Here is a 72,089-nt window from a genome sequence, read left to right as displayed (position 1 = left end):
GTAGGCCATTGGATTTGCTCTTTGGTGATTTGTCTCTTTTAATGGAATGTGTCAGAGTTCTTTATGGAATTATATAATACACACACTTTTGTCATTTGCCTTGAGACTATTGTTTTTCCAAACCCATAATTTACCCTTTGCTTTGTTTACAGTATCCCTCATTTCACATTTTTAATTTGCAAACATGTATTTCTTTTCCCCTCTCCCCCATCTTTGGGTTTCCTGTGCTAGTTGGGAAGTTCTTTTTTTTTTTTTTTCATTTAATTTTTTAAATCCATCTGAAAGTTAGCTTTTCCTAAGGTATAAAAATAAAACTCTACTTTTAAAAATTGCTCTTTTGGGCTTCCCTGGTGGCGCAGAGGTTGAGAGTCCGTCTGCCGATGCAGGGGACGCAGGTTCGTGCCCCGGTCCGGGAAGATCCCACATGCCGCGGAGGGGCCCGTGAGCCACGGCCGCTGAGCCTGCGCATCCGGAGCCTGTGCTCCACAACGGGAGAGGCCACAACAGTAAGAGGCCCGCGCGTACCGCAAAAAAAAAAACAAAAAAATTTGCTCTTTCATTTTCCCGGGATAATGGATTAAGTGAAGCACCTCTGTTTTGCGACGTCTCTGGCATTCCTTTTATTTCCGTCTGCTACGTTGGGCCCAGGGACTTCAGTGATGGAAGCAGGCGTCGTAGACGTTCTACTGGAGGACTGGCCCTGAAAGTTGGAGTTCAAAGTCGGCACAGTGGCTCACGGCAGAGTTCATGCAAGATGTAGAGAAAACACGTGACTCCGGGCCAGTGAGGCGGTAGAGTCGAGCATCTCTGAGGAAGGCCGGTGCCAGTCTGTGGGGACACACAGAAGTGGGGGTGACGGTCGGAGACAGCACCACCAAGCCAGGAGCCAGGGAGGCGGCCGAGACTGGCCCCAAGACCGTGCAGGATCTCACCTCCGTGGTGCAGACGCTCCTGCAACAGACGCAAGGTAAATGGCAGACCGAGTCCAACCAGATCATTGGAAGAATTGAGGACATGAGCAGTCGCATGGATGACCTGGAGAAAAACATCGCAGCCCTCGTGACACGAGCTGGGGGGGAAGAGCTGGATGGTGAAGACAAGACCCTGCTGCACAGAAGGGCTGAGTGGTGCTCATTTACGCTGGAATCTGGAGCGCCCTTTCCACAAGCCAAGAGAAGCCAGATGGCCTTTGCAGCTAACTACTATGCGTGGACATGTTTTATATTCTAAAGGGTGCATTTGTCTCAGCACATGTTATATAGTTAGTTTATAGAGTGATTTCCCTCCCCTGCCCCGCCATGTTTCCTGAACACGGTAACTTCACATCTTGGACCTTGGTCAGTTGTGCTGTTAAACACGAAAACTTTGGCAGTTCCTGAAAAAGAAAGAAAGAGAAAGAGAGAGAGAGGAAGGAAGGAAGGAAGGAAGGAAGGGAGGGAGGGAGAGAGAGAGGTGGGGGGAGAGAGAGAGAGAAAGAAAGAAAGAAAGAAAGGAAGGAAGGAAGGAAGGAAGGAAGGAAGAAAAAAGAGAAAGGAAGGAAGGAAGGATGGAAGAAAAGAAAGCCTATGCCAACCAAAGAGGGGCTGGGAACCTAGGAAGAGTAAAAAAGGGGAGTCAAGGAGACAGAGGGTTAGGATTTTCAGTTGCCTCGATGGGTGAGGGCCTCCAACACTGTTACCCAAGGTCAGAGAGCAACCCTGGCTTTGGTCCAGCTCACTCAGTACCACTGGGGCTTTGGCTCTCTGGTGGCTTTGCAGGATCTCCTGATACAAGCATTCTCATCCACTGTACACTTCACTTCTTCATTCATCCAACAAGTGTTTATGAGAAGACGACATGGAAAAAGTGCCTACCCTTGAGGAGCTTATTCTCTAGCGGGGGAAACAGACCATAAATAGGATAAATAAAATAGCTAGGCGGTTAGCTAGTGACAGGGACCAAGGAGGGAATTAAATCTGGGAGGGAGGGAAGAAGTACGGGGGGAGGGGCCCAATTTAAGAAAAGGTGACTCGGAATGACTTCACTGAGGTGACATCGAAGCCAAGACCTGAAGGAAGTGAGGCTGTGATCCATGTAGAATGGAGGAATTCCAGGTACAAAAGCCCTGAGGGAGGGGTGTGCCTGTATCCCAGCATGGCTGCGGCTGAGTGGACCCGGGACAGTGATTGGAGATGATGTCACAGGGAAAACTGGCCGGAGGCTGTAGGGTCCCACAGGTTCCTGGGGCAGATGAGAAGCCTTTGTAAGGTTTTTAAGGAAAGAACAACATCATAGCAGCAAAACTGAGCAGAAAGTTGTTCCCACCCCTAGAAGAAACGATGATTGTATGATGCAACCGCGGTGTTAGCCAACTAGCCAGCGCTACGGTGGCAATCATGTTGCAATATAAGTGCATCAAATCACCGTGTCATGCCCCTTGAACTTACACAATGCTAAACGTCAACTCTATCTCAGTTAAAGAATTGGGCAGAAAGCAGAGATTCCCCACATACCCCTGCCCCTACGCACGCACAGCTTCCCCTAGCATCAACACCCCACCACAGGGTACATCTGTTACCACTGATGAAGCTGTGTGGACACGTCATCACCACCCAGAGCCCAGAGTTGACATGAGGCTCACCCCTGCTGTGGTGCATTCTGTGGGGTTGGAAAAACATCAGAGTTGAGAGAAGTTTCCCTCTCTTCCTATTTTGCTGAGCGTTTTTTTTTTAAATTGAAGTCTAGTTGATGTACAATATTATATAAGTTACAGGTGTACGATACGGTGATTCACAATTTTTAAATGTTATCCTCCATTTATAGTTATTATAAAATATTGGCTATATTGTGTGCTGTACAATATGTCCTCGTAGCTTATTTTGCTGAGAGTTTTTATCATGAAGGCATGTTGGATTGTGTCAAATGCTCTTTTTGGTTTACTTTTTTTTTTTTAATTAATTAAATTTTGGCTGCGTTGAGTCTTCGTTGCTGTGCGCGGTCTTTCTCTAGTTGCGGCGAGCAGGGGCTCGCCTGTGGTGCAAGGGCTTCTCATTGCGGTTGCCTCTCTTGTTGCAGAGCACAGGCTTTAGGTGTGCGGGCTTCAGTAGTTGTGGCACGCGGGCTCAGTAGTTGTGGCTCGTGGGCTCAGGAGTTGTGGGACACTGGCTTAGTTGCTCCACAGCATGTGGGATCTTCCCGGACCAGGGCTTGAACCTGTGTCCCCTGCATTGGCAGGCGGATTCTTAACCACTACGCCACCAGGGAAGTCCTTGGTTTACTTTTTGACAGTTGAACTTTTCCTCAGAAATCAGTAAGAGGGCTTCTGACCTGTATTTGTGTGTTACAGCCTGTGGGAGCTTGATTAACGTGAACTGTCCCTGAATCTGACACCCTGGCCCTCGGGGCTCATGAGATCAGGTGTGGTGAGTCCCCTGGGGGATGACAGCAGGGCCGCTTGCTCCCCCATCCACTTCCTACCAACACCCCCCATGCTGGGCTGACCTCGCCTGTGTCTTGGGCTTTGCATCTAGTTCCGCTGACCTCTGCTTTTCTGCTCCGAGACCCCGTGCACAGTCTTGGTCCTTGTTGCCTGTGGTTCTGCTTCTTGCTTCCTTTGAGAGAGGCTCCCAGCCTCCTCGAGCTTCCTTCCCGAGAGGCTGGCCCGCCAGCTGTGCCGCTGACCTCAGACGGGGGCTCCCAGAGGCAGAGGAGGTGGCCTGGCGCCCTGCGCTCGGGACAGAACGCTCACTTCCTCCTGTGCCGGCTGAAGACCTCGGATCAGCAGTTCTCCCCACACCTGGTGATTACAGCACGACTCTAAACAAAGCCTCTCGCCTCTAAGGAGGAGCCCCTGCACACAAGCCCAGGGCCTGCACGCAAAAGCCGCTGATTTGTACCCTGAGGGCAGCCTTAGTTGGGAGATGATTAGGGCGGGTCTGTCTTTGTAATTAAACCAAAGAAAACTAGCTCTCCAGCCTCTTCACCGTACATCATCCAGACCTTCCGACTGCACTACCAAATGTCTCCCGTGCCAGCGAACCCTCTCTGCCACCACCCGTTTCTGAAGAATCACGATCTCCGTTTCTACAGAAGGCACAGAGGCCCAGAGAGGTGAGGGAAAGGCCGAAGACCCCCCAGCAAGGATAGAGCACCATGTGGACTCAAACCTACTTTCATTCAAACAAGCACAGTGCAAATAAGGTCTGGCCTCCTGGGTGTGGCTTCTTCCACCGGCCTGAGGTCGGACCAGCGGGGTAGTTCTCAAGTTTTCTCATCTCGGAATCCTTCATACCCTATGGGTGGCTCTCACACATTGAACCAATCTTTCACCTACTTGTTTTGTGCATCGTGTGTCGGTCATTTGGAAAATATTGGTTCATTGGGTTACGCTGCTTTTCCAAATATGACACATTTCATCATACAATATTTTAATAAATCACACATATATTAGATCTCATCAGAAATGTCTTTCAGGAAGGGAAGCTATCAAGCAAGGCCTCCGTGGTGAATATCAGTTTTCCAAAATTCTAGTTTTTGCTTGAAAACTCAAATTTCATCCCGGGCAATAATATAATAAATACCGGCAGTGTTTTCTTCTCAAAGTGATAGGCTCGCTTCCTTCATTTTCACGAAAATGTCTTCGCAAAACCCAAGCCTGAATAACCGGCTTGTCGAGTGTGCTCTCATGGGGGTCCACGGCGGGTGGCCAGAGCTTCCCGGGAGACAACCGTCACCCCTCGCTGTGCAGACGGGCTTCCTGTGTCCTTCCCATGTTGTCCCACGTAACATTAAAAACAGGCACTTGAGGGTTGAGATTTAATAAAATTAATAATGTTACTGCTTCATCAAGACACACTTATGGGAAACTGGCTCCCTTTATTTAAGTGCCAAGTGCCTGGTGGGGAAGAGTACAGTGACCACTGGCACAGTGTGTCCAGATTCCTGCTAGGGGGTCACCACCACTTTTGCATCATCAATGCAAATATTCACATAGTGAAAAAGACAATTCACGTCTTAGTGTTACTACGAAAATAGTTTTGACCTTGCAGACCTTCTGAAAGGGTCTCAGGACACTTGGGCAACCTGTGAGCTGCTGGACCTGGGTTGAGATATCTACCTCAACGTCAGCCTCTTGCCGCCAGCACGCAGGGACCCCTTCAGCCCCTAAGGCATGGGGGGCCTTGGTTGCGATTCTGGGCAGATGAGCCCAGGAAGACCACGAGCTGGGCCTGGTCCATTTAAAGCAAACTTTCTCTTTTCTTCTCCAGCATCTCCTGGGCAACGCTCCCTGGTTGGGACCCGTCCCTGGGAAAAGCTCGCGCACATCGGGTGGGGCAGACAGGGCCAGGACCCAGCCGCGATAAGGCCGAGTTGGATGCTGTGTGAGGATGTGCTTGGGGGACTCAGGGGGACCGGACATCAGGGAGGGTCTTGGAGGAGGGGGAGGAGTGGGTCTTCGAAGGGGAAGGGCTTCCTGAGGCAGAGTGTAGGGGGGAAGTCTGCAGAACCCCACAGGGGAAGAGTGTGGGGAGGCGGAGCTAAGGGTCTAGGGTTCCAAAGTCTTGGAGACTGGGTCAGCCAGGGCGTTCAGTGCTAAATAAGGAATTTGGATTTTATTCAGCAGACCACAGGGAGGTAATGAATGATATAAGTGATTCTATATTTAAGGCAAGCCCCAATTTTCCTAAAGAAAAAATTAAAAAAAAAAAAAAAGGGTATCATGCTTCCCTGGTGGCGCAGTGGTTGGGAGTCCGCCTGCCGATGCAGGGGACATGGGTTCGTGGTGCCCCGGTCCGGGAAGATCCCACATGCCGTGGAGTGGCTGGGCCCGTGAGCCATGGCCGCTGAGCCTGCGCATCCGGAGCCTGTGCTCCGCAACGGGAGAGGCCACAACAGTGAGAGGCCTGCGTACCGCAAAAAAAAAAAAAAAAAAGTAAAGTATCAATCTGAGTTTAAAGTTTTTGGAATGTTGACAAAATAGTCAGATGTCTAGTTATAATATCTAATTTATTTAGTTACACATGCATATTTAAAATAACATTATATACAAGAATACATCAGTACAAAATATTGCTTTTTTTCCCCATCTCACATTTCAAGTAACAATGTTACTCACACTATATGTGCATCTGGGACACCAAAGTCTTCATCACGATAGAGCTACGGTTTCTCGAAGTGTTTCTGCTTGTATCTAAGTTGTTTACGATGCATGAGACACGTGTCCCACACTGGTACTGGGAAGACTAACCCAAGTCCCACATCAGCACGGTCCTCCCCAGCCCCCGCTTGTCATCCTTATAACAAAACTACTCACTTATTGCTTTTGAACTTGCTCTCTGACGCTGGTTTACAAAGCCCAACTCTAGTAACAGTGAGGGGAAAACCCCTGGGATCACTCGCAAGCTTCTTCTCACTCCTCTTTCAACCCATTCCAATAGGAGGCATCTGTAACCCTGCAAAACTTGCATGGCTTGAGGTTGCCAGGGGCTGAAATGTGAGGGGAAACCAGAGGTAGAGCAGTTGCAGGAGATGACAGTCTGGCCATGGGTGTGACTGGAGAGCCCCAGGCGGGGTCACCATCATGGACAGTGCAGTTTGCTGGGGTAGGGGTGAGAAAGGGATGAAAGCTCCGAAGAAAGAGCCAGAGTGGGCCGGGGCAGGACCCCGCAGGGGCTTCCTGGGACCGACCCACCCCTGTGTCCCCCACCTCTTGTCTGATGAAAAGCTTTAGCCTCCTAGGCCTTCCCCCAGGTCCAAAGAGCAGATTTAATCAGAGAAGTGAGAAAATGCAAAACCAAAGGGAAACAGTCAAACAGAACAAAATAAGAATAGTTTAGCCATAGAACAAAGCCAAAAGACCTTTAGTTCCTCAAGGGCTATAGATAACATCCTGAGCCATATCCTTGAGCTGTTTTGCAGATACTGAAACCCCCACCAGGTGGAAGAAGTTAGCTGGCTGCTGACCACCAGCACGCAGACCCCAGACAGGTTGGAACCAGAAGGCTGATTACTGAGATTCTTGAGCCACCACCCTGTTACCACACCTCCAGCCATGGAATTGTGCACAAGCTTATCACACACCCCTTGACCTTTTCCCTCACCCTGTCTTTAAAACCCTTCCCTGAAAGCCCTGTGTCTTTAGAGCAAGAGCTGCCAGTTCTTTGCTTGGGGTTCTACAATAAATGCTGCACTTTCCTTCACCCTGTGTCAGTGGCTTGGCCATGCTGTGCGCGGGCGAGTGGACCCGAGCTGGGTAAGAAGATAAGAGGACAGCCTCCTCAGGCAGTGACGGAGGATGTGGAGTGCAGACATGGCAGGGCTGGGCCAGCAGCAGGCAGTCATGAGCGATGCTGATGTGGAGTCCTGGTCCATTTGGGGGAGGGGAGGGGAGGGGGGGAGGGTACAGTCTTGAGGGAACAAACAGTGAGCATGTTCCAGGGCAAGACTGCGATCAGGAGTCCATGAACCTCGGGTCCACCTAGGCTGCCCCCAGCAGGTCACTCACCCCAGCAATGCGTCAGGGTTTGTTTCCTAGGCAGCAAGGAGGGTGGGCAGTGTCTGCTCTGGGGACACGCCCACAGCTGGCCCCCAGGAAGCGTGTGCTGAAGGGAGAAGACAGAGGAAGGGGAACAAGGCACCCGAGCCCTGCGGGAGGGACCTGAAAAGAGGCAGCAATGGAGAGGGGGCAGGAGAGGCCTGGTCAGGGCCTCAGGGGCAGGTGGCATCGAGGACCTGGGGGACAAGCTGGAAGGAAGTGGACCAGGCAGGATTTGTGCAAAAGCTTCCACCGGGACCCTGGTGTGACCCACCAGTCCGGACTCAGCCCTGAAGGGAGGATACGTGCACTGTCCCCAGCAAATGCACTGGGGGCTGAGGCTGGTCTGGGCCTCTTCCAAGCCGCACCCCTGGGGGAGACGCCTGCCTGGACGGCCTCAGACCTGCCCAGGCAATGAGACAGCGGGTTGGCGTCTGGGTCCCCTCGGCTTTGACAAATACCTAAATACTGATAAAGGATTTATGTGCTTGAGTGAATGAGTAATAGACCTCAAATTACACTTCTGTGGTCCAATAAAAGGGAATGAAAACATGTGTTTCCCAATTTACAGGAGAGGTTCTAAGGCCGTGATTCTCAAAAGTGTGGTCTCGTGAGCAGCAGCAGCTGGGAATTTGCCAAAATCCACATTCTCAGGCTCTACCCTAGACCTACCAACTCAGAAACTGTGGGCAGGGGGAGGGGTGGAGGCCCAGCAATCCATTTTAACATGTTCTGCAGGGGATCCTGATGCACACGCAAGTGTTAAGAACCGCTGCTTTGAGCTAATGGAATGTTTTTAATGGCTGCCTGGACTTGATTCCCCTGGAGAATTCCTTTGCCTCCAGAGCCTCAGTCTCCCCATTTACAATGAGGGAAGAGTACACACTTAGAAGACTGTCACACGGGTTACCTGAGAGAGAGGCCGGCACACGGCAAATACACAAGTGCTGGTTATTCTCGTGAAAGGAGAACTCGGGAGGGGCTGATCACCTCTTGGCATCAGCTCAGTAGGAAGCTGGGTTTTCCAAGCCTGGGGTTTTTATATCACCTGTGTGTAATAACTCTACATTGGTCCCCTTGTTTCTAGCTTCTAAGGCTCCACATTTCCCGGAGCTCTACAGAGAGCCCCACGGGGCCGTGGCGGCTCCTAGGCCCACCCGAATCAGAGAGCAGCCTGAAGGGCCCGGGGTCAAGGTGCCCACCCCTCACTGTCAGCCAGGTGACGGCGAGGAAATGGAGCCGCACAGCCACCGGCCCACTGGGGGCACGTGGAAGGGCGCGGGCAAGAGGTCACAAAACCTGGTGACCTCTGCCAGGAAGGGCTTTGGGAGGGTGTTAAATCACTGGCTCAAATGGCTGTCTTGGGGCTTCCCTGGTGGCGCAGTGGTTGAGAGTCCGCCTGCCGATGCAGGGGACACAGGTTCGTGCCCCGGTCCGGGAGGATCCCACATGCCACGGAGTGGCTGGGCCCGTGAGCCATGGGTGCTGAGCCTGCGCGTCCGGAGCCTGTGCTCCGCAACGGGAGAGGCCACAACAGTGAGAGGCCCGTGTACCGCAAAAAAAAATTTTTTTAATAAAAATAAAGAACAAAGGGCTGTCTTGAGTGAAAAATACCAGCACCCACTTCAGATGAAGCTCCAACCTCTACCTCCTCGGTAGAATGGAAGCTCCAGGGGGCCCAGAGGTTTTTTTTTTACCCCTTCCTGCGTCCCTGCACCATCAACACTTTGTAGGTGAACAACTGCTAACATGGCAGCTCTCTCATTAGAAAGAACAAAGGGCCCTTTGCCAAGATGGGGAGCTCTGCTTGGTCCGGAGGCCCAGCTCGAGCCGTTCCATGAGGTGCCCGCAGGTGGGGTTCTTACCGGGATGGAGGTGGAGGCCGGCTTGGGATCATTTCGGGCTAAGCCTGGCGGCTACTCAAGATCGGGGAGCCAGGCGTCCGAGGAAACGCCACTGTCACAAGCCTCACTGGCTCCTTGGCAAATGGCAGCTGTCTTTGGCTGAATGGAAGCCACTCTATCCGGGCACCTGCCCGCCCACCGCCGACAGGGCCCAGCCACCCCTGCCTGGGCTCACGAGCGCTCCCTCGGGGGCAGCTGAGGAGCAGCCCCGTGGGTGCCCCATCGTGCCCGGGCAGTGCGCCAGCCAGAGCAGGCAGCGTGGAGGGACCAGACGAGGAAACACCCGTTGGCATGAACCACGAAGCGGGAAGAGCTCCAACTCCGACTGACAGGCAGCAGACGGGCTTTCCTCTATGGTCACGAACGCCCTCCAGGCTTTTGCTGGCCCTTTCCACCCACCCCCTGAGTCCGCGTAGGACCCCACTTCCTACTCTTGAGCCCAAGCAGAGGCCTCCGCGGCGTCCCAGGGCTCATCTGCAGAGGGCCCCGCACAGCAGCTGTCCTGGTGGGTCTTTGAAGCTGTAACCTTGAACGTCCTGCTGGAACTTACTCCTGCTTCCGGCCCCAGCCAAAGGCCAGACACCTTGCCTAGTACGTAGAAATGGTCAGCACTTATAAAGTTTGTGATAATCATTGCCCTCCCTCATTTGAAGTTTTTATCACTCATTAACAGAAATGCCTTTCTATTTCTGGGTTTTATTGTAGGTGCTGAAAGTGGGAATGGTGTTTATCCTTCAGAAGGAAGTTGGGAAGCGTGCAAAGGCCCTGGTCCAGAAGGTGACCATCTGACAAAAGGCCAAAGACCTGCCCTTTTCCCAGGCCTGAGTAACTCCCCCCTGGAAAAATGAGGGAGTGTCTTTTAGTTCCGTGAGTTTAGGATTCCATTTTGAGAGAATATACAAATTGACCAAGGAAGGTTTACTGAAGAAAAATTCTCCAGAATTCACCAGTATTTTGCAAACATGCTGAGCACATGCGATCATTAGTGATTACATCAATCTGGTAGTACTGCAGTCAAGGTCCTTTTGGTTGTGCAAAGGAAAAACTCCCTTGAGACTGACTTTTAAAAAGCCAAAGTGCATCCTAAGGATACCCGAGGAATTGATGGAGTCCACGGCAAGGATGCAGGACTAGAGCCAGAAACCTTCACCACCTCCAGGCTACAAGGCAGCTGCTCTCACCCACTTGCTCTCGTGTCTGTCATTTCTGCTTGTACAGATCTCTGCTCGTCCACGTGGCACCGGCTCAGGGGTCCTGACTTGCAAGTGCCCCATACGTGCTATCACCCCAGACAGACACTGGGATGTCTCCTGCCCTTTGCAAAATTCTTTGGATAAAGAATGTTCTTGGGCCTGTTTGGATCGGGAGAAGATCAACCCTGGTCTGATCAACTGGTGTGCGGGGGAGGGGGGGACGAGGTCCTTGTGTACAAAAGGCCCCACAGCACGGTAATGAGAGAGGCGCCCGCCGCTTCAGCAGTGCTTAGCTATCAGTACTTAAAACAAAGACGTCTGTACTTTTCTATTCAGAGCGACCTTCCCCTCCAAATGCTTACTGAACTAGCCAAAGCTTCAGAAACGTAAATGACTGGCATTTTACAAACTTGTACTGAAGCTGAAACCCAAGCAGAAAAGGTTACAAAAAGTTGCTCCCTGTTTTACTGCCCTTCACTGGGCTAGGTTGGTACTTGTTTTTTTAATTTTCATCACATCTTACATGAGTGATGAAGACACGCCCAGTTACAAAAGGTACCCCTTTTCACTGACATTTTTTTTTTTTAACAATATGCATTGATGTCAACATCGTGATAAAGCCGGATGTTCAGCTGATTCACTGCACCTATAAAAACCCTGCCAGGGAATCCTATTTTGTGGGCACACCACACAGAGCCTGGCACTCGAGGTCAGACGATTCCAATCCTAATCTGAAAATAAGCGCAAGGAGCTCCGTGAGAGCATATGTCTCGTCTGGCTACCAGTTTCAGGCCACACTTTGCTTCTGTGTCCTACAGTGGGCGGGGCAGAAAAAGTAACCCAGTCTCAAACTTGCTATTCTTTTCCTTTTAAGAACCTTACAACTACCGACATCTCTAGCTCCGAAGCACACAACGCACACAAAGACATGACTGGACAGTATCTTAACTGAAAGCACTAGTTTAAATAGCCTAGAGTCTTACGGAAAATGTTATTTCAAACCATGCAGAGGCAGCAAGAGTCACCCAAAACCACAGTTTATTCTATGACCTTTATATTGCTTTTCTGTTATTTAAAGGTTGAAGCAAAGTGAAGTGGATGGAAATATTCTGTTAAAAGAACAAAGTGAGTCAATCACAACATATGCATCTAATAACACCTCAGGTCTATGCCATACGCTCCAAACACAAGGCTGAGTCCAGGAGTGGCTCATGTTCTGGGTTCTTGTAAAGCAAATGGAAATATTGGGAAGAATCAACACATCCCAACAGAGGAGCCATAAATGCCCTGAAAGCAGAAAGTTGACACAATTTTAAATATAATTCATATATATATATTTTAAAATCAAACACAATTAAATAGAATATGGTTTAAGTACATGAATACTTCACTTTAGAAGAATAACAGAGGTGGTACATAGTACCAAAAACTCATACACAGCCTTTCTGCTTCTTCTGTTGATGAAACAGTGCATGTCTATACAACCAAATATTGCAGTGGAATAAATTCTCTGTTCATTCAAGACTTTCTCAAGGACAGAGGTGATAATTATATATTCATATGTGTATATATGTATTTTTTGCAAAGTCTGAGCAAAAGCAGTAACACCTAAGAGAACGTTCTTTCCCTCCAACAGTCCGTGCGGTGAGGCAGCACTGGCACCGCCTGCATGGAGTGTGCTGGCCGACAGGGCGGCCCCGCCCATGGCAGCGAGGTCCAGACCCTGAAGCTGACCAAGTGGAAGTGCAGGGAGGGGCCTCTCGTTACCCCACAGACAGAAGAAAAAGGCCACAACCTGCACATTTCCCAGCGCAGAGCAAAGAAGAGGAGAGAGTCAGAACTGAGTGCCTCTCTGTCTCCACACCTGCCCGCCCACCTTCTTTAAAAACTCTACAATCTGGGAATAAACATTTTGTTCAAGGAACCACAGGGGAAAACTGGAGTGATGGCTGTTGCACATCCCTTTCCACAAGTACTCTGAGGGGAGGTGACGTCACCGGAGCCCAGAATCTCGGAGGAGCAAGTCCTACCACTTGCAGTGCAGAGGCTCGCCCTTCCGGCAGCGGGGGAGCTGGTTTTAAGAGTACTGCGTCTCAGGAGCAATTAAAACGTGAAAACCATACACTGTCACCAAAGGGGAGGACAACGTCACCAAGACTTGACTCACGGCCCGTGAGCTTCCTCCCAAACTGACGCCTCTGTGCAGACCCCGCTCCCCGGAAGAAAAGCCACCTGCTGGCGCCGCACTGCCTGGCTCCTGAGGGGCCGACTCACCTGCCTGTTCAGGAGACCAAGCGAGGCCCCTCTGGTACCCGCTGTCTGATGCTGTTGGGGTGGGTCACCGCCAAGGGAGGTGCATCAAATACCGGCTCTACGCCTCTGCGTCTCCCATGGCGTGTGGCCCCTGCCTATCCCAGTGGAGTAACACTCTTCCACACATGGGTTATTGCCATTGGAAAACTAGTAATTCTCTAGTAATGTAAACAACACCACTCTGTCTCTACAACCTTCACTGTGTGATCAACATGTGCAGATGTGTCTACGCGACACTCTGCCGACGGTGGAAGTCTAGGATTGTCTGCCATTCTTTCTCGGGAACAACAGTGAGAAGAAATACAGTGCTCTGTTTTCACTGGCTGTGGGGAAGAATCCAACCAAAGGAAAAAAGTTCTCCTATTTTCCAAAAGCAGATTTCCTCTATCTCAGGTCTTGAGTCATAGCTGATGAAAGAAAGGAAAAGAAAAAGGTAAGGTACATTTCTACAACCAGTGACACATTACCATCACAGATTAAGGAAGAAGGGCACCAACACTTACACTTGGTGAGCGCCTACTACATACCAGCGCTCATGACAGCCAGGACCCGACTACAATCACGGGAGGTAAAATGCCCTAATTAGCTTCCTTTACAGCTGAGTGAATGGAAGCCTAAGGAGGCCAAGCAACCCACCTGAAGGTTATATAACGAGGACTGGCACCCAGACTTGCTTTTATCTTTCCGTTTTGGCAACAGATATTAGAACGAAACATCTACTTTTTGACAGATAATTCTGCTTCTAGGAATTAACTCTAAAGCATACTCATAAGAGAGGGCAAAGACTTACATACACATTCATCAAAGTATTGTTTGTAACAGGGAACGATCCCAAACGACCTAAGTGACCATCCACAGGGGATTCATTAGATGAAGACAGAGCCATAATATGGAATGCGCCAAAGCCTTTAGAAAGAAAACAGAGAGCTTTGATCTTCTGGCCTCCTAAGGCCAAGCTTCTGAGGCTGAGTCCTCTTTTTCACTGCACTGGGGAGGAAACAAACATCACAGGAGACATGGTCCCTGCTATTTGTGAGATGGGACATAAACACATGAAACAATTCAGTAATGCTGTGAGGTCATTTACATTAAATGCCCAAGTGCTTTCTATAGACAAATGTAGAGTAGGTGATTCAAAGCAGAGAGGTATCCACAGGGGTTAAAGAGGGGTTGGGTACTCCTTTGTGGGTGTAGGACTTCTCACATTCACACATTCATGGAATGAGAATTACAGGGGATCTTATGAGATTTTCTTGTCCAACTTCTCTGATCTACTGATAAGGAAATGAAGGGACCGGAGAAAATTAACTTGCAAAAGGTCACACCTACTAAAAATGGACTGAACGAGGTCTGCCGGCCTACTGCTTTTTCCATACCAATACACTGCTGATTCCTAAAGGACAGGCAGGACAATCATCTTGGCCAGCCAAAGAGAAGGTCTAGCAAGGTTAAACGCAAAATATATCTGTATATCTTAGAAATGAAAAGCATATGGTAATAAAATCTGAACACACAACTCCAATGAAAAGCCTTAAGTTTAAACATCTGCTTTCCAAAATGGTTTCTAAAGAACATTTTCATATTGTCAAACATTTGATCATCAACATGACAATGGGGAAGCACAAAAGTAACTACCTTGCACTTCTTTATGCACCTTTACCATGTTATTTGCTATTCTGGGTTTGACTGAGCCAGTGAATATAGGCAAAAATTATCACCCTTACATAGAAAAGAGGATGGAGTCTGCAAAAGTAAACAGAGTTTTGGTATGAATCAGCTCAGTGAAAAGTTCAAAATTAAACCAAGCTCTGGTAGTAACAGAGTAAAAAGTTGGCTACAAAGATAGCAAGGAAAGGTGATGCTGGACCCAAATCTAAGTTCACGCCTCCATCTGAACACAAGTAACTAACACAGGTAACTAACATAGTGTTCCTAACTCCTGATAAAGTAGACAGAAGAGTTTAACACCTTCACAAAGAGTCTGAGCAGAGGTTCTCCTGTCACATGAAGTCTTTGTGAGTCAACTCAAGTTACAGAAAGCAAAGGTGGTGGAGGAACTGGGAGTCTTCGCCTGAAGAGATAACTGGGGGCGCTAAGGGGCTGCCTCCAATTTGCTGGGTTATTTGTGTGGCTCTTGTGGGCACAGCTGGTGAAGCCATAGAAAAACAGAGTATTCAGTTGGGGGCAAGTCAGAATTTCCTAATAATTACTGTTGTTGACCTCCAGGTAAAGATGGCAGATTGATCACATCCATTCAATTCACTCCTTCCTAAAGTAGTACTTAAAAAAAAAAAAAACCCAGAGAGTCCGCCTGCTGATGCAGGGGACAGGGGTTCGTGCCCTGGTCCGGGAGGATCCCACATACCGCGGAGCGGCTGGACCCGTGAGCCATGGCCGCTGGACCTGCGCGTCCGGAGCCTGTGCTCCGCAGTGGGAGGGGCCGCAGCAGTGAGAGGCTCGCGTACCGCAAAAACAAACAAACAAACAAACAAAAAACCAAACAAAAAACCAAAGTCACATGAAAGGGAAAAGTGAGAGAAGAGGCAACAATAAAATGGAAGAGTGTAAATGACTTAGTAGATCCAAAAAAAAAAAGTAATCGATATTCACCTTTATCTTTATTACTTCCTTCTTTCTGCTTTCTCTGGGTTTCATTTACTCATTTTCTAGTTTCTTAAGATAGAAGACTGTGATTTTTCCTCTTTTCTATTATAAATATTTAATGCTATAAATTTACCTATAAGAACTGCTTTAGCAGTATCCCACAAATATAGTTGTCCCTTAGTAATGGTGGGGGATTGGTTCCAGGACCCCTGCAGATACCAAAATCCGAGAATGCTCAAGTGCCTTCCATAAAATGGCACAGTATTTGCATATAACCTACACACCTCATCCTGTGTATCTGAAATCACCTCTAGCTTACTTGTAATACCTAATTCAATGCAAATGCTATGTAAATAGTTGCCAGGCCATGGCAAATTCAAGTTCTGCTTTTTGGAACTTCATGGAAATTTTTTTTTTTTAATATATTTTTGATTTGTGGCTGGTTGAATCCATGGATGTGAAACCTTCAGATGTGGAGCCCACGAATAGGGAGGGCAGATTCTACTATGTTGTGTTTTCAGTCCAAAATATTTTCTAATATTCCTTTTGATTTCTTCTTTGACTAATGGGTTACTCAGAAGTATGTTAATTTCAAAATATTTGGGGATTTTCCACATACCTTTCTTTCTCTTTTATTTTTTTTTGGCTGTGCCACACAGCTTGTGAGATCCTAGCTCCCCGACCAGGGACTGAACCCAGGCCCTCAGCAGTGAAAGCCCAGAATCCTAACCACAGGACAGCCAGGGAATTCCCTCCATATATCTTTCTGTTACTGATTTCTTGTTTAATTCCTTTATGGTCAGAGAAGAAACTGTATGCTTTCAATCCTTTAAAATTCATTGAAAGCTTACAGTTTGTCCTCCCTACACTTTGGAAACTGCTTCCAGGAAGTGAACTAGGGATCATCTCAATGTTACCTTCCTTTCAAGGATTAAAGTCCTCTACTGCGTGTTGTCTAATATCTGGAAATAGCTGTTTCATTTAGTTTGTCAGTTTTCTAGTTGTTTATAATGAGAGGGCAATTCCTATAGCAGTTAACACTTCAACAGCAGAAGCAGAAGCTCCCTTATGTCCTTTTAAATTTTTGTGTCTCTGGGATCTAATTCTCTTCAGTTTTACACACGCTAGATCAGAACACAAATCATCCTTACCTTTGTGGACTTCTCTAACGGCTGATCACACTGTGCCTGCTGCATAACATCACTGACTATCATTTTAGCAATCTTCCAAGCTAGCTCTTCCTGGGCCTATAAAAGTAATTAAACTGTTGATAATGGTTATTCACTAGAAGAATAAGCAAACATTATTAATGTTCTAAACACACCTGTATATGCATATCATTTCTACTTATTTGGGAAGAAGCACGTCCCCACGTATGAAAGGACCCGGGCCACCCTCTGGTCGTGATATATTAACATGCTCTTCACTGTCTATCCGACATCATGACTATTTTCATGTTAGGTGGTCAAAACAAAACATCTTTCTTTTTCCACTCTCATCTTTCAATGTACTTAACTATTCAAAAAGCAAGCCTCTACTTCTGAAAGTATAACAGACAGTGAGGAAGGAAACACTGAGCTTTTGTTTCTACACTGTTACTGGTGCCTCTGCTGATTAATGGAACCTTGACTGCTTGGATATTTTTCACTGGCCAGACTCTGGACTGAGGATACCTCCACTGCCTCTACCAGGCAACTGTGAGATGCTACGGAGGGCCAACCCCTTCTTGTTATCTCCTAGATAAGGAAGCAGCGATGTACCATGCTGCTTAAGCAAGGGAACTAAGGAAAGAGAAAACTCGAAACCTTGCTTAGAGTAAGTGTCCCTTATAAACAGGAATCTGTTTACACTAAAAGCAGAATTTACCTCATCAGTATTTCCTTGCACCCATTTCTTCATAGCTTGAGAGAACATGGATCCTAGTAAACAAAGCCAAAGTTGAATGTAGACCTCATGCGTAATTTTACATTAAAAAATGCTCTTATATAAACATCTATTTCCCAGCTTTTAAAAGATATTCTTTTTTTAAAGATGTATCTTTTTTAAAAGATACTATTTTTGGGGTACAACCTCACCCCAAAATTAAGGAATATTACCATTAATAAAAACTGATTATATTGGCTCCATAGCAGAGTATTTAACTTGCAAATATTATGGTTTGAAAAACTTTGAAAAGCTGTTTTAGAGCTCTAGAGGTTTCTTCTATTCTCCTCACTTGATGAAAGAAACTATCATCTAGTGTTAAATCTGCAGTAAACATTCAAAGATCAAATAAAACCATGACCAGGATCTGGTCTTGAGATAAGAATCTAGAAATACATCAGGAGATGTCATGTATATAAATCTTTTGGATCAGCTCCTATACAAAAGGGCTTCCAGTGCAGATTATGCCACTACATGCTGGATCTCTGGTCTGTGTAAATTTGCTGGGTAAGATCAGAGTTTTAAACAGCCATGCTCTGTCCAGGCCATAATACACCTCAACTTCCCAGGAGACACACAAGTCTATCTACATCTGTACTCTAGATGCTGAGGAGTCACCAAGGACGTAGGCTAGCCTCTATTTCCAGGTATAAAATACACAGCTTATCCTTTCATTAATACATATAGGCTCACATCCTAACTTTGCCTTAAACCAAGTGGTTGGTAGATTATTTCTTAGGCAAGATCCTGATTAGTTCAATGACTGGGATATGCTATAGTAAACTGCAGCATTCATTAAAAAAAACAAAACCTGGATCCTTTCCTCTTAATATATTTTTATTTTATTTATTTTTTAAAACAATGGCTTTCTTTTTTTTTAAATTATTATTACAAATTTATTATTTATTTATCTATTTATTTTTGGCTGTGTTGGGTCTTCGTTGCTGTGCACGGGCTTTCTCTAGTTGCATCGAGCTGGGGCTACTCTTAATTGCGGCATGTGGGCTTCTCATTGTGGTAGCTTCTCTCGCTGCGGAGCACGGGCTGTAGGCGTGAGGGCTTCAGTAGTTGCAGCACGTGGGCTCAGCAGTTGTGGCTCGCAGGCTCTAAAGCGCAGGCTCAGCAGCTGTGGCACACGGGCTCAGGTGCTCCGCAGCATGTGGGATCTTCCCGGACCAGGGCTCGAACCCGTGTCCCCTGCCTTGGCAGGCGGATTCTTAATCACTGAGCCACCAGGGAAGCCCAATGTTTTGTATTATTAGCTAAAAGTTTGAACACTGATCTAGTTAAATTTTATAGCCAAGCAGAGCCAGCAGGGCCACAACATTACATACTCTGCCTATAGTCTCACCCCTGCCGCAATGCTCTGTCCTCGGGCTCCCCTGCAGTCACCCTGTTGGCAGCGTACTTGTGAACACTTCCTCCTCCTCTTCTAATGCCCTCTAATGTCTTTGACTCCTGTGCATCCCTTCCCCCTTTAACAAGGAGCTTCATCAGGATTCCATTCCGTTCAGCACTTTCTCTCTGGGGCATCTCATCCCCTCCTGTGGCTTTAACTTCCTTCAAAATGCAAATAACTCAAAAACTTGTCATTGGGTGTCAAACCAATACTTACAAATTGTCCTAACACCTCAAACATAACATGTTCCGAGTTGAGCTCTTCTATCTCCCATGTACTCTTTTTCTTGTAGCCTCTATCTCAGAAATTAATTTAATCCTCTGTTAAAAATTAACATCATAATGCTTCATCTAGAGAACTGATATTAGAAAACTCATCTGCTTTCCTCATCTGCTCTCCGTAGGAAATCTGTCACCAAATTCCACCTTGGATGTAGTCTCCTGAATTCCCCCTTGGAAGTCTTATAAATCTGACCTTCTAGTTCCTGCTACCACTACCTATCCTCGGATCCTCTTTTTCTTCTATCTACATTACTAGCAAATTACACTATCTGACTACTACCTGAATCTCTGATACCAGTCTCTCCCCAACTCCAATTCATTCGCAGACTACAGCCAGAAAAATGCATCTCACTGCACTCTGATTAGAAATCTCTGGTGCTCAACAGACAGTACCGCAGGCTTCTTAGTATGACATGCGTGGGCTTTCACAGCGTACATGCGGCTCTATCTCCCACCACTGCACCGGTGCACGAGGAGACTGCCACTGCAGGGACTACCTTCTCACAACATCCTCTACAATTCCTTCTTGTTACACTTTCTCCTAGATGATGTGAAGGTAACTTTTAAAATTACCTTGCTTGCCCTGAAAGCAAAGTTCTCACATTCTCAGAAGCTTCTGAGATACACCCACCCCAAAACATAGTCCTTTCTTCTGTGCTCTACTATCAGAGCTTTAAAATCGAAAATGAAACTACAGGTTGGTAAATGACAAACATTCTTCGCAGCTGCCCTCAGCAAGGAGATGAAGGGGGACGAAGCAGAGCTGAACTGCAAACAAACGTGGTATTCTGAACCAAAGCTCGAGGCTGCGCTCTATCTGCTCTGTGATCCGTAACGAGTTACCATTTCCCTGATCCTCAACTTCTTCACCTGTAGAAGAAGGAGGCGGTACCCACAGATGTATCATCTACGATTCGAATGAGCCAGGGCTTAGTCCCCCGTTCCGCTCAGGTGTCTACTCAAAATGCTACTTCCTCCGTGAGACCTTTCCTGACAACCACTTCTAAGACAGCACTACCCACCATTCTTCCAGTCCCTCACTCTGCTTATATGTCTGTGTATAAACACAGACAGACAGACACACACACTGTATTTATCTGTTTACTGTCCCTCCACTATAACGTTAGTTCCATGAGGGCAGGAATCTTATTTTCTTCCCAGTATTTAGAGCAGTAGATGCATATAGTAGGCACTCAAATGTTAGAATGAATGAACAAACGAATAATATGAAGAGACTGAATGAATAGAATAAGCAGAGACAGTGATTTGGGGAAAAGTTTTTTGTACATCTTACCTTCATCTTTACTCATATATCTTTAATATATCTTAATTCATATAATACAAAAACAAACTGCAAACACCCAACACCTATTCTCTGGAGCAGCAGCACCTTATGAGCTGTCAAAGGAATAAGACCAGCTTCAGAAAAAAAACCCAAACAGCTCAGAGACTCTATTATTACTGGAGACCCCATTACCCTCTCTGACAGAAGCTACCTGATGACAGTAGAGGCATTCCTGACCGATACCTCCAGAGGTTGTCCAGCACTTTCTCTACACCTAGGCTACCACTGATCTCTTCCTAGTATTCAACTTCTACCCAATAAAAGACACTACTGGACTGTAAGTTTCCTAACAACAGGCTCTGTATCTTCTAACTGCCCCGTGAGTCTGAGTGCACGGAGGCACTCAATAATTATTTACAGAATGAGCTGTGCAGACTTCCTTCGGTCTTTACACTTTCCCAACTGTGTACCTCAGACTTCTCTGGCTAAATAGGAAATAAAATCAATTTTTTGGATAAACTAATGAAGACAAATAGGTTAACAGGCCCTTTCTTCGTTTAAATTATTTCAACAATTGTTGCACTTTTTGTTTACTCTGTTAATTTATATCTGACCCCAAAGTAGATTATTCATCAACATAAAAGTGGTGCAGGGCTTCCCTGGTGGTGCAGTGGTTAAGAATCCGCCAATGTGGGATACACGGGTTCGAGCCCTGGCCCGGGAAGATCCCACATGCCACGGAGCAACTAAGCCCATGAGCCACAACTACTGAAGCCCACGTGCCATAACTACTGAAGCCTGCGCGCCTAGAGCCCGTGCTCCACAACAGGAGAAGCCACCACAATGAGAAGTCCGCGCACCACAACGAAGAGTAGCCCCCGCTAGCTGCAACTAGAGAAAGCCCACGTGGCAACGAAGAGCCAACACAGCCAAAAAATAAACAAACAAAATCTAAAGTTAGTAACTATTAAAAAAAAATGTGGTGCAAATCATTACATAAACAATTCGTGTATTAAAAAATAAGATAAACAGAATAGAAATGCAGTTCAATTCAATAGGAAGACTGCCAATAGCTCTTAATTTTAAACACACTTATCAAAATGGAACATTTTCTTCTAACAAAAGTTAATATCTTTTACTCAAGATAATACTGTCAATCCAATCAGACTGAAAATTTTCTACATATTATCGAATGGATCCACAGTGGTTTCCTAAATCTTCCTGTGTAAACCAACTGTTTGGAAGCTGAGCTCAGTCACAAAGAGTATGTCTGTGTTTAACTCTTGGAATTAACCAAGCACTCTTTTGCTGATTAAACAAAGGATTTCAATTTCAACCTATTAATATTTTCCACATATATTTCATAATAACTTTCAGCAATTCAGAGGAAATTTAGTAAAATAAAGGGTATCAAGATAAGCCTCAAGTCCAACCTGGATTGGGTATTTTGCCTTTAAATCAAAAGGTGAAGAGTATCTTTTCATGCAGATGCGCCTTCTGTAATGGTAAAGCAAGTTCAGTAACTTCTGATTCAGAGAGAGACTGCACTGAGACCTGACTACACGAAGCCCTTGCACTTGCTCGTGACTATAAACACAAGGTCAAGAGATGGCAGTTACCTGGCAAAATAGTTTAAATCTTCAACGATGCTTTACTTACAGTCAGTAACTAATGTGAGTAAAGGCTTGATACAACGTATAAAAACACCACAAACCTTTCGATTTCTTTACATCAGGTTCAGGCTCAGATTCTCGGATGAACTGCCCCAAGTCACTAACTCTTCCAAATGTCATCTTCCTAAATAAGTATGAAAAGAACATACTTTCTAAAAATCAATTTAAAATTTTAAAAAAATAATTTTTAAGCATCTTTTCTAGATCTAGAAAGCTAGAAATACAATTTATATCTACCCCATGTTACTCTAAGTGGGGCTAATTTCAAAAAGAACTGTGCCCACAGAAAGCAATCTTTAATTCAATGCAATTCCATTCAAAATCCTCAAAAAGTTTATGAAACATGAGTTAACAGATAATTCACAGCTCTAAAATTCATACAGAAAAGGCACACGCATAGTCAAGATAATTCTGTAAAAGAAACAAAAAGGTAGGACTTGCCCTAACAAGATAAAAATATAATTATATACATTATAAAGCTATAGTAATAGGAAGCAAAGTTAAAAGGCAAAAAATACAGTGAGAGGTCTTATTTTTAATAGATGCAGTAACTGATAATTAATAACCATAAACATACAGAACTCCAACAAACCACTAAGAAATTACCCAACAGAAAAATGTGAAAAAGAGATGATAGTCAATTCACAGAAGAAAAACCTGAACAACCAACAAACATGACAAGAGAAGCTCAATCTCATAAGCAACAAACCCAAATTGGTAAAACATTTAAAGTGTGATATTATTTATTGTTGACAAGGATGCAGGGAAAATTAGTAACTTTATTAATGATTGGTAAGAATGTAAAATGTACAGATCCTTTTACAGGTAAACTGTAAACTGGTTAAGGGCTATGAAAATTTTAAATCTGCTTCTTGGTACAAGGAAATATAAAAGGAAGTCTTTGCTATACTGTGTATCACAGTAAAATTGCAAGCCATTTAAATAACCCATTAATACCAAAATAGCCAAATAGTAACATACCACATTATGGAAGATTTTGCCACAGTTATGAGCTATAATTAATATTATTTATGGAATACTACAACATAGTTAAAAATGAGGTAAATATGTACAGACTAACACAGAAAAATCTCCAAACTCACTATGAGTGAAAGCACAAGATACAGCATAGAGTATAACACCAGTTACATAAAAATAAGCAAACAAAAATATACACAATAACATAACAGTGACTATCCTGAGAAGGAAGGGGGGGAAATAAGCATTGGTGTGTAATCAAAGGGCACATTAGCCTTATCTGTAAATTTAATTTTTATAAGAAGAGATTAATATATTTGTAATTAAAAGTTAAAAGAAGAAAAAAGAATCCTATGATGCCTATATATTACTTCATTTCTGGCAAAGTGAATCTTATTTTAGAGACAGCCTTCCTAATAAGTCATCAATGAATATATGGGTGCCAATACAGCAACTGATACAAATTTGTTTGCCTTTAGAAAAATTTCAGGAAGATGCTAAAACCATAAAACTAAAACAAACACTGAAAACTATCTCTAAAGATGGAGAAAAATAATTATTTCTCTATTTATGACCCATTTTATAATTTAAAAAATATGTATGTTATACACTATATATATATTTTACAAATTAAAATATATTTTACACACAAAAAAAACTATAGAAGTAAAACACCTTGCAATTGATAAACTTTCTTAAGTCAGGTTTGAAATAAATGAACCAACCATTCCTTAAGAATAAATATCATCTTTGGGAATTAACTCATTTAGGCTTACTGTCCGCCATTTCCTAAAATAAGAAATAAAGATTACTACAACACTGATACAGCTGAAGACAATGTGGTCAAAATAACCTTCTATTTACTTCAAAGTATTTTTCAGACTTCTTGGTCTCCCAAATATCAATTTACTTTCTGGTAAAAGCAATTAAACATGTTGAAATCCCTTTTTTATGGTACTGCCAGGACTGGGGTGCGGTAATCATGCCTTTACACAGGTTTCTGTGTTTTCAAGCCATCTTTAGGGAAGAGGAAGTGATTTTATGATTTGATCTGTGGTAAGGATCAAGAAGTGCTGTAACACAGGAATCACTGTCTTTCTGTTACAGGAAAAAATAAAGAACGAAGTTAATTCTTAAATACAAAGGAATCATTTTATTCCATTTTTCCAAGTATAGTTGGTTCTCCGTATCTGCAGGTTCCACATCCACAGACTCAACCAACTGCCGACTGAAAACTTCAGGGAAAAAAAAGCCAGAAAGTTCCAAAAAGCAAAACTTGAATTTGCTGTGCATTCCAACCATTTACATAGCATTTACATTGTATTTACAACTATCTACATAGCACTGACATTTTATTAGGTATTATAAGTAATCCAGAGATGATTTATACAGGCTTAAAATACTAGGCCACTTCCTATAAGGAACTTGAGTATCCTCAGATTTTGGTATCCGAGGGGGTCCTAGAATCAATCCCCTGCAGTTACTGAGGGATAACAGTAATAGTTATACAGTCCATGATGAATGATATCGGCATCTTTGTAGTTTAGTTTGGTTTTAAGAGAGAGACTTTGAAATAGCTAACATATGAATCCAATGAAATGTGGAAGAGATAGCCTAAAACACACTATGTAAACGTGACACTCATCAGAGTCGTATATGGTGGTAGAATAATGATGTCAATGATATTTACCAAGTGTTCACTGACATCCGGCAATGTTTTAAATGCTTTTCACGTATTATCTCATTTAATCCCCTCACCAGCCCAAGGAAGCAGGAATATTATCCTCATTTTACAGATGAAAAACCTGAGACACAAAGAGGTTAGGTAGCTTGCCATAAGCGGCTGAGCCAAGACTGAAACCCAGGAAGTCACTCCTGAGCCTTCACCCTTAACCATGCTCTAGTGCATTGCAGGTATATTCAAGAGAGTAGAAAACAATTTTTAAATTAAAAAATAAAAAAGATGCTCACCCTGCATACGTCCGTTGATACAAAGATTCTGGATCCAGACTTGCAGCATCCACAATTATCGCTTCATCAAAATTTTTCAGAATTTTAACACTGGCTTTTTTCACACTAGACTACAACAGAAATTGTGAAATTAGTAGTATGTTATTCAGGAGTCAAATCAGTCCTGGGTTTGGAATAACAGATTCGTACAAAATCTTCAGTGTTTGAAACACATGCACTTTTCACTCAACCCTGTCACTAATGAGATGTTTAACAGCAATGATTCTGAAATGTCATCTTGAACATAACTACAGGAGGGAAGCACAATACTAAAGCGTACGACACATGCGTCTATGTGGCAAATATATTTTCCTTAATGACTGAAGTTCGAACAAACGTGCTTATGTTCCCAAACGTGCAAAACTCCCATTCTTCCAAGCATATGTATCTTGCCTAATAAATGTAAAGCCCAACTTTTACAGGATAAACATGAATGCTTTTGATTCTCAGTGTGGCCGTGTGACAAAAGAGAAGATAAAGGAAACTTTCTAAAATGACCAGCATTCTATCTCCTACTCCTCATGCCCACAAAAAAAAAAAAAGCAAGTCATAATTGGTACTTCTGTGAAATGCGGAGGCATGGGTTGACCCAGAAATTCCACTTCTAAAAATTCAATTATAGACAGACTCACACTTATGCAAAATGACTTATACACAGGAATACTTATTGCAGCATTATTTCAAGTAACAAAAGACAGGAATACATTTAACATCCATGACTAAAGCATAGGTTAAATTAAAAAAATAATTGAACAGACACTTACAGAACACCCTATAGTAGGGGTAAAAAGGGCTCTCTTTACATGCTGAGAAGGGCACATAATTAAAAAGAAAGAGGCACCAGAATAAAAGAACAGAGAAATACTTCCATGAGGCCGCTGAGGTAAGATACCAAAATGAGATATCACTAGTAAAGAAAACTACAGACCACTATCTCTTAGGAGTACAGATGCAAAATCCTCAACAAAACACTAGCAACATATAAAAATAATTATATACCACAACTAAGTGGAATTTATCCCAAGAATGCAAGGTTGGTTTAACATCTGATAATTAATTAATGTAATATACCATAACAACAGAGTAAATCCCCAAAACCCACATAATCCCCTCAATTGATACAGAAAGAGCATTTGATAAAATCCAACAGCCTTTCATGATAAAAAACATTCAACAAATTAGGAATAGTAGGGAACTTCCTCAGCTTGATAAAGAGCATTTATAAAAATCCCACACATCACAATAAATGATGAAAAACTGAAAGCTTTCTCCGAGAAATCAGGAAAAAGACAAAGATGCTCACTTTCACCACTTCTGTACTGCAAGTTCTAGCCAGAGCAGTTTAGCCAAGAAAAGGAAATAAAAGGCATCTAAAGTTGATAAGAAAGAAAACTATTACTATTCGCAGATGACATGACCTTACATATAGAAAATCCTAAAGAATCCACAAGAAAACTATTAGAGCTAACAAATGAATTTAGTAAACTTGAAGGTACAAGATAAACACACGAAAAGCAGTTACATTTCTATACACTTAGTGAACAATCAGAAAATGAAATTAAGAAAACAATTTCTATTTATAATAGCATTGAAAATAATAAAATACTCGGGGATAAACTGACTCCAGGAGGTGTAAGAATTGTACATTTCAAACTACAAAACACTGCTGAAAAAAATTAAAGATGGCCTAAATAAATGGAATGATATTCCATGTTCATGGACTGTAAGACTTAATATTGTTAAGATGGCAATACTCCCTAAAGGAATCTACAGATTCAGTGTAATCCTGATCAAACTGTTAAAGCTGATCCTAAAATTCACACGGAACTACAAGGGACCCAAATAGCCAAAACAGTCTTGCAAATGAAAAAAAAAAAAACAAAGTCAGAGGACACACAGCTCCCGATTTCAAAACAGAGCCTGCAAACCATAGTAATCAAAACAATGTAGCAGAGCTTCCCTGGTGGCGCAGTGGTTGAGAGTCCGCCTGCCGATGCAGGGGACACGGGTTCGTGCCCCGGTCCGGGAAGATCCCACATGCCGTGGAGCGGCTGGGCCCGTGAGCCATGGCCACTGAGTCTGCGCGTCAGGAGCCTGTGCTCCGCAGTGGGAGAGGCCACAACAGCGAGAGGCCCGTGTACCGCAAAAAAAAACCACAAAAAAAACCCAAAAAAAAACCCCAATGTAGCACTGGTTTAAGTACAGACACACAGATGATGGAGTTGAGCTGAGAGTCCAGAAGTAAACCCATCTATCTAAGGTCAAATGATTTTCAACAAGGGTGTCAAGATCATTCAACGGTGAAAGAGTAGTTTCTTCAATAAATAGTGCTGAGACAACCAGATATCCACATGCAAAAGAATAAAGTTGAATCCCACTTCACATAATACATAAAACTAACTCAAAATGGACCAAAGGCCCAAAACTCTTAGAAGAAAACAGGTGGGGGGCTTCCCTGGTGGCGCAGTGGATGAGAGTCCGCTTGCCGGTGCAGGGGATGTGGGTTCGTGCCCCGGTCCGGGAAGATCCCACATGCCGCAGAGTGGCTAGGCCAGTGAGCCATAGCCACTGAGCCTGTGAGTCCGGAGCCTGTGCTCCGCAATGGGAGAGGCCACAACAGTGAGAGGCCCTCGTATGGCAAAAAAACCCAAAACAAACAAACAAACAAAAACAGGTGGGTATGGGAGTAACTACTTAATGGACACGAGGCTTCCATTTGGGATGATGAAACATTGTGGTGATGACTACACAATACTGTGAATATACTAATGTCACAGAATTGTGTACTTTATAATGCTTAAATTTATGTTAAATGAATTTTACCTCAATTAAAAAAAATTGTATTTCTAAACACGATGAACAAGTTGAATGTGAGATTGGGAAAACAATTACATCTATAATAGCATCAAAAAGAATAAAACATTTAGAAATAAATTTAAGAAAAGAAATACTGAATTATACTTGAAAACTACAAAGTATTGTTAAGATGGCAATCCTCACCAAATTGATCTGTGGAGTCAAAGTACTCCCTCCCTATCAGAATCCTGCCTAGCTTTGTCGTAGAAATTGACAAGCTGACCCTAAAATTCACATGGAATTGCAAGGGACCTCACACAGTCAAAACAATCTTGAAAAAGAACTAAGTTGGAGGACTCTCACTTCCTGATTTCAAAACTTATTACAAAGCAACAGTTACCAAGACTGAGTTAAACAGATATCATTCGACCCAGCAATCCTACTCCTAGGTATATACCCAAGAGGAATGAAAACCCATATCCACACAAAAATTATACAGTAGCATTGTTCATAACGGCCAAAAGGTGGAAACAACCCAAATGTCGATGAGCTGATGGATGAACAAAGTGTGGTGTGTCTACACAGTGGAATATCATTTGGCCATAAGAATGAACAAAATTCTAATACATGCTAAAAACACAGATGAACCTTGAAAACATGCTAAGTGAAAGAAGCTAGTCATAAGGATCACATATCGTATGGTTCCACTTATATGAAATGTCTGGAATAGGCAATCTATAGAGACATAAAGTTAAAGTAGATTAGCAGTAGCCTAGGGCTGGAGGACAGAGGATTAGGAGGGTGATAGTTAAAGGATACAGGGTTTCTTTCTTGGGTGAAAAAATGTTCTAAAATTGATTGTGGTGAGAGTTTAGCAACTCTATAAACATACTAAAAAACCACTGAATTATACAGTGTAAATAGACAAATTGTATGGTATGTGAATTATATCTCAATAAGGCTCTACAAAAAAAAAAAAAAAGAGAGAGAGAGAGAAAAGAAAAGAGGAGGATAGTGACCGGAGGGGGGGGCGCGAGTTTCTGACCTGCTGGTAACGAGGCCTGTGCCTTGATCTGGATGCTGGTTACATGGGTTAGGTCTGCTTACCGAAATTCTTTGAGCTGTATGCAGTTATGAAATGTAGAGTTCTCTGTATATGTTATTATACTTCAACCAAAAATGTAAAAATACATTTTATGGTTAGCACCTAGACCTTTTAAGCACCTAAATAAAAACAAAGCATTCCAGCTTATATCAAAAAACGAAATGGCAACCACACTCAGCAGGTCACCTCCTATGCAACCTCAGTAAGAGGAAAAGGTACTGAGGACAGACAGCCTTGTTGACGGCAAGAAAACTGCACTGTCTTAAAACTTAAGAAAATTTATCCAAGGCCCAGGGTCAAAAATTATTTGCCAATAGTGATGAGAAAATAATTATGCTATATTATTAAACTGACGGTGGAAAAAACTAGACAGAGAATATATTCATGGCTCTGCCACTTACTGTGTGACTTCAATAAAATCAATTAACTTTTTACTACGTCCTTACTCTGTTCTTGAGCATAAGCCACTTTGTGTGATTTTGCAGATAGTCAGAGAAGGCCTGATATATGAAAGTACTCCAAAAAAACAAAAAAGGTTAAGGAAATGTACAATGGCATTATAGTTCAAAATGAAACCAAAAGCTCTTCAGTGAAATATTAATAAATCTAGGAGTTCACTCAATTATTCTCTAAAAAAGCATTCCAAATTTAGTTACTAAAATTTCCCAAATAATTATACAAACAACTTTTCGGAGGCTATAAATATGTCATATGATTTGATTATTTAAAGCAAGAGCTGGGTTTCCCTTGTGGAGCAGTGGTTAAGAATCTGCCTGCCAATGCAGGGGACATGGGTTCAAGCCCTGATCTGGGAAGATCCCACATGCCAGAGAGCAACTAGGTCCGTGCGCCACAACTACTGAGCCTGCGCTCTAGAGCCCAAGAGCCACAACTACTGAAGCCCGGGAACCTAGAGCCCCTGCTCTGCAACAAGAGAAGTCACCACAATGAGTAGCCCCCGCTCACTGCAACTAGAGAAAGCCCGCGCACAGCAACCAAGACCCAACACAGCCATACATACATAATAAGTAAATAAATGTTTAAAAAAATAAAGCAAGAGCTGCAGTGTCAAGCAGAATAATGGTCTGACATCTTTACAATATGACACGCTGTTAATCATCACAAAGACTTTGGTTAGCATATATAGTAAGTAGGCTCATTGTATCACTCCTTTGTTTCTTCTACCACCTAAAAGCTACAAACGGGATCTGATGCTAAGATCTGAGCGAAACAATCCTGGCGCAGAGGCACAGGGGTCACTACCTGCACAGCAGAGCTGTCGGCCGACCCGGGGTGGGAGTCCTCAGTGGGGCCGGCAGAGCCCAGAGCCGTCAGCAAGACACCTCCTCCCAGGAACTCGTCTCCACGAACCGAATGGATGAGATCATTCAAATATTTATAATAAAGGTTGCTGGACAAAAAGCCAGGCAAAAATACCTGGAGAGGATACAATTTATTTTAAAGTTGAAATCAAATACACTAAAACTTTATTTTACAACAAAATTTTACTTTCAATGCTACCAGTTAGCACACATGATTTTACTCCTCTTACACTCCAAGTATTATCCCTTTGTACACAGTTTACATTGTAACTAAAACTACAATGTGTACAATTTATAGATTTTTTCCCTCAGAAAACTTGCCATGAAACTACTGAATGGACTTGATTATCTAGACTTCTTAGACACCAGGGAGGGATCTAATTTGAAGCTACATTTTTCTTGTTTGTTATAAATATTGAAGTCTTTGTGTATATACTGATTTTCACTTTTGATCTGATTTCCTTAAGATAAATTACCAGGAGTGTGATTACTAAGTTAAATGATATGAACATTTTAGCTTTGATAAATGTGGAGGATGCATCACTAGCATCATCAAGGCATCTGTTTTGACATGGGCTTCCCAACACTGGGTTCTGTCTTTTCAAATAGTTGTTAAATAAATGTCTAATGGTACATGGATACTTTTATTTCCATTTAAAAATTATTAATGATGTTAAGTTCCCATCTTTATTATTGGCATTTCCTATTACCAACTTTTCCTTCACAGCATTTAGCACAACTGTAAATATTTACGTCTGTGTTTAATATGTGCTCTCCTTATAGACAGAGCTCCAGGAGGGCAGAAGCTATGTTTCTTTTTTAGTTTATCCCATAACAACAATACCTAGCAGAGAAATACTCAAAGTATTAGGGAACGAAGCATACGTATCTTTTTACCATGTACCTACTTGATAGTACTCTTAAAAATTAAAATTAGTATAAGTTCCCTAGATACACAGTTAGTAAGAAATATTTTTACATTTTGTTTTTCTCTGTATTTTAACTTTATTACCCAGAAAGTTTACATTCTTTATATGATACATATCTTGAACTTTTCCTTTAAGATCAGAAAATTTTAATTTTAATCATGAAAAAATTATCGACCTTGGACAATAGCCGATAGTCTATCCAGTTTACTACCAGCCTTTCAACGATTTGATTTTTTTTTTTTTTGCGGTACACGGGCCTCTCACTGTTGTGGCCTCTCCCGTTGCGGGGCATAGGCTCCGGATGCGCAGGCTCAGCGGCCATGGCTCATGGGCCCAGCCACTCTGCGGCATGTGGGATCTTCCCAGACCGGGGCACGAACCCGTGTCCCCTGCATTGGCAGGCAGACTCTCAACCACTGTGCCACCAGGGAAGCCCCGATTTGATTTTTATATGTAACTCCTCCATATTCCTGAAATTCAGTTTTTACGTGTGGTATCACGTGGCAGTGCTTACTTAATCCCTTTCCACCTAGATGCACATGACACATATGAGCAAAATAACCTTATGGGCTTATCCTGGGCTCTTGCAATTCCTAGTAAAATCTGCTTTAGTTCATCAGAAGAACAAATGATTCACAAATTCCAACACTTTATTAAGCAGCTATTAGTGATACTCTGTAAGTGATCATGATACAGAAAACTAGTGCTCCAACCCTGTTGGAGAGTTTTGGTGAAATATTTGGATCATCCCTAAGCTAACTTTGCTCAATACTAATTATCTAAAAGATGTTATAATAACAGTAATAATAGCAGTTAACATTTTTTAATGCTTACTGCTTACGTTACTAATAAGCACTCTCCAAGTCGTACCTCATTTTTATCCTCAAAATAACTCTAAGTATCTATATTAGCCCCATTTCACAGAGGAGGAACATGGCATTAAAGGACTTCAGTAGCTGCCTGAAGTCACTCAGCCTGTGAAGGTTAAGATTAATACATACCAAGTCAGACTCAAAGCCCCCGCTCTCATCACTGCTGCACTGCTTCAACTTTCCACTGTTCTGTTCTGTTTGCTTTTTCCCATGTTCTATTTTCTGGGTTCCACCAGTTAAAAACTTCTTGTAGTTTAATGCTTTTCAAGTTTTGGTTACCTTCTCCATGGTTGTCCAGGCCTGACGTAACGGAGTGGTGAAACAGTTAGGGAGTGGCCCACCTTCCCTGCAGATGTTGGATTCAATTTCCAGTCGTACAACATCATCGAATCCAAGAGGATGTGTGGCCTGGAGGGAGAAGTACCTATGGCAGAAAGACAGCCAAAGTAAACCCCAACTTCACAGCAATCATAAGCAATTTCTGGCACCTACACCAGAGAACCTTCTATGAGGCTCCTGCAGACCTAGGACTATAGAGCTGGGTTGATGACAGCCCTGCTGCAACCTGTATTCCCACCACCGAAGAGATATTTGAGCCAACGTGCCCCCCTCCCTATCTGCCTGCCATCATCTTCGGTTCTTGTTTAAGATTTTCCAGGTCAGGTTACAACTGAGGCAAAGAAACCAATTGCACACGTTTAATGGGCACCTAGTCTCTGTTCAGTGCTTGGGAGAAAGAAACAAATTTAAAACAGGGTAAGACATAGGCATGTCCCCTGGAAAGAGAACAGAAAAGATCCCTGTACAGGGTACAAAGGAGAACATACCAGCATAACAGTGTGGCATACAAAACATACATGTAGGAATTCAAACCAAAATAGCATTGAGGGTGAAGTGGATGAATTTGATGTATTTAAGTAGAATAACAGGATTTGCTAATGATTTGGTGTAGAAAGGAAAAGGAGTAATCAATGATAACTCAAAGATTTCTAACTTCATAGGATATAATGCAACTGGTGTTTTGGTAAACTGGTTATAAACTGAATAAAAAAAAAGCATTAAAAGCAGAAAAACATGTATGTTGTCTTTTGAGCATTCTGCGGCTTCTAACTCCTGTCCATGATACAAATACAGACAGGCTGATGAGTCATGATATTAAAAAGTAAAGATAGAAAAACAAATAAGCAGGAGCTGTTAAAATGACAGTGCCGGGAGGATGTCGCACAGTAATCTTCATTTAAAAATGGCTCCCAATTTGAAAATGGGATCCAGTGGGAAAACAGGGTCTCTGCTCTGCATGGCACTGAGCTCCAGCCAGGACCTTACCACTACCACTCTTCTATTCCAGCAGGAGAAAACTCTTCTTTTATCTTGTTATCAGTACTTTCTTAACAAAAAGTGAGTCTCCCATCATGCAACAACTAAGTTGGCAAATTTTCCTGCACAATTTGAATTTTGGGGCTGCCCAGACCTTTTTATGGGGGCTGTGTTGCGCGGCTTGTGGGATCTTAGTTCCCCAACCAGGGATTGAACCCAGGCCCCGGCAGTGAAAGTGCGCAGTCCTAACCACTGGACCACCAGGGAATTCCCTCAAATTTCTAAAGGTAAATGCTTGCTACATTAACATCCATATAACAATGTTTCTTATATAATATTTTCCCACAAATATATTGCACAAAAATAAACACTGGACAAACATTAGAATTGCATTCAAGTTCTGCCACTAATTTGCCCTGTGACTTGGAGAAAGTCACTACCCCTGCAAGCCTTAGTTTTCTCATCTGCAAAATGCGAAAATCAAACCAGCTCCCTAATCTGGCCATTCATCAGAATCAGATTCCTGGGTCACACCTCAAACCTGCTGAATCAGAATCTCTTAGAGAAGAGGACTGGAAACCTATTTTTGACAAGCTCCCAGGTGACTCTCATGCCGACAGGAGCACGGACCAGCCCGGTGATGTTCGGGAACCACTGACCTAGATGTTCTCAGCTCTCTCCCAACCCTAATATCCCATGGATTTTTCTCTGCCTCTCAAGTTATCTTCTTAGCAAGTGCTCACAGATACAAATAACACATTTCTTTATAGAACAAGAAAAATTAGATGAAAGGGGGGACAGACACAGTTTTCAATTCTGTTCACCAAGATTGTGCTGCCTTCTCATTTTCAGTGAAAACTAATGAATAACTACTCTTCACCAAGTAGTTAATCTGGCTGAGCAGACTTGCACCAGAAAACATGGTATACCCCACACAGACATTTAAGACCCTTTGCAATAGATTCCAGCTAGTTTCATCTTCTTCTGTTCCCTTGACCAAGTGTCAATTACGCAAAGTTTCTATGGCGCTGCTCGTACCGATGACTCTGCCAAGAGTGTCCTTCCCCGCTAGCAGAATTCAATCCATTCTTCAGTCACCAATCAAATCTCCCTTCTGTGAAGCCCTCAGTGACCTCCACCAACATCGTCTTGCTTGCCACACACAAGCCTCCCCCTGCCCTGCCGGCAACTTATTCTAAGAACCCCCTACTCTGAACACACGAATGAAAAGCAGCTCTTATGCGGCTCCCTGTGAGCTCCCTGGCGGCAGAGACCAAGGTGACTTCTGAAATATGCTTCAAGTACTCAATATTCGCAGAAAGCTGGATGTGTCTATCACCAAGACTCACTTGTCATATAAAATCATGGCGTCGTTCTGTGCCTCCTGCCCATCATACTGGCCCTTTTTGGCAGCAAGCTGAGACTGGAAGTTGTCTGCTGCCAACCAGAACTGTAGGATATTCACTGCGTCCTCTTTCTCCATGTACTGGGAAGGAAAAACACAAAAGAGGAAAATCAGGCTATACACAGATTTCTCTCACTATCTCTCGTCTATATCTAAGCCCCAACTATTAAAATACAGGACATAAAGGAAAAAAAAAAAAACCCACAAAAGAAACCCCCCCACCCCAAAACAGGTCCACTTGTTCAGTTAATGCCAGTCTGCAACTTACAGTCATCTGAGATTGAATAATTTTTAAATATTCTTTTAGGGGGAGAAAAACAAAAAAAATCCTAACAACAACAACAACAAAAAGCAACCACTACACAGCTGAATGCAAACTTTAGTGAACTGGAGCAAAAATTAAAGATGGGTTAGTGGTTCCTCGCTGGCAAACATACAAAAGGTAAACCAACCAGACCAAATCTTTTATACCTGATCATTTCCACCACTCCACGCGGCCATACTAACCTGAACAAATGCTGACTTAAACTTAAGGCAAAGAGAGGGAGTGAAAACACAAATCAGCTGAATAACTGTATCCTTGTCAAGAGGCAGGATGCAAGTGTGAGTCTAAGTTACTGCTTTGTGAGACCGGGAATCCTCTTATCTCGACTTAATAGTCATTTGCTTTGCAACAAAAGAATTTCATTTGCTGAAACCTAACAAATCCCATCACTCTACACTGTATGCCTCAAAGAGATGAATATATACTCATTGCTTGTTGCAAATGCTTCAGTCCGATCAAGGGCAATCCTATCAAGTGGCTAAAGTAAAACGAAGACAGTGGGAAAATATTTACTTTTCCTTCTCTCTTCTAAAGTCTGCTCTGCAAACACTTATGCACTGGAATCAAGTATCAAATTTCGTGGTTTTAAAACAGCTCTAAATAACTAAAAATCTGCATTCTCTTATAAGCAGTTTAATTAGGTTTTTCAAAATTAGAGTTACTTTACTTTGAATTTTCATGTTCTCTTTAGTCTGACTAATGCCATTCAAGTACTCTTGCCATTAGATACAACTTAAAACAGTAATCACAGTACTTAAATCCACCTGATCAGTTTGGAAATGATTTGTGTCTTCTATGTTATTCCCTATAGACAGGGCCCAGCACGTACAGCTCAGAGGCTGGAATGCTCTAACAGAGTGTGAAAGGAAATGCAGACTTTACCTCAGAGAAATAAAAGAGGGCTGACTCACAGAAGAGAATGTCAGCCAGGTAAACAGTTCCACTGGTCAGCACTTCAATCTGGTATTTACAGAAATGGTGACTTCGCAGAAACTCACTAAAGTGCCTGCACGTGGACGAAAAGGTAAAGTTTGAGGGACCGACCAAGGAAAGGGCTCATCTGGGAAGAACACACTCTTTCCCCACTGTGCTACTGCATCTTAATGGCCCAGGTCAACGTGACCTCCCTTCCCATGGCGCCTTCCTGATTCCTCTCCCTGTAAGTAATCTCTCCCACCCCTTAATGACGTGCAGCTCTCCTCTGATAGCTAACTCACGCTACCTCGTATTACAGTAAGCAAAGAACATGCCCTATTTCTCTTATTAGGCTGTAATTTCCTTCAAAGCAGGCACTACATCCAAACTGTGCACAGCACGCTTTTCATAAACGTTAAATGAAAGAATGAATATGGAGATTTTTTTGAGGGCATGCAGCAATAATTAATCTAAGGAAACTTTGGAGGCAGTTTCAACAAATCTATGTGGATTTAGTAATATGGCATCCATTAAGCTTAAAGCATGCACTAACAAATCAGGATATCCACCTGAAGACATGCATTGTTTAAACAGATAAACCAATTACTATATCACACTACAGTCACAATCACCCCTAAGGACTTTGGAATTAAAAATAAATTCTTTTAACTTAGGAAATACTAACATTAAAAATAAAAATCTGTTTTATTTTTAATAGAGCTCACATAATTTATATTTAAAAGAAACCATTACCCAAGATAGTCTTAGGAATGTCTATAAGATCCTGTAAACATTCAAAATATTTAAATCCTCAAAGATAGTTTGGTTTTACTTATTCCTGAGGCTGAACCCGAACTACCCAGAATGCACAACGCGGAAATATGAAATCGACATACTCGTGCTCCATTGCACTGAAGACTATGGACTGTGCTGAGACGAAACAGTTGGGATCCACCTGCCCATCTTCTCCACAAATCTTTGCTGTAAAAGAAATGGTAAATAATTTTTCTCTAAATCCAAACTATACACATTTGTAAATCAAAGTAGGAAGTACCTGTAAAGGCATAAAGATGAGCAGGTTTTAAATGGAATTAAGAGAAAATACAGGTGTACAGCTGATTTTGAGGTAGGGAAGGTCTTTCTAAGCATAAATGCAAAAGCACAAATCAAGAGTCAACAATATAAAATTAACTTCTATACCTTAAAACACCCCCAAAACAAAATAAAAGGGTAAACTGGGGGAAAAAATTTGCAGCATATATGACAGTTTATGAATGACAGATTATTTTCATTCATGTATCAAGAGCTCTTACAAACTAACAAGAAAGTCTAGAAAGAAAAATGGACACGAAGAAAAATTCACTAAAGAACAAATACAAAATGGCCAATATAAAAAGATATGCGTGCTCACTAGTAACCAAGTAAATATAATTATAGATTAGAAGGAGGAGGCACACCACCTTCTGTCTAGTAGCTTGGCACAAAATTGTTTTAACAATCCATAAGCTTAATTGTTTAACGATACATATGCTTGGGCAAGGGCATGGGAAAACTGACACGTGTGTTAGTGGGCATATGAACGGGTATATCTTTTTATGGGGGGCAATCTGGCAGTTTCTAGCATAAGCTTTAGAAATGAACATACCCTTGCAATCAGCAATTCTATCTCTAGGGTTGTAACCTAAGGAACTACAGATTTGTGAAAGAATTATCTGTTTATCAAAATGTTATTTGGTAGAAATTTTAAAACATAAAATGGGCTAAAATTAGGAACTGCCTAAATAAACTGCAACAAATCAATAAGCTGTTTACTAGCTAGCTCTTAAACATGGCTGGAAAAACCCCACCATGATGGCTGGTTTCACTTCAAGTTCAGGACCTTAGTGGGACCTTCATGAAACCCACGGATCGTGCTACAGTTACCTGGTCCATTACAGCACACCTCCTCTCTCTGTAGACGTCTTAGCACCTCTTTCTCTACCCTCTTTGCTGATGACTTGGAAAACAAGCAATCAGAAAACAAATTCCATCCACTCCCACCACCTCTACCAACTTGCCCGCATCACTGACTCTGCAATCTCTCCTGCTACTACAGATGAACTGTCCTCGCTCCTATCTGGAAAACTCTAGGAGTACCGGGTCCCATCCTCTCTTACCTCCTCAAGGCACCTCTTCTACAGCAACTGCCCCCTCTCCCTACTGTATCAACTTCCTCCTACTGCCTCATTGTCACCAGCTATGAACTGTTTGTATGTTATACATATATATGTGTTTGTATACTGTCATACACCTTACATGCTGTGACACGTCACCTTAAAAACAAAACCCCAAACCACTGTCCCTTGACTAACACCCCCTGCCAGCTCACCTTCTCACCTTTGAGTAAAATGCCTCTAACAGTTGCCATACTTGCTGTCTCCGCTCCTCCTATTTGCTTTTAAGACGCCTCCAGTTAAGTTTTGTCCCTAATGGTCCACTGTAATTAAGATGCCCACCACTGCCAAGTCCATCCCACTCCTGGTATTCACCTTACTTAACCTATCAGCGCGAACTGCCATCTTTGATCACTCCCTTCCTCCCAGAATGAGTTTTTCACTTGGCTTCCAGAAAAAACTGCTCTCTTGATACACAGCTGATGCAGGAAGGCCTCCACTACTGGCTGTTTCTTCCAGATGTTAGACCTGCCACAGCACCCAGTCCTCAGACCTCGCGTCCTCACTCACCACACTCCTCCAAGGGATGTTACTCAGTTTCATGGCTCCAAACCCAACCATAGGCTGATCACTTCCAAACATACATCTCCAACCCGGACCTCTCTCACGAGCTCCTAACGTTATCATCCAACTGCCTACTTGGTGCTCAGCATTTGGATGTCTGAAACCCAAACTCCTGATGTTCCCCTTCAGCCACTACTCCTGCATCTTCTTCACCTTACAAATACTCCCCCAGGTATGCAGGTTTTAAAAAAATGAAGTCGGGGCTTCCCTGGTGGGGCAGTGGTTGAGAATCCGCCTGCCAATGCCGGGGACACAGGTTAGAGCCCTGGTCCGGGAAGATCCCAAATGCCACGGAGCAACTAAGCCCGTGTGCCACAACTACTGAGCCTGCGCTCTAGAGCCCATGCTATACAACAAGAGAAGCCACCACAGTGAGAAGCCCACGCACCACAACCAAGAGTAGCCCCTGCTAGACGCAACTAGAGAGCTGGCGCGCAGCAACGAAGACCCAACGCAGCAATCAACCAATCAATCAATAAAAATAAAACTATAAAACTTCTAAAAAATATATTGTTAAAAAAAAAAATGAAGTCATGCTTGATTCCTTTTTTCCTCTCACACCACTCACTTCCAAACCATCAGCACATTCTGTCAACTGTACCTCCACAATATTTTAAAAATTCCACCACTTCAAGGATTTGTGGAAGATGGAACAAGCAGTGGAAGCACAGTTTTGAGGTCAATCTAATTCCCCACATAAAAACAAACAAATTAAATAGCAACACCCAAAACCCAGAGATAACATCTACAACAAAACCAGGCAGGTGGGATACACAATAAAAGCTTAAGTGGAGGCTTCTTCAAACTATAACTTACTTAAAGTACAGCTATATTAAAATATTCCAGCTTGAAGAGGAGACAAATTAGGGCAGGATTCAAAAGAATGAGGCCCAAAGAGGAAAAGTGAGTGGTCTAAAGACATAGAGGTAATTAACATTTTAAAACGCATAGTAATACACACTGGAATGGAAACTTCTTGATCATTAAATGTTATCAACTTGATCCTTCAGATTTTTCCCCTCATGGGATTACATCGTTAATTTGATAAAGTTTAAGGAAAGGAAAATTAGAACTGCAGTGACACTTCATTTTAAAATGTCTGACTCAAAACTCTCTCCTTTTCTCACCTACCCCAAACAGTTTAGTTATCAATTGGTACAAACACCCAGTGGAATTACTAGCCAACCAATTCCTCAAATAGCCAAATGCTAATCTGTTCGGACACCTAACAGTTATTATTAGGCACAGTTGGTCTAGGAAAGTCTAAAAGATGGCAGCAACAAATTTTCAGATAGAAATAGAGGAACTACATAGAAAACCCAAAATCCCATGACAACATCTGCAACAAAACTGGGTGAAAACTCCAAAATACAAGCAGACGGGGACAGCCACCAACAGCCACAAGACCCATGTGTCACAGGCTCTGCGAGGGAGAAGAAAAAGGAAACAATGGGGGCAACACCCGGCAGCCTGAGGCAGACAGCAGGTGTGCCCTGGAAGTACACGGCCAGTTCAAGAGGCTCAGCTGAGACCGGGAGGGGCTCTGCTGTCCCCAATGACGAGGAGAGACCGAAAGAGCCCCAGGCTGGGTCGACTCTGCTAGGAGCAGAATAATAGGCTTTCATTCAGAAATCAAAAACACTTAATTTTTGTATTAAAAACTCAAAACTTAGTGCTAGGACTTGATGACAGTATAATAAATATCTGTTCAATGAATAAATCAATCACTTGTATCTGTGATTACAGGTGTACCTGAAGTCTTTCTGATACAACATAGTCAAAGCTTTCAAACATTTTTATTATGACCTACAGAAAAATATATTTATGTGACTCAGTATATATATGTACATATGATGGAAACAATGTTCTGAAGTGGTGTGTATTTACCCTTACTACTGTGAAGCACTTTGATTTTTCCAGTCTAGTCTTTTTTGGCAGGGGGGTGAGGACCTATGAGGAGACTGGTCCTAATCCAGAGTTTGAAAAACACTGCCGAATAGCATACTAGTTACCATGTAGGGGTCTGGTTTCAAGTCCTAACTGCCGTGTCTGAGTTGTCACCTTGGGCAAATTACTTATCTTCTCTGTGCTTCCTCACTTATAAAATAGTAACTGTATTTATGCTGCAAAGTTCTTTAGAAGATTGAATGAGTTTGTCAATGGGAAATGCTTAGAATATTGTCTGGAACACAGCAAGTACTCAGTAAACATGTGCTACTATTATTCAAGTCAAAAATCTCATAATTTGGGTCCAACAAGTAAGAGGGAAACTTTTGAAGTGAGCTACAATCAGATATAATAAAGTACCCTGAAAACAGACAAGGAAGGTATATGTTGAATTACATGTTCATGAAAAATTCTCTTAATAATAACCAAAATTTTTTTTTTTTGATGCCATAGCTTCAAGCACCGCTTACCTACGATGTCATTTCTCATTGCTTCTGTAATTGGTATTGGTTTAGCAGCATCTGGAGATATATATTTGGTAAAAGTATTTACTGCATCTTGTTCTATACCTGCAAGGTAAGAAGGGGACAACTTCAAAAATCAAAAAGCAACTTGGACCAGTAACGGACCATATTCATGAACAGCAAGGTTTGTTTGCCGTGCGCCCAGGCACACACACACAAACATATCTTTTATTACAAATAAATATCTTTGTAAATATACTTAGGACAAAACAGCCTCCATGGTAACGTTGCTTCTGCACTGCTTGGTTCTTGGAGCAGAGGAGATACATGTGACCCCGTGGCCCTCCTCGCCTCAGCTCACAAGCTGATGAGTAACAGCAATCGCTGTACACATCCTCTTTCCATCTCTCCTCTCCAAAGTCCTAACCTGAAGGACTTACATAGCGGGAGCTCAAAAATCATTTTTAAATCTACATTTTACATATTCTACCAAATTTCATATTCATGAATACATTCATTTGACCTTCAACAACCCTGGAACGTTAAAACAGTGTATCTCAAACTTCCTAGTCTTGGGACTTTGCAATCTTAAAAATTACTGAGGACCCTAAAGACCTTTTGTTTATGTGAGTTTTATCTATAGACAGTAAGGTATTAAAAATTAAAATGAGAAAAAATTATTGTTTAAATTAACAATATTAAATCTGTTAAAAGTTAACATAAATACTATTTTTTACAGAAAATAACTGTTTCCCAAACTGAAAAAAATTAATGAGAAGAGGGCATCAATTTACATTTTTGCATCTCTATTCGTCTTGATAACAAACTGTTAGATTCTCAAATCTGCTTTGGCATTCAATCTGTTGTGCTTTTTTGTTTTGGTTGAAATATACTGTGCTCTCATGATATGAGAAGAAATGTATGTATGTGTGTGTGTGTGTGTGTGTGTGTGTGTGTGTATAGTGTGTGTGTATATATATAGTATGTATGTGTGTATGTGTGTATATATATGGTATGTATGTGTGTATATATAGTATGTGTGTGTATATATATAGTATGTGTGTGTGTACATATAGTATATGTGTATATACATAGTATGTATGTGTGTATATATAGTATGTGTGTGTGTGCGTATATATATAGTATGTGTGTGTGTATATATATAGTATGTACGTGTGTGTATATATATACAGTGTGTGTGTATATATAGTATGTATGTGCATATATATAGTATGTATATGTGTGTATATATATAGTATGTATGTGTGTATATATATAGTATGTGTGTGTGTATATGTATAGTATATGTGTGTGTGTATATAGTATGTGTGTGTATATATAGTATGTATGTGTATATATATAGTATGTATGTGTGTATATAGTATGTATGTGTGTGTATATATATAGTATGTATGTGTGTGTACATGCGTGTATATGTATGTATACTCTTTGTCCTGGTTCCTGGCACAGAGCTCCTAAAACCCTTGCAATTTCCTGAGTGGCAGGGGCCAGAGGAGCATCTTTTGTTATTTATAATAAGCCTCTGATTTCAACCAGGGGAAAAGTTTATGGTAATGAGGTGACTCTTGCAGAGTGGGGCTGGTTGCCAAAGAAGCAACCACGGAACTTCAGCCCCACTCCCCAACCTCTGGGGAAGGTGGAGGGGTTAGGGACCATCAAGCTAATCACCAATAGCCTATGATTTACTCAACTGGGCCCACGTGACAGAACCATAAAACCCCTAAATGAAGTGGTTCAGAGAGCTTCTGGGTTGGCAAATATATCCATGTCCTGGAAGGGTGATGCACCCCAACCCCACAGACAGAAGCTCCTGCACTTGGGACCCTTCTGGACCTTGACTTATGTACCCCTTCATGTGGCGGTGCATTTCTATCCTTTACGATATCCTTTATAATAGACAAATAAACATAAAGTGTTTCCCTGAGTTCTCTGAGCTGTTGTCGCAAATTATTGAAAGAGGAAGGGGTAGTGGGAACCCCTGATTTATAGCTGGTTGGCCAGAAGTACAGATGACAACTTGGGACCTGTGACTGGCATCTGAAGTGGGGGGACAGTCTTCTGGACTGAGCCCTTAACCTGGGGGGGTCTGCAATAACTCCGGGTAGTGTCAGAATGAATTAAACTATAGGGTACCCAGTTACTGTCCACAGAGAATTAGAGAATTGCTTAATGTGGGAAACCCACATATTTGGTGTCAGAAGTGTTATGAATAGAGAGATGGTTTTCTTTTATTTATATCAAGAATAGCTGGCCTCAGAGATGTGTAATTGGGAAAAGGAGTATTTTAATAGCTTTCTGAGATAACTGTGGATATATTCTTCTTTGATACTATACCAAAACTTGAAAAGTGGTAGTTTCTTAAACGTTAATTAGAAGGTGGAATCTGAAACCATATAATGAACTTGTTGTATTCTGTTACATTAATATCTATTGGTCTATCTCCCATGTTTAAAGAGTCTTCTACTCATGATTGATTTTATAACATCATATATTTTCAAATATTGTAGAAAATACTGGTTTGCTGACTTATGAAGATCTTACAAATGTTGATGCATTGCATCATACGGTATAAAAAAAATCACATCATTAATATCACAATGATCTTATCAGAACACTCTATAAAGCTGTTAGAGCACACGGTGGTGAATAGAAGTTTTCCAAATTCTAAGTTTCACTTGTAAACTTAAATTTTACCACTGGGCAACAAATACTGTCAGCTGTTTTCCACGAAATGACACCGCATTTTATGGGGCCAGAATTACACTGATGCCAAAACTAGACAAAAGCAGTATAAGAAGACTACAGACCAATAACCATCTAAACAAATGCAAAAATGCTCAACAAAATATTAGAAAATCAAGTCCAGCAACATATAAAAAGACTAATATACCACAACCAAATGAGGCTTACCCTGGGAATGCAAGCTTATTCAATATTAAAAAAAAAAAAAATCAATGTAATCCATCATATTAACAGACCAGAGAAGGAAAACCACATGGTGATATCAAATGACGCAGAAAAAACATTTGACAAAATTCAACACCATTCATGATTCAAACAGCAACAACTCTCAGTAAACTATTAAGAGAAGGGAACTTCATCAACCTGATAAAGGGTATTTACAAAAACCCACAGCTAACCTCACACTTTATGGTGAAAGACTGAATACTTTCTAAGATCACGAACAAGACAAGAAACTCAAGCAATCTACACAAAAGCTCCTAGAAATAAGTGAGTAATAAGGCCACAGAATAGAAGGTCAACATATAAAAGTCAATCATATTGATATTTCTATGTGCTAGCAATGAAAAACACTAGAAACAAAAAATTTTTAATCATACTATTCACAATAGCACCAAATAACAAAACACATTAAGGATCTGTATGCTGAAAACTATACAATGTGGAGGAAAGAAATCAAAGACCCAAGTAAATGAAGACACACATCATATCTGTGGATTTTAAGGCTCAATACAGTTAAGACATAAATTCTCCCCAAACTGACCTATAGGCTGAACACAACTCCAATAAAAATCCCAGCACGGTTTCTTGTAGATATTGACAAGATTATTCTAAAATTTATATCAGGGGCGGGGGGGGGGGGGACTTAGAATAGAAAAAACAATTTTGAAAAAGAACAAACTTGGAGGACTCAAACTATCCAATCTTAAGACTCACTACAAAGCTATAGTAATCAAGACAGTGTGGTACAGGTAAAGGAACAGACATATACACCAATGGAACAGAACAGAGAGTCCAGAAATAGACCTACACAAATATGGCCACGGTACAAAGGCAATTCAATGGCATAAGAGTAGTCTTTAACTAATAATGTATGGAATGATCCATATGTGAAAAGAAAAAAAAAAAAAACTTGACCTAAGGGCTTCCCTGGTGGCACAGTGGTTGAGAGTCCGCCTGCCGATGCAGAGGACACAGGTTCGTGCCCCGGCCTGGGAAGATCCCACATGTTGCGGAGTGGCTGGGCCCGTGAGCCATGGCCGCTAAGCCTGCGCGTCCAGAGCCTGTGCTCCGCAACGGGAGAGGCCACAACAGTGCGAAGCCCGTGTGCCGCAAAAAAAAAAAACTTGACCTAACCACCACAGCTTATATCTCACAGGAGAAAATCTTCATGACCTTTGATTAGGCAAAGAGCTCTTATGCATGACTCCAAAAGCACAATCCATAAAGGAAAAAAGTTGATAAATTGGACTTAATCAAAAAAGTCCTTTTGGTCTTTGAAACATACTCTTAAGAGAATGAAAAGTCAAGCTATAAACTGGGAGAAAACATTTGCAAGTCACATAGCCAATAAAGGTCTTATAACCAGAACATATAAAGAACCTCAAAATTCAACAATAAAATATTGGGAAAGACTGGAACAAGTTACCGAAGATACAGATGGCAAATATGCACATGAAAAAACATTCAACATCCTCAGACATTAGGGAAATGCAAAGTAAAACCACAATGAGATACCACCACACATCTATCAGAATGGCTAAGAAACCCCGCAAATAAACAAAAAGCTGATTACACCAAGCGCTGGCAAAGAAATAAAGCAACTAGAACTCTCATATATTGCTGCTGGGAATGCAAAATGGTGCAGCCACTCTACAAAACAGTCTGGCAGTTTCTCATATAATTAGACACACATTTAACACATAAATCCACTACTAGGTATTTCTCCAGAGAAATAAAAACTTTTGTCCACACAAGAACCTGTACACAAATGTTTAAAACAGCTTTATTCATAATCAAAAGCTGGAAACAATCCAAACGTGGTTCAACAGGTGGATGGATAGAACATCCATACAGCGCAACTTAGCTATAGAAAGCAATGACAGAAACAACATGGGTAAACCTCAAAGCCATTATGCTAAGAGAAAGAAGCCGGTCTCAAAGGCTACATACTATATAAATTAACTTATATGGCACTCCAGAAAAGGCAAAGAAAAAGAGACAAATAGATCAGTGGTTGTCAATTGCTGAGATAGAGGGGTTAACTACAAAGGCGACAGAACTGTTCTTCATCTTGATTGTGATGTGTGGAGTTAAAGAAACCTCAGCTAAAGTTGGAGTGGGGACAGGCCTATAGGGTGAGCTCTCACACCCCACGAGGCATCCTCATTACCCCAAACAGGAAGAGACCAGCACCTATGTCTCAACACGAAGGTGTTGTCTATTCTATCATCCAGCAGGAAGAAGAAAACTTTTCTCTGCCCCAGGGCAGCCTAGCCAATCAGACACTGTAGCAGCCCAACCAATGAGAAGGCTCCACACTTTGGACCACCCAGCTTCCTCTGATGGTCTCCGGTTACTACCGGCGCCCCAGCTTTTCCATATAAAAAAAGCAAGCTCCCCTTCTCTGGATTTGCCTATGGTCCACCACAATTCGCATATCTCAAACTGCAATTCTTTTGGCTATTTCCAAGTAAACTTGCTTCTGCTGGTAAAATGACTGGCTATTATATTATTAAAGTTAACAGATGACAGTTACAGGAATCTATGCATGTGTTAAACCTCAAGTACACATCAAAAGGTGTCAAATTCACTGCATGCAAAATTTTTAAATAACAAAAAATGAAAAACTAGTACTCTTTTAATTACTCCACTGCTATTGAAATAAATTAACACCAAAACAAAGACAGTTTCCAAAAACAATAAAGTGTATTACAATCAAAGAAACAGACTTTGGACTTTCATTTCCAGAAACAGGCCTCACTAGATGTTCAAAGAAACACTTCCTAATACTGAATTCTCCCAAAATGCTTTTGAAAACTACATCAGAGGTTGTGGGAAATAGTGAGAAACAGAAACAAGTACAAGCAGGCTCCTTATATGAAAGCTTTGGGACCACTAATATTTAGCATTCGGAATTTGAGGTTCTTACAGAGGTAACGCACTTGTGTTTATATATACCATTAAAAATTTTTTTAAGTCTTTATTGAATTTGTTACAATATTGCTTCCGAAGTTGTAACCACTGGACTCCCAGAGAAGTCCCTATATATACCATCATTTTAATACCCCAGCAGCATGTGAGACGATCACATTCATGACTCTGCAATAAGCTCACGTCCCTTCAGGTCAAGTTTTGTTCATTTAAAAAACAACTTGTGATAGGCAAAACTTTCTGGATTTCTGGACTGCAGACAAGGAATTGTGGACCTGTAGGAGTCAGTACAAATCAAGATGGGCAAAAGTACAAGAGAGAGGGCATTCACCTGAGAAAAACCACCAACTCCAAGAGACTTGAGGCTTGCACTTTCAAGGGCAGCTGCCCAGGGCCCAAACAGGGTAGATTAGACCAAAACCAGGCAGAAGGCCTTAAGAGTTTAGGGCCTGGAAAACCCAAGACAAAAATTCAGTTTTAAGCGATAATGGGATAGTAATGAAGCTGGCCCCAGAAGTATGGCAAAAGCAAATGCAGGGGCTTCCCTGGTGGCGCAGTGGTTAAGAATCCACCTGCCAGTACAGGGACACGGGTTCGAACCCTGGTCCAGGAAGATCCCACATGCCGCGGAGCAACTAAGACCGCATGCCACAACTACTGAGCCGGTGCTCTACAGCCTGCGAGCCACAACTACTGAACCCACGTGCCACAACTACTGACGCCCGTGTGCTTAGAGCCCATGCTCTGCAACAAGAGAAGCCACCGCAAATGAGAAGCCCGTGCACCTCAAGCAAGAGGAGCCCCCACTCACCGCAACTAGAGAAAGCCTGCGTGCAGCAACGAAGACCCAATGCAGCCAAAAATAAATGAATTAAATAAATTTTTTTAAAAAAGCAAATGTAAATACACTCTGCAATAACGCAATTTAATCAGAGTCCTCAAAGAATTACCAAAGATAAAAATCCAAAGACATATATTCACAGCCAAAACCCGTTAAAATCACAGGCTACCAAGAGTGTGAATCTGAAGAAACAAATAAATGCTGATTCAAATACACAAGAACTGGGATATTGGGCTTCTCAGATAATGAATATATGTTTAATAAATTTAAATAAATAAAAAATAGGCTCAAAAGTGGGATGGAGGGCTAAAGGACTAAGAAACTAAAAAACGACCAGGCAAACCTGAAGAAACAAAACTTCTAGAAATGAAAAATTCACTAACTTTTAGATTAAAATAACATGTTAAAGACTGACTCGGTAGCAGGTTAGACCCATTTTAAGAGAGAATCAATGAACTAAAAGATCTGAAGAAGTCACCACCAATCTGAAAAGGCTATACTATGTATGATTCTAACTACATGACATTCTGGAAGACGCCAAAACTGTGGAGACAGGAAAAAGATCAGTGGTTGCCAGGGTCAAATCAGCAGGTATACAGAGATGAACAGGTAGAGCACAGAGGATTTTTAGGGCAGTGAAAATGTTCTGTATGACACCATAATGACAGTTACATGTCGTTATACATTTGCCCAAACTCAGAGGACATGCCAATACCAGGAGTGAACCCTAAAGTAAACTACGGACTTTGGGTAATTACGACGTGCCCAGGCAGGTTCACTGATGCCAACAAGTGCTCCACTCTGGTGGGGGATATTCACAGTGGGGGAGGCGACGCAAGTGCGGGGGCAGAGGGCAAACAGGAAATTTCTGTACCTTCCCCTCAGTTACGCTGTGGACCTTAAAACTGCCCTCATAAAGTCTTCGTAGAAAAGAGGAAAGAAAAAAACACACAAGGAAAATCCAGAAAAGAAATCATCTAGACCCCTGAGAAAAGATAAAAGAGAAGAGGACAAGCACGGATTGGAAGCTGTCTAATCAGAATTCCAGGAGGTGATAATTGAAAAGTGAAGAGCCTGTAATTTCCAAACGAACAGAAAAGAGAAAGAGGTGCTGTCGCTGAGATGCCAGGGCTTTAATCCCAGCTCCCACCTGCTGTGTAACCCCGGAAGTCTCCTCCACCTGCTTAAACCATGGCTTTCTCACACGTAAAACGGGTAACTGCCTACCTCACAGGGATGCTGTGATTATTCCATGAAATCCAAGTACCCCCCAGCACAGAACTCAATTAATGTCACCTGCTGGCAATTAAAAAATAATTTTATCTGCAAACTACAGTAAAATAGTAACAAAACTAAGACTGTGGCAGGGCTGAAATCAGCCTATCTGGGTAAGGATCTGATTTCAAAATCTGTGGAAGGGAAAAAGCAGCATGACCCCTGACCCTTCTTCATTTGTTAATTCTGCCAACGTCTTTCTTAGAGGATCCAATCACTGTAGACAGCCCTTCTGTTCCTTTTTCATACACTGACGCTACTCCAGGGCACTACCCAAATACTCCCAAATCTGCAAGTGAGTGTGGGAGAAAACTATTCCAACCCTTTTATTCCCCATCTCAAGTTTCACTTTGTAAACAGATTCAAAAATTTTTTTAAAAATACACAACAAAACAGCATAAAGAGAGACAAAAATCACACACTTACTTTTCATTAATTTTCCTGATAATTCCTTTAGTGGAGAAGAGGGACTATTTCTACTGGCTACTGTAAGTCTGGAGGATTCCTGGGTTTCCATAGAACCTCGATGAGCTCCTGTTCTGGCCATTTCCAGGTGGAGAGAATGGGCACTGTCACATTCCTGGGAAAGCAGCAAGTGATTCTGAGTGTTGCTAGTTCTATTATTCAGGTCAATTCCTTCCAACTGGGCTGAGCTAGAATCCTCCACTCTCTTGTCAAGAGAATCGGTTACAAAAGCTGCTGTAGTTCCGTGCTTTTTAGAAGGAGAGACAGGTTCAGCCAGTGAGCTCTGCTTCACCGTGTTCAGACTGTGTGCTCTTATTCGGGACCAAGTTGTAGAGTGAAAACTTTCAGCCTCTAACCAAAACTTGACCAAATGCTCCATTCTCCGAAGTTCCATGAATTGAATGAAATAAGGGAGGACAACAGTGTCATGCAAGACTTGTTCAAGGGTCTTTGAAAGACTTGATTTGGTCTCTTGAGTCTGGTAGTCCAGACAAGATCTGCCTAAAAGAAGCAGAAGAGTTAGCAGTTCAGTAACAGACAACAACCGCCAAAACGTACAATAAAAATATTTAAACAACTCAACCTCATTAAAAATCTCAGAAAAGCAAATTAATAGAAGATAACATTTTTGCCTGTCAAACTGAAAAATGTTTTTTTAAAAAAATAACAAGCACTAACCAGGGCATAGCAAAACGGATGATGAGAATGTAAAATGGCAAGACCTCTTTGGATTTTCAATCCAGTAACTCCATTTCTAGGAACTTATCCTGAGGAAAAATTGTGGATGTGTGGATATAGCTAGAAAGATGTTATGAACTCTTAGCATTATTTATAACAAAATAAAGAGCTAGCTCTGCGATTTTATCTTGAAAAATAAAACCAAACTTAATAAAACTTAATAGAAGTTTATTTTATAGTTAACTAAATTTAGGTTATGATTATAACCACAAGCTAATTATCAGAATAAAGAAAAAAATAAAAAAATTTTAACTTTCACAGCATGACATAAAGAGGCTCATTTTCATAAAATTCACTGAGGGCTTCATCAGTTTTTCAAAAGGGCTCTTCTTAATCCTTTGATGTTTCTTCTGAAGCACTTCGTGTATCATCATCCTTGCTAATTATCCTACTGTCAATGTTAACAAGTCCATCTCTGCCAACATCTCTTTTCATGAACTTCAGGAAATCCCGATCCATTGTAAGACTTTAAGCACTTTTTTAAATCAAACTTCTAATTTTGAGATACTGGCAGATTCATGTGCAGGTAGAAGAAGTAACACAGAGAGAACCTGTGCACCCTCTACCCAGTTTCCCCTATGGTAGCACCTTTCAAACTGCAGTTCAATATCACACCAAGATACTGACGCTGACACAATCCATCAACCGTACTCAGATTTCCCCCATTTTACCAGCACTCACTTGTGTATTTAGTCCTATGCAATTTTGTCCCATGTGTAGATTCTTGTAAACACCACCAAGACACGGAACAGCCCCGTGACACAAAGGTGCCTCATGCGGCCTCTCACAGCTGCCTCCTCCACCCCAGGCAACGGCAAGCGCTCTTCTGTCTCCCATTCTACCTCTCCGCCATCCCCAGAACGGAGAAACATTTCTCTCTCAGCATAATCCCCTTGAGATTCGCCCAAGCTGTTATGCGTATCAAGAGCTTGTTCTTTTTTTTACTGCTGAGTAGTGTTCTGCGGTATGAATGTACCGGTTTGTTTACCATTCACCTGTTGAAGGACATCCAGTTTTTGGCTTTTATGCTGCTATGAACACTGGTGTACAGGTTTTTTGTGGACATAAGTTTCCATTTCTCTGGGATAAATGCCTAAAACTGCAATGGCTGGGTCGTATGGTAACTGCATGATTAGCTTTATAAGAAGCCGCCAAACTTTTCCAGAGCAGCTCTACCATGTTACATTCCCACCAGACATACGAGTAATCCAGTGACTTACAATTTTACTTTGTGACCAACACAAATGTCATTTGCAGTGCACTGCTGAGGGTGACCCACAAAGACTCTGACACCTCAGCTCTGAATACACACAAATGTTAAGCAGAGAGAGGTATCAGAAGAGGGACTAATTTTAGTAAAGTTGATCCATTCACAGATTTTTTTCAATTTATGATAAACTGACATACAATTTTTATAAGTACAGAAATTTGGGCAACAAATATTCAGAAAACAAGGATCTCCTGCACGTCTTTTCTTTTTTTGCGGGGAGAGGGAGGAATTATTTTAACATAACAGAGATCCTACTATACATACCACTATGTGACCACCTTTTTTCACTTTAACATATCTTAGACATTTCTCAATGTCTTCTGAAGGCTTTCATATAGCTACACAGTATTCCAGAGTATGGGCATATCACAGTTGGATTACTTCTCTATTAATGGACATTTGTATGTTGTTCCTAATTTTTTGCTATCATAAACATTACTGCAATGAATAGCCTCATACATACTTGCACATGTATTTTTGTGCACATATGGGAGCATATCTGAGGGCTACATCTTATACTTTACCTTTCGATAAATACTTGCAAACTGCCTTCCAAAAAATCTTTACCAATTTATACTTCCTCTATACAGAAGTGGCTATTTCTCTGCATCTACATTAACATCCCAATTATCAAACTTTAAATATTTGCCAGTGTGTTAGGGGGAACACTAACTCATTATTTTAATTTGCATTTCACTAGTATTACTGCAGTGAGGCAACCTTTTCATATATTTAGTGGCCAAATGTATTTCTTTTTCTGGAAATGGCCCATTTTTCTACTGGGCCTGCTTTTTATATTTATAGAAACACAACATGGAGTCATCCATTAATTACACTTATAGCTGTTACTTCAGTTAAAACATTTTTTTCAAAGTCCCATCCAATTACACAGTTCGGTATCCTTTGGCAGGAATTTCACATATTATACTCATTTCCTCCTCCTAGGAAGTTAACAAAAACTCAAAGTCACTTACCCAGGTCACCAAAATGAGCGGCCTCCATGTGGCTGGGCTGCTTCTTAAGTGTTGCCGTCCTACTACTTGAAAAGGAGTCCATGTTGGCAGAAATGGCATTGATTGCAACGTGACTTGGTCCTGCAGCCTCCAGCAAGGCATGATTTTTAGTGCTTTTTTGTGGGGAATGTACGGATATTGAAGCTATAATTTTTCAAAAAATTGTTAAAAATTAAACACAATTTGATAGTCTAAAACTGTCTCCTAAGAGGGCTTTAAGGGAACTTGAAAAATTAGATTTTGTAACACCTCTCAAGTACATACACTCAACAAAAATACTTGGGAAAATGGTAAATTAACCAAGCAGCAGAAAATTGGAAAGAAATGTCCTACTATTATTTGTAATTCTCAAAATACTGTGCCAAAAATGCAACTTAAAAGAGACATCGGGCTTCCCTGGTGGCGCAGTGGTTGAGAGTCCGCCTGCCGATGCAGGGGACGCGGGTTTGTGCCCCGGTGCCCCGGTCCAGGAAAATCCCACATGCCGCAGAGCGGCTGGGCCTGTGAGACATGGCCGCGGAGCCTGCGCGTCCGGAGCCTGTGCTCCGCAACGGGAGAGGCCACAAAAGTGAGAGGTCTGCGTACCGCAAAAAAAAAAAAAAAAAAAAAAAAAAAGATCTTTCTTTGAGTTCTCTTTGAGAACTCTACTGAAGACAGAAAGTACCAAAGGCAGCAAACATTCTGAAACATGGACCCTTTTCAATTCCTTAATACTTGCTTGCTGAAGGAACAAAATTAAAATTCCAAAATAAAAGCTTACGGGAAAAAAATTAGAAAAATACTCTTCAGGATACTTATTTTACTTTTTAAATGAGTAACAAAATTCCACCGTCTAATAAAAACTGATCAAAGTTCAAGCTGCCTAAAGATGAAGCATACTTAAAAATTCACATAATATATTTTCTTTAGTAGCCTGAAGAACTATTAGTATCATCCTTTTGACTTCAGAATAAAGAGGTTAGTCACCAATGTGTTAGTAGGAAATCATCAACTCCATATTATAATATGGTAAAAGTAACCCTATGAACTTGTTGCTACAGCTGAATTAACACTCCACCTATCCCATTTATTCTACACAAATATCAAAGACTCTCATGAAAGGTTTTTAAGAAGTTTTGGTTTTGTGCATTGCTATATAGCAAGAAGGCTAGAAACATACAGGTCACTGAGCATTCCACACCCTCAATATAAATACTTTCAGATGACTAAACTTCTGTCTACTAGCACCACTTATTTTATTGAGCGGTCAATTTATGATAAATTGATCAACAGATAAGTGCTCTCAGTCTTAGCAAACGGTTCCCGGACACAGAATCTGAGTGACACCACGTAATACCTCCTATGAAGAATACATAGTACTGTAATTCAATCTATTACTGTGAGATGTGTTTACAGGATAAAGCAGATGAGAATGTTTATCTTAGGCATATGTATTTATCAGTCATTCAATAAGAGCTGGGAGAATTATGCAATGGCGTTGTCTTCAAATGATTTTTTCAATTTTAGAAGGAAGTTGTTTTTTGTTTTTATTTTGATGATAAATTGAAGGGAGCAGAATCATTTTGGTAGGTTTATAAACAATAATATCTAGTTTTTTTGTACAGACAAGCTACAAATACCCTGCATCAAGAACAGTGAAACTTTCTGATTGTTTCCTAATTAGACGTGTATGATGATGTGAAATAATACTAACTCATCTGTGCAAGCCTTCTTCTCTCTTTCTTAATTCTCTGTTAGAGCCACCTCTCTCACACTCGCCCTCTTAGCATCCCACCCCCAGGCCTCGTGGTCCCATACTCTTCCCCCTTCTCCTCTCCCAAGAGCTCCTCCCTCTCCTTCTCTTTAATGCACATATCAGCGCCCACGGGGCCAGACATGGCATCCACCACTCCTCTGTTTCCCAAGGTTCTCTGTTCTTCTTTTACTCCTTCTGCTGGAAGGCACATTTATTCTCAAACCTTCAGTTATTACTAGAGCAATCTTTTCCAAGCTTTTTTTTAGCTGTAAGCTCCCCCCACCCAAATAAACTTAAGTGGGACCTTGATATGTCTATAAAATAGATAAAACTTTAGCTAAAACAGATATCTAAAATCTAAAGTGTTATCTAAAATAGACAAAACAGAGTTAACTGTAACTCTGGCTGATTCAAGGGGAAAGTCTCACACATGCGCTTGATTCGGGCCCTCCCAGCACCAGCTCCAAGGGCTCACCCCTGCAGAGCTGGAGGCAGAGGGGACCCTGACCCGATCTCAGGCTGACCTCTGAGCTCAGCTTCCTGCCTGTGGCTCTAATTATTTGCTACTAACCAACCTCTCATTTGTCATCTTTACCATCTCAAGACCAATTTTTCCAAACGTCAAACTTAAAACATCTTCTTCCAGACTAATTCTCCTCTCATTTCCCTATCTCTGTCAATCCACCAGTCCCTAAAGCTCAAGAGCTTGGACCCACTCTTCTCACTATACCTGTTTGCTTGTCAAGATCTGTTGACTTTTCCTTCAAGATACTGACCTGTTTATTTTCAACACCACACCCTTAGTACAGGCCTTCTTGTATCACAGCAAAGCACTTCTAGGGTCTCCATCCTACATGACTCTTTCTGACTAACCTCTATAAATGCCATATGTAAAGCACCAACATCCTGCTCAAAAGCCCATAGTGGTTCCCTGTTTTCTCTGTCTCAACTCTTTTCTGGTCTTTAAGACCCTCTACAATCTGACCTCAATCTATCTTAAAAATTTCCTTTTAGTAGTCTGAAGGTCCTTCTGCCCAGTATATACTCAAAGAAATAAGAAGCTGGGCTGGTAAGGGAAAGAGGAAGAATTGACTCTTTCATTCAAATCCTTCTTATCATTCAAATTTCATACACATTAAGTCTCATTTCTATAAAGGCTTCCCTATGCTCCAGAAACCATCTGCTGATCTCAAATTCCTTTGAACTCCCTGTAATACTAATAACTAACAACTAATCCAACATATCAAGGGCCTACTCTGTTAAAACTAGATGGTAATAGCTACCAATATAAAACCTACTATGTACAAGGCACTGTACTGGTTTCTTTTCTTTCTTTCTTTGTTTAATAAATTTATTTATTTTTGGCTGCGTTGGGTCTTCGTTGCTGCACGTGGGCTTCCTCTAGTTGCGGAGAGAGGGGGCTACTCTCGTTGCAGTAGGCAGGCTTCTCATTGTGGTGGCTTCCCTTGTTGCGGAGCACAGGCTCTAGGCGTGCGGGCTTCAGTAGTTGCAGCACATGGGCTCGGCAGTTGTAGCTCACGGGCTCTAGAGCGCAGGCTCAGTAGTTGTGGCGCACGGGCTTAGATGCTCCGCGGCACGTGGGATCTTCCCGGACCAGGGCTCGAACCCATGTCCTCTGCATTGGCAGGTGGGTTCTTAACCACTGCGCCACCAGGGAAGCCCGGTACTGGTTTCTTGATGTACTTTTTTTGGGGTACATTATTTCATTTATCTCTCACAACAATGCTACAAGACCAGTATTTTCCTCATTTTGGAGACGAATACACAAACAGAACAAAGTTAAGTGCTTTGCCCTAAGTCAATAAGGTAGTAAAGAGGCATTTCAGCAGGCAAGATTTCAACCTCGGTCTGCTAGACTATAGAAAATCACTCTTTTATCTGGTTACTTGGACTGTAGAATTATTGTGGTTAAGATAACGTGTGTAAATGGACGTCTCAAGAGCACCTCCCAGCCACCACAGCAAAAAGGAACAGGTACTGGCCCAGTGTGGTTCTCCACCAGCCACAGTGTTGGGCCTGCCAGAAAGCTGGGTGCCAGGCTTAGCTCCCTCGCCCTCATACCTAATCGAGAACAAAGCTCTACCTATTCCACCTCCCACACGGCTCTGTCCAGGTCTCTCTATCTCCACCACTGCTGACTGAGCCCAGCCATCTGTGCATCATCTGATTCATGCTCCTCTTCCTACCACCAATTTGTAAGTTCACCGAGGGCAGGATCTGGATCCAAGTCTTTTTTTGTTCACTGTTACAGTCACAATTTTTGTCTAACACCTAGAACAGAACAGGTGCTCAATAAACCATAGTTACTATGATTTTGGTTTATTTGCTACTGTTCTGGGTCTGAGTCTGTCCTTCTAATCAGACTGCAAACTTCTTGAGGGCGTGTTTCCCTAATGCGTCTGTGTTATTCTAAAGTTAAGGCAGTGGGGCTTCCCTGGTGGCGCAGTGGTTGAGAGTCCGCCTTCCGATGCAGGGGACGCAGGTTCGTGCCCCGGTCCGGGAAGATCCCACATGCCGCGGAGCGGCTGGGCCCGTGAGCCATGGCCGCTGAGCCTGCGCGTCCGGAGCCTGTGCTCCGCAACGGGAGAGGCCACAGCAGTGAGAGGCCCGCGTACCACAAAAAAAATAATAAATAAATAAAAATAATAATAAAGTTAAGGTAGTGAATGTGAGCACAGACTATGTACTGTCATAAATAGAGTACAAGCATGGAGTGTTTTAGCCTGGGACAGACTGAGGAGTTAGGTAGGCCAATCCCCTTGTTGTACAAATGAGGGAAGTTCCCCCAGGTCACACTGTCGGAGGCTGGTGTGCCTCGGACATCAAAGTCCCTCCTGCTACTGCAATCAAGGCTAGACTTCACAAGCCTCTGCTTGCTGAGGGCTTGAAGTCTTTACCAATATCAATCAAATTCTCCTTAAAAAAGGCAATATGAACCAACTGGCTTTAAATTATCAGAAATAAGCAGAAAATAAGGCTGTAAGCTACCCTGCTTCTTCCCTAATCTTACAAACCTCTAAGTTATTGATTAGTGTCCCTCTGCAGCATATGGAGTTACTACTCAATGCTAGCCACACAACATACAAACATTTAAAAGAAAAATCTAAATAAGTGGCAATCTTTAGAATTCACGTAAATAAATTATATCTATGAAATTTGTACGTAATGGTCATGAAAGTAATTTTCACTATAATTTTCCCTTTTCAATTTTTGTACACTGACATAATGAAATCAGTCAAAACTACGCAGAGATTACAATCTTAAAGAAACATGGTCTTGCCTATAAATAAGGACAATATATTGATTCCAATAAAGGACTCCAAATAAACTTTAGGTTAAGGCCATTCATCCAAAGTAATAAGGAAGTGAAAACTGTAAGCATCCATACTTCCAGATAAACCACAGAAAACCAGGCTTCATAAGTCAGTGGTCAGACTACTCAGTAAAGAGTATTTTTTGCTTTTTTTTTTTAAATACAGTCAACTAATTGCTTTTGGGGAATAATCAAATGTGTGATTAGTAAGGACGACACTGGTTCACTGAAATCACTAGGACAACCAATAAATGCTTAGTAAAAGTCTATTATATGGTGGGTGTTGAAGAGTATATAAGTTAACAGGGAAATATGTCACAGTCATAAGTAATTATAAAAGAAGGCAGAGACGATTAATGGCAAAATAAGGGAGAATGTAACAGGATGAAAGAGTTCATCCCTGCAACATGCTGACTCACCTTTACCTGACTTGACATCTGAGGTCTTCTCTTGCTCTTTGCCTTTCACTGGAAGAGAAGAGATTACCATGACCAACTTCTACAGCCAGAGACCCCCTTCCAGACCTTGTAAAAATCACACCAGCTCTATTCTGACACAGGTGAGTGTGCTCAAAGTTCCGCAACATCGGGCGAGCTGCCCTGGAGTGGGGCAGGGCAGTTGTCAGGGGAAGTTTCTCTCAGGAAGTGATCTTTGAACAGCATTTGGTCAAGTACGCTCAGAGCTTAAGGAGAGACAAGGTCAGAACACCTGGGTTTAAATCTGGGCTCTGCCATTCAATAGCCATGTGATGCTGGACAAGTTACTTTAATTCTCTGGGTCTCAACTTCCTTCATTTACAAAACTAGGTCACTGTTATGAGTTAGTAAAGAGTCATTTCAACAGGCAGGATTTCAACCCTGGTCTGCTAGACCCTAAAAAAATCATTCTTTTACCTCTGGTTAAAAACTCGGACTGTAGAATTCCTGCGTGGTTAAGATAACGTGTGTAAATGGACATCTCAAGAGCACCCCCCAGCCAGCATACCAAAACCGAACATGTACTTGCCCAGTGTGGTTCTCCATCAGCCACAGTGGAGACTACCTAATAGGGTTGTGGATGAAAACATAAGTACTTGTAAAGGGCTTACAAGAGGAGCTAGGACACAGTAAACTTAAGACGCTAGTTAACATTATTACCATGTGCCACTCACTGCTAGATGCAACCTGAAGAAAAAGACAGAGTTCTCTGGTTGTGTAACATCTCTGACTTCCTGTGTATCCCTGCCACAGCATCAAATACAAATATTCTAAACTTACAAACATTCTAAAACTTCTACTACTCAAGCTTTAACAACTGTCTCTTAAAAAATTATACCATTTTGGGCTTCCCTGGTGGCACAGTGGTTAAGAATCTGCTTGTCAATGCAGGGGACAAGGGTTCAAGTCCTGGTCTGGGAAGTTCCCACATGCCACAGAGCAATGAAGCCCGTGCGCCACAACTACTGAGCCTGTGCTCTAGAGCCCGCGAGCCACAACTATGGATGCCCGCATGCCTAGAGCCCGTGCTCCGCAACAAGAGAAGCCAACACGATGAGAAGCCCACGCACCACAACAAAGAGTAGCCCCCATTCTCCGCAACTAGAGAAAGCACGCATGCAGCAAGGAAGATCCAACGCAGCCAAAAATAAATAAAATAAATTTTAAAAAAATTATACCATTTCTCCTCTATTACACAAAACACTGGAAATTCTAATGCAGACACACTAGCAAGATCACATGCAGGAAGGAAAGGGCATGGCAGCTCAAGCCAAGTGAGAAACTTACAGGATCTGACACAGCCCACTTTACTTTTATGTTTTTTCTTCTTTATAAAATAATTAATTAATTAATTAATTTTTGGCTGCGTTGGGTCTTTGTTGCTGTGCACAGGCTTTCTCTAGTTGCAGCAAGTGGGGCACCACTACTCTTCGTTGTGGTGCCTGGGCTTCTCATTACAGCGGCTTCTCTTGTTGCAGAGCACGGGCTCTAGGAGCGCAGGCTTCAGTAGTTGTGGCACGTGGGCTCAGTAGTTGTGGCTCACGGGCTCTACAGCGCAGGCTCAGTAGTTGTGGCGCAGGGCTTAGTTGCTCCACGGCATGTGGGATCTTCCTGAACCAGGGCTCGAACCCGTGTCCCCTGCACTGGCAGGCGGGTTCATAACCACTGTGCCACCAAGGAAGCCTAGAATTTCTTGAATATTCTATGTATGCAATCATATTATCTGTGAATAATGACTCTTGTTCCCTTTCCCTCACAAAACTTAACTTTTCCATCTTTTTTTCATGTGTGTGCTGTTGTGAAGACTATGCTAGCTTTCCTTCTGTTTGTATATCCCTGATATGCTTCTCCATCCTTTTACTTTTAACTTTCCCATGACCTTTTTAACATTTAAACAGTACAGGAAACCAATCTGAAGATCACCATCTTTTTATTGTCTGGGTTAACCCATTTCTTTTTATTGTGATTACTGCTCTTTATTTCTAAAAAGAACATTCTTAAAACTCTAACTATGACGACGAATTTGTTGACTTCTCCTGGTAATTCTGTACATTTTGTTTTATACCTTTTGAAACTGATTTAGGTACAAACAAGTTCACAGTTTTATCTTCCTAGTACCCTTTTCGCTTCATCATAATTTACAGGCCTTCTTAGCCCTAATGGTATTTTATGCTTTAAAGTATTTCATCTACCACACAAACTTTCTTCTAGTTAACATTTGCCTGATATATCTTTGCATCCATTTATTTTCAATTTCTCTACGTCCTTATGTTTTGGTTGTGTCTCTGGTAAATAGGTGCATTTTGGCTTATTACCCAACTTGAGTCTTTATCTTTTAGTCCATTTTTATACGGACTTTTGTTAGATTTTTTAGCCATAGAGATTTTATTCTATTTATATTTAAAGTGGTTTATTTCTGTCATCTTATTTTGCACCATTTCTTCTATAAGAAATAATAATTTCTTATTATTATGAAACATTTAAAACAAAGGCAAGACTAGACCTTAATATGAGGAACACTCAGGTTTAGCAAATCTTAACATTATGCCATATTTGCTTCAGAAGAATTTTTAAAAGAAATAAAACACTGCAGTTACAACTAAAGTCCCTCCCTAAACTCATTCCCCCTCTTCCTAGAGAAAAAAATTTCAGAAATGGAATGTTTATGGTTTCCATCATTTTTACTCTTTAATATATTTATGTATTCATAAACAGGTTATAGCATTGTTTGAAGGTTTTTAAACAAGTGGTTGTGTCGGTTGCCATCTCCAGCTGCAGTGTATCCTAATCAAATCTTGATATAGCCAAACTTTAATCCCAACTCGTAAGGTCTTCTCAAGAACTTCACTCTTGCAAGTAACCTCTCTTTGGTATCATTTTCTCCCTCTCTACCGGATCTTTCCTAGAACAAACGCGCTTAGCATCTTTTACCTTAAAAAAACAACCCCCCCACCCTTACCCCAATGGCCCCTTCCAGCCCCTTCCCCATTTACCCCTCCTTTTTGAAATATTATCTTCTCTTAGCTTCCATGATATTGTACTCCTATATCACTGGCGTTTTCTTGTCGATTCTCCTTTGCCAATGATTCATGTTCCTCAACTTCTAAAAGCTGGATTAACCCGAGCTCTCTCCTTGTCTACAGCATGGCAGGAGATTCTACCTGGCCGCTGTAGAGGGTTGTAGAGGGTTCTACCTGGCCTTCCTAGTAAGAGGGTTGTATCCTGGCACACAACTGGCTAGCTTCTCTCCATTTCCCAGAAGCCCCTGAGTTAATTAACTGTGACCATATGACTCGGTCCTCAGCAATGAAGTGTGAACAGAAGAGGTGTGTGCCATTTCTGGCCAAAGCTTCTCTTTCCCCTTATCAGGAGTCAGAAAGCTGACAGAAGGGACTAAGATCTGGCTTTGATCACACAGACTATACCCTAAGAGAAAGAGGAATAACACAATGGGAGGAAAACGATGCCTGAATGATCGTGAAGGAAAGCCACCTGATGACCAGGGACTTGGACAGTTACACAAGATAGAGATAAAGGCCTACCTTGTTTGAGCCATTGTACTTAGTGTCTCTTTGTTACGGTACCTTAGCCTTTCAACACAACTAATTCATATCCCATATGTACTCCACAGATGAGCTCATTTAGGCCTGTGTCTTTAACCATCATTTATGCAAAACACTTCTAAGCCCAGATTCAGCACTCAAATTCTGATCCCCTCCCAGAACTACAGACCTGTACATCCAACTGCCTCCTTGACATATCCACACAGACGTCCAAGAGTTTCTGCAAACTCACAACTGCCAGAAGAGAGCTCTGGACTCCTCCTACCTCAAGCTCTAAGCTTTCCAAAGCTTTCCCAGTTTTCCTTCACTCCAATCATTTACTCAAGTCATGCTATCTCTATCTCTAAAACATGCCCCATTTGCCCTCCACTCCCAGCACATTTCAGCCTTCTTTCTGTCCTTGAACAAACCCTGCTCTTTCCTGCCTCAGGATGTTGGTATTACCAGTTCTTTCCAGCCAGAATGCAGTTCCTTTTACCTTTGCAAGGCTGGCTCTCCTTCCTCATTGAGACCTCAATTTAAATACCATCTGCTCAAACAAGCCTTCCCTCACTATCCAAACACAAATTGTCATCTGGCGATCTGCTCCCACATCACTGTTTAAATTCCCTGCACAGCACTTATTACTTCCTACTTTAATTATTCAACAAATATTTACTAACTTCCTAACTATATCCCAGGCACTAATCTAGACATGGGGATACAGCCATGAACAGAAATCATCTTCCATCCTAATAAAACACATAGTACAGCAGATGGTGACAAATGCTACAGAAAAAATAAAGTAGGGTGACGGGATGGGAGTGCAGGGCCTGGGGACTACAATCTTAAGCAAGCTAGTCAGAGAAAGCTTCACTAAGATGTCAATTAATCAAAAACCTGAAGAAGATGGGGGACAAAATAGGCACATATCTGTGGGAAGAGGTTTCCAGGCAGAGAGAATAAGTGCAAAGGCCCTGAGGTGGGAATGTACTTAACAACAAAGAGGCAAATATAAATGGAAGAATGATGGAGAAAGAAAGCAGGAGATGAACACAGAGAAGAAATGGGACCTAGATTATGGAGGGCCATGTACAGAAAGCCACTGAGGGAATCTGAACAGAGGTGTGGCAGAATGCATTTCGAAAATACACCAGAGGCGTCAAGAATGGAAGAAGGGAAACCAAATTGAAGCCTATAGTAAAATAATCCTGCTTCCTTGATCTTCACAAAACCGGCTTCCTCTTGACATTTAAGCTGAGATCCGAATGACATCCCTCAGAGGACTTCCTTAACCACCCAACCTAAATAGAGATGACTCCCTAGACCAGGGTGCTAATGGTCAGGGATGGTGAGAAATGGTTGGATTTGGGTATATTCTGGGGTAGACCTAACAGATCAGATATACAGTAGGAGAGAAAGAGGTTCAGGAAGGTATTAAAGTTTTAGCCTGAGCAATTAAAAGGCCAGAAATGTAATTTGTTAAGATGAGAAAAAGTGATGTACAGGTTTAGGAGGACTAAATCTAAGGGGAAATTTTAGATACAGTAGGCTAAAGATTTATCTATTAGACATCTATTAGGTAGAGGTATAAAGTGGACCAACGGCTGGATACACAGTCTGAATTCAGGGCAGAGAATCCAAGCTGGAGATGTAAATTTGGGAGTCATCAGCAGATAGGTGGTATTTAAAAATGGTATTCAGAGACTGGATGGGATCCCTAAATAAGACCATCTCCAGTTTCTATTCTTGCCACATCCAGTTTCCAAAAGGCATCTAGAATGATCTTTTTAAAACATAAAAAGAGATCAAATCACCCCTCTTTAAAATTTTAAAAGTAATATTGTTTCTGCACTTGGAATAACACCTAACCCTGACCTACAAAGCTCTGAATCATTTGATCCTTGTCTACCTCTCTCAGCCCGAGTCACAGTGGGCTTTTCTTTCTTGAAGGGCACCAAACTCTTACCTCCCAGCCCCTGAACACGTTATTCCCTGTGCCTAGAATGCTCTTCCCTGGCCTCTGTATGTTAGCTCCTGCTGTTCCTTCAGCTCTAAGTTTCAAGGTCACCTGCTGAGGCCTTTGACTAACATCAAACCGAAATATGTTTCTTCTCTCAAGCTCTTTCATAACACTGTATTCAATTTGTAAACAGAGAGAGGAAGACAGAGAGAGGGAGACAGAGAGAGGGAGACAGAGAGAGAGAGAGAGAGAGAGAGGGATTTATTGTCCATCTACCCCAGCAGACAACAAGCTCCATGGATATAAGGATTTTGTCTTGTTCAGTGCTTAATACTGAGCGCCTAGCACAGTGCCTGGCAAACAGTGGACGTTCAAAAGTATTTGTTGAATAGAGACAACAGTCTATTGTGCAACATGCAATTTGCCTCATTATACACAGAATGCTCCCCCCCCCCGGAAAAAAACACTACAACTAACCATTCCAACACTCAAACAAATTAGAGAGCTATTAACTATACCAAGGTACCTTACCAATAAAGCTTCCTTGTACCATTTTACCACTTTCATTCATTGAGTGCTTTTCATTCACTCATCATGGTTTCATTCACTCATCACACGGCATCAGTTATTAAAACTCTGTGCGTACTTAAAAGGAAATCTTTAATTTATAGAGTTGAATGGGGCCTTTAGGAATCATTGAATTCTCAGGTGAGAGAGGAAAGAGGGTTAACATTTTTCTGTCCCAGGTGACAGAGTTAGTAGCAGAGCTGTCACGTGAACCTAAGTCCCTGATTTAGTTTAGTGCTTTCCCAAAAACCCGTTTTTGTCTGGTAAATTTTCCCGGAAGCAACGAGAATCGATACAAGAACCACTAATCAACCCAGAAGGCCCACACTTGTCCACTCTGGATACGTACAGGTAACGAAACGCCAACAACCTTACCCAGGCTCAAAATCAAGCTGCCTCTACTCAAAAATTGGGCAGCTACTCCTGAAAATCAGAAATATAAGCAGTTTGCTTCTGAAGTTTGGGTGCCAGGACTTAGTAAACTTGCTAACCCATCAAATGAAGGAGTCGTTTTCGTTAGGAGACTTTTAGCCGTAAGTTAAGCACTGTCACTTCAGGGACAGCAGAATCCCGCTCCCCCACCCCACCCCCCGAATAAAGGGGAAACTGGAGAAGAGCACTAGTTGAAGAAAACAATTTTTTCACGTGTTGCTTGACATAAACCCCTCAATATTCTGACAAGTCCGAGACTTCCGTAAAGAAAGTACGGAAGGAATTCCCTTCTTCTGGTACAAACGCACACACACGCACCACCCCGCCCTCGAAAAGCTGTGTGTCCGCAAAAGGCACCACCCCGCGCGGGTCCCGTCACACACTTCGGAACCGGCTGGGCGCCCGCCCGCCCGCCCGCGCGGAGGCCCCGCTCCCTCTCGCAAGACCGCGGGCGCGGCGCACAGAGCGTCCTTCCGCGCCAAGGCCTCGGCCTCGCCACCACCCGCCGCCCCAGGCCCGGCCCCGCGCCCGTCCGCGCCCCTCGTTACCTTTCCGCCGGAAGAAGGACATGGCGGGGCCCGGGTCGGGGCGGAGGGCGCGGGGGGACTGGCGCGGAGAGGGCCCGGCTCCCCTCATTCAGCAACCGGCCCGGACTTCCGGGTCCGCAGCGGCCGCCGCGCTAGGCCGAAAAAAGACCCGTCTTCCGGGTGTGGGCCCCGCCGTCTCCTGGAGACGTGCCGGTAGCTCCCGCCGCCATGTTAACAACAAGCCGCCCGCCCGGAGTTCCGGTCCTTCCCCGCGCGGGGCTTCACGGGAGGCCGCGCGCCGACCCCGCGCCCCGCCCGCGGCGGGGCGCGCCCGCGCCGCCCACGTGACGCGCGCGCGCAGCCTGCGCTCGGCCCGGGACCCCGTGGCTCTCGCGGGCTGGGACTGCGCGGGCGCTGCCCGAGCCGAGCCAACCCTCCCGGAAGTGGGGCCTCTGCCACGGCCAAGTGTGGCCAGGGCACTGGCGGCCAGAGAGGCCGCACCCCCGCGGTCCCAGCGAGCGGACCCTGGAGCGGGCCTCGAGATGCGGGCCAGGTCCTGGGATGCGGACTCCGGGCACCACCTGCTCTGTGCTCCTCCGCGGTCCCCGCGACCTCAGCCGTGGAGGAGGAAAGTGGGCCTACTACAGGACGCGATCCCTGCGAACGCTCAGCTCTGAAAGGGCAGCGACATAAAAGCCTCGCCGTTATTTACCGGGCGGAGTCCAGTGGGTCATCCTTCTAGCCTCGTTCAAATGCCATTTTCCTATGAACCTCTGACCTCCCTCGCCCCTAAAGCAGAGTGACCAGCCTCCCACCCGTGGGGCCCCTCCCACAGGACTGCGTAATCCCTGTAGCTGGGCGCTCCTGCCGGAGAGGAGCCTGTAAGATCAATAAATGGGTTTTTCAAATCTGACGTCGATCAGGTGACGGACGGAGCAGCAGATGTCCAGAGAGAAGGGGCAACTGGTCCCAGATTATTCAGCGTGTCTGTGTTGAGACTGCAGTTGAGACTGTAACCAGAACCCGGGGTCTTTTCACCATACAATCAGAGCAGGTTGATAGATTGGTCTGGGTTCGGGGCATGTAAGGTAATCACAGCTGATGCGTATTGAAAGTTCTCTGAGCGCAGGTGCCAAACCCTCCAGATTGATGATGGTCCTTGGGGGTGATCTTGGTATGGTGGAAACCGGACACACAAACATAACCTGCCCAAGGTCACGTCCTAACTGGAGGCGAAGCCTGGACCTCAGAGGCGGCTCCAGAGCCAAGATCAAGCCTCGCCCTGGGTGGGGAGAGTGGCCGGGCGGGAACAGGAGACTGGCCGCGGCTGTGGATGCCGGAGTGTGACCCCGACCTGGGCAGGTGCTGGGAATGGATCCCTGTCTGACGGTGGAGGCTGCAGCGGGTCCGAGCGGCTTCCCCGGGTCAGCAGTGCGCTGACACCAGCCTGGCTCAGGGGGACCACTCTCTGCGGTCTGTGGCCGGTGAAACCCCGGATGCTGCCCCTGCTCCTTGGAAAGGGAGATGGGGCTGACGTCCAGGGCGAGCGGGGCTGGGGTGGGTCTCGGTGGGTTCCCACTGGGTCGGTGTAAGGGGTAAGGGGCATCTGGCGGGGACCTGAGCGCAGGGCGGCTACCCTCCAAGCTAGAAGTGCGGCGCCCTCTCCCCAGAGTCCACAACCCCTTGGCAGGGCTGTTTCGTGTTTGTTGACTGGTTGATTGGTTGGAACGAATGGGACGGGACGGAGGAGTGCAAGACAAGGCCCGAACATCTCCGGGACGGGAGCAGCGCACAAGGGGTGCGGGGGGGGGCGGGGGGGGGGAAGCACTCCAGTCCCTCTAAATCTCCTTCCTCTTTTCTTCAACTACGCAAAGAATCAACTTAAAAGCAGGGTCCTATCGCGCCTTCCAGTGTGATCTCTGTTCCGGAGCCCCTTCTAGCAGAAATTCTGCAGCTGCCTTTATTCCCGAGACAGCTAAATGCATGCCAGTCAGCTAATAATAGCCGTCATTATTTATACAGTACTTATCACATGCTCTCAAGGGACTGAGTGATTTATGACCACAATCTTAGGTAATCCTTCACCTTCTCCCCCACAAAAGCCCTTGTGAGGTGGCTACCATCATTACCCCCAATTTACAGTTGATGACTCCGAGGCTCAGGGTAACTTACCCAGGATCACAAAGCTTAGTCAGGGGTTTCAATCACCATCAGTCTGACTTCAAGGCCATTTGCTTGTACCACTTGCTCCTGTCTTTCCCTCCACCCGCTGCTAATTCCCATTTATCCCATGTTCCACCATGAGATGTCTATTTCTTGGGCAAGAATGAGGGGATGAGAGATAATTTAGCAGTGCAGACGCCTTCTGAATCACCACCTGTTAAAGTGTTTATATGCTTAGGGAAGCTTTAAGAGAATTATCATTTAATCTTTTGGAATGTGACGATCCACATATGAATAGAGGTAAAATAAAACAACGATATCAAAATAAGCAAGAAGATTCCATTAGCCTGAATACCCAGTTGTGACAAATTGACACTTTGCATTGCATTTCTAAGTTAATTTGTTAGAGCCACTTTAATTTACACGTAAAACAAATTTAATTTTTGTGAAACAAAATTAGTTTTTACCAGAAGGAATTTCTTTCATTATGTTCCTAATTTTAAGAGACTCCTCACAGGCTTTTTCTACCAGTTGTATTAATTACAACAAATCAGTGAGGTAAAATCAGCAAGTTAATTATCACAAAGCCAGTGAATAAAATTAATCTCCTACGACAAATACGATTTACAAATCAAATGAATAGTGTTCCACAACAAATATTCGAACACGTTAGTTTTCTATATCAAACATTCATAACATCAAGGAAACTATTCAAACAAATTGTTTGGTATTATAGGAAAAGAAAGCTCCTTGTACTTTTTTAAAAAATTTATTTATTTGTTTTTATTTTTGACAGTGTTGTGTCTGTTGCTGTGCGCGTGCGCGGGCTTTCTCTAGTTGCAGTGAGCGAGGGCTACTCTTCGCTGCAGTGCGCGGGCTTCTCATTGTTGTGGCTTCTTTTGTTGCAGAGCACGGGCTCTAGGTGCCCCGGCTTCAGTAGTTGTGGTGCATGGACTTAGTTGCTCCGCAGCATATGGGATCTTGCTGGGCCAGGTCTCGAACCCATGCCCCGTGCATTAGCAGGCGGTTTCTTAACCACTGCACCACCAGGGAAGCCCTCCTTGTACCTTTTTAATAAGCAGATAAAAACTCAGATTTTTAACAAAATTCAGAATATATATTCATATAACTTAAAATTCTCCTCAACTGTCTAACAAAGGCTAATTCATAACCCAGTGTTTTACATTATCAAAAGCATTTGTATCAATAGCTCCGTAAAATTTATCTCTAAAAAAATTGTGGCCTCTGATTTCAGTTTTAATCAAAGGTGAATCAAAGCAATTTGGGCTTAACAAAATTTATTTCTTCTGTAATCTCTATATCATGCCAAGTAAATGGGAGTTTAGCGCGCACTTTTCCCATCAAAGGAACCCAAAACCAGTAGTCAGGAAATTATAACAATAATAATCTCTTACATTTGCATAACAGAGACTTTCACTTCTACTAACAGTGGAACAGGTAATTGGGACCAGCCAGCCACCTGCTGAGGAAAGCTGAAAAGGGTGAACAAAATATTAAAAGACATTGACGAAATAAGAAGGTAATAAAGAATTACCAGTTGAAGATAGAGAAGAAAAACAAAATCCAGTGAATCGCGTCCTGCGTTTGGGGCCTCCTGTTCTGGGAGCATCCACTGTTCGTGGAAAAGAGACTGAGAAGCTGACTGATGCTTTTGACAGCAACACAGACTAAAAGGACAGAAGTTGGAGCCCAGGGCCTGCTTTGGGTTGGGATTCTGAAAAATCTACACCAGCCCTTGCCAGGATGCAACCCAGCTTCAAGTCATCTGTGTGACTCAGGAAACCTTAATCCCTAACAGTAAATTAAGAAAATCCTGATTGCTAGTGATCCAGGTGCCTGATAGAAGCAAATGCAAATCCTCTTGGAATAAGATACTAACATTCAAATTCTCAAATTATTTCCACAAACAGTTTTTCAAAAACAATGCCTAACACACAATCACAGATATCAGACACATGAAGAGATAATATGTCAGGAACAAGAGCCAAGAGAAGTGGCAGGTAATAGAATAGTCACACCAGAGCGCCAGGTAGTGGAATTATTGGAGATAGATTTTAACATAATGCTGCTTACTATGGTCAGGATATAAAAAACAACTGGAAATTTGGGCAGAGAACTGGAAATTTGGGCAGAGAACTGGAAACTATAAGAACTGACAGAGTATATACGAAAAGGAAGCAACTAGAAATTCTAGAACTGAAACACAAAATAACTAGATAGATCTAGAAAACTGAGTTACAGCTAAAGAGAGAATTTGTGAAAAGATGAGTCAGAAGAAAATATCCAGAATGAAGCATGTAGTGAAGTTTAGAGAAGTAGAGAATACAGTGAGAAAGTTTACCATATGTTTGATCAAAGTCCCAGAAGAGGAGAAGAGAGAGAATGTAGCAGAGGAAATATTTGCAAAATTAAAGGCTGATGATAATTGTCCTGAAGTGATGACAAAAACCAACCTACCAGTTCAGGAAGGACTATGAACTCCACACAAAAATAAAGAAAAAGAAATACACACCTAGATTATTATTAATGAAACTTGAGGAAACAAGGAAAAATTATCGAACATTGCTGAGGTGGGGGAAATAGATTACCTTCAAAGGAATGACACTTTGGCTGCTGAGGTTTTTCAACAGCTACAGTGGAAGCCAGAAGACTGTGGAATTAAATCTTCAATGTGCTGGTAAAAGTAACTACAAACCTCATCAAAAATATATTTCAAAGATGACACAAAATAAGACATTTTCAGACACAAACAGGAAAAAAATTGTCACCAGCAGAACTTACTAAAGGATACTCTAAAGAATTTGCTACAGGCCAAAAGAAAGTGATATCAGATGGAAAGTCTGATATGCAAGACATTATAAAGAGCAAAGAAAGTGGTAAATATATAGATAATTGTAAATAAACATTTAATAACATTGTGAAAGTAACCAACTGTGAAGTGAGGGGGCACAGTCCACATAAGATCACCCTAATTTATGACACCAAATGCAAGTTTGGGGGGCCCCAAGACCACCCTTAGGTTTGATAATTTGCCAGAAGGACTTGCAGAACTCACTGAGAGCTGTTGTATACTCACAGTTATAGCTTGTTACCGCTAAAGGATACAGATTAGAATCAGCCTAGGGAAGAAATATCAAGGGCAGAATCCAGGGAGCTGCCAAACCCAGACTTCCCAGTTGTCCTCTCCCCGTGGAGTCTGGACAGCATTACTTCCAGGCATTGATTTGTAACGGTATTCATGGAGGATTGCCAACCAGGGGAGCTTACCCAAGCCTCCGTGTGTAAAGATATTTTGGGGCGGGGCAGGGCACCATCAAATAAGCGTGGTTAACTGCCCTCGTGGCTGATCTCAGTCTCCTGGCCCTCAAGAGGTCACACCCGATAGATATCGCATGACCCAAAGCCCCCATCCCAAATCACATTGTTATTATATGGCTGGCCCAAGGCCAAACAAAACAAAACACTCCTATTAGACATGACATTCCAAGGGCAAGAGATAACTTTCCTGCAGCCCATGGCTAAGGCCAGACTCCCGTTTGGGCAAGTTAAATTGTTTTCTACACAAACATCTAACAGGTTTAAAATTTTCACCAATGTGGCAGGCCCCTGAATCTCTGTAGGGCTTATATCCCACCTTCTGGCATGTATGTGTCTTACCAGGGCATCTAGAATACCTGCTGGTTTTTGCTCACTGGGTCTAGGTAGCATGATGTCATCAATATAGTGCCCCAGTGTCATGTTCTGCAGAACGTCCAGATGATGAAGGATTCTTCAGACCTGCACTGTCCAACATGGTAGCCGCTAGATACGTGTAGCTATTCAGCACTTGAAATGTGGGTAATTGAATTAAGATGTGCTGTATGTGTAAAATATACACCAGATACCAAGGACTTGGTATGAAAAAATAATTTAACACTGCTCACTAATATTTTATATTGATTTCATATTGAAAAGATAATATTTTAGATATGTTGGGCTAAGTAAATACAGGTATTATTAATTTCACTTGTTGCTTTTTGAACTTTTTTTAGTGTGGTTACTGTGAAAATTAATAATTAATAAAAGGAAACCTCAACTAAAATTGGAGTTGAGAAGTCCTGTAGAGGGAGGTCTCCCACCCTACCCCTCACCATTAATTACCCCAACAGAAAGACATCAGTTACTGACGGGGAGATGGAGGGAGGTACCTTACACCCCTGAACAGGAAGTGCCACTGCTCTACTACCACAGAGGGTGGAAGGAAGGCTTTCTTCTCACCCAGCAACAAGCCCAGCCAATGGAAAACACCACAGCTCAGCCAATGAGAAGCTGTCATCATTGGGACTTTTAGTTTCCTCCAGTGAACTTTCATTTTTTCCTTGCAGATTTGGTGTCTTGTGAGAGCCCAATTCCTGATTCATAAATGGCTGTCTTCTCTCTGTGCCCTTATAAGGCAGATGGCACAAGAGATCTCTCTGGGGTCTTCTTTACAGAGGCACTGATCCCAGTCACCCCCAAAGTCCCTATCTCCTGATAGCATCACACTGGGGGTTAGGATTTCAACATGTGAACTTGGGTGGAC

At 42.7% G+C, this 72,089-nt stretch overlaps 1 protein-coding gene across 4 annotated transcripts; it reads right to left on the bottom strand.

Annotated features, from left to right (window-relative positions):
- Nucleotides 1–11,552: 11,552 nt before the first annotated feature.
- AKAP10 (A-kinase anchoring protein 10) lies at nt 11,553–66,085 on the bottom strand. 4 transcript variants are annotated; one of them, XM_082859939.1, is made up of 15 exons: nt 66,057–66,085; nt 58,257–58,304; nt 52,730–52,912; nt 49,709–50,248; nt 41,257–41,355; nt 36,959–37,043; nt 36,030–36,153; nt 34,767–34,903; nt 32,380–32,524; nt 30,241–30,414; nt 25,038–25,147; nt 22,130–22,212; nt 17,394–17,446; nt 16,679–16,774; nt 11,553–11,897 (listed from the first exon to the last, which is right to left on the bottom strand). In XM_082859939.1, exons 1-15 carry the CDS (start codon nt 66,076–66,078, stop codon nt 11,865–11,867), a joined length of 1,932 nt encoding a protein of 643 aa, XP_082716065.1. In that variant the 5' UTR covers nt 66,079–66,085; the 3' UTR covers nt 11,553–11,864. The 4 variants fall into 4 exon arrangements, with proteins under 4 accessions (XP_082716065.1, XP_082716064.1, XP_082716063.1 ...); XM_082859938.1 differs by lacking the exon at nt 66,057–66,085 and adding an exon at nt 65,366–65,574 and having other exon boundaries at nt 11,553–13,330; XM_082859937.1 differs by lacking the exon at nt 66,057–66,085 and adding an exon at nt 65,366–65,574.
- Between the last annotated feature and the right edge of the window lie 6,004 nt (nt 66,086–72,089).

The sequence above is a fragment of the Leucopleurus acutus genome (assembly GCF_964270905.1).
Source record: "Leucopleurus acutus genome assembly, chromosome: 19".
Lineage (NCBI taxonomy): Eukaryota > Metazoa > Chordata > Mammalia > Artiodactyla > Delphinidae > Leucopleurus > Leucopleurus acutus.
This window is presented reverse-complemented; position numbering and strand designations above follow the sequence as displayed.

What these genes read in the sequence shown, in the direction of transcription:
- AKAP10 (XM_082859937.1), bottom strand. Translation starts at nt 65,453, where the DNA reads ATGAGGGGAGCCGGGCCCTCTCCGCGCCAGTCCCCCCGCGCCCTCCGC. An exon ending in CGCTCATTTTGGTGACCTGG is followed by an intron (nt 50,249 to 52,729) that starts GTAAGTGACTTT and finishes TGCTTCTTTTAG; the next exon opens with GCAGATCTTGTCTGGACTAC. An exon ending in GCCATGATTTTATATGACAA is followed by an intron (nt 32,525 to 34,766) that starts GTGAGTCTTGGT and finishes TTTCTGCCATAG; the next exon opens with GTACTTCTCCCTCCAGGCCA.